The sequence below is a fragment of the Centroberyx gerrardi genome, chromosome 7, assembly GCF_048128805.1.
Source record: "Centroberyx gerrardi isolate f3 chromosome 7, fCenGer3.hap1.cur.20231027, whole genome shotgun sequence".
Taxonomy (NCBI): Eukaryota; Metazoa; Chordata; class Actinopteri; order Beryciformes; family Berycidae; genus Centroberyx; species Centroberyx gerrardi.
Genome location: NC_136003.1, coordinates 6,718,660 through 6,784,238, shown reverse-complemented (window position 1 = coordinate 6,784,238; position 65,579 = coordinate 6,718,660). Strand labels below are relative to the sequence as shown.

General features: G+C 41.8%; 2 protein-coding genes and 1 long non-coding RNA gene across 3 annotated transcripts; 1 reads left to right on the top strand and 2 right to left on the bottom strand.

The window, feature by feature from the left end:
• Positions 1 to 18,418: 18,418 nt before the first annotated feature.
• On the bottom strand, positions 18,419 to 23,830 carry LOC139914991 (dual specificity protein phosphatase 3-like). Its single transcript, XM_071903466.1, has 3 exons — positions 23,709 to 23,830; positions 19,822 to 20,054; positions 18,419 to 18,627 (listed from the first exon to the last, which is right to left on the bottom strand). Exons 1-3 carry the CDS (start codon positions 23,828 to 23,830, stop codon positions 18,419 to 18,421), a joined length of 564 nt encoding a protein of 187 aa, XP_071759567.1.
• An 8,741-nt stretch (positions 23,831 to 32,571) lies between these two features.
• On the bottom strand, positions 32,572 to 36,498 carry prl (prolactin). The gene is made up of 5 exons (XM_071903451.1): positions 36,456 to 36,498; positions 35,469 to 35,581; positions 34,587 to 34,694; positions 33,326 to 33,508; positions 32,572 to 32,763 (listed from the first exon to the last, which is right to left on the bottom strand). The coding sequence occupies exons 1-5, from the start codon at positions 36,496 to 36,498 to the stop codon at positions 32,572 to 32,574; spliced, it is 639 nt and encodes a 212-aa protein (XP_071759552.1).
• A 6,915-nt stretch (positions 36,499 to 43,413) lies between these two features.
• LOC139914986 (uncharacterized) lies at positions 43,414 to 53,830 on the top strand. The gene is made up of 3 exons (XR_011784800.2): positions 43,414 to 43,638; positions 52,303 to 52,413; positions 53,465 to 53,830. It is a non-coding gene; the product is annotated as an uncharacterized LOC139914986 (long non-coding RNA).
• Positions 53,831 to 65,579: the final 11,749 nt, after the last annotated feature.

Genomic DNA, 65,579 nt, shown 5'->3' with positions numbered 1-65,579 from the left:
CTTCGACACATACCTCCTGTCGTCATTACCTCACACACATACACACACCCACACAAGCGACTGTCTTTTTTCCGATGTGTTACCTCAGTTGTTTTGTTGCGTCCCGCTCCCCCGCAAATAACCGTCGGGCTGCACCCACACTTCCCGGCTGTGTGCGTTCGTGTGCACCTGCATCGGTGCCCCGCCCTGTCCGGTCGCGCTACCCCCCGCCCCCCCCCCCCCCCCGCCGGCTCGCGATAGGTCGAGTGCGGGCGGGCGGGCGGGCGGGCGGGCGGGAGGGGGTCACTTACCTCCACGGGCCTCCCTGGTCGCCCCTGCGCTCGTTTCAGTTCCCGCCTCAAACAGACAGATTCTACCTCACCTCTCATCTCAGTGCAGCTGCCCCTCCGTCTACAACACACACACACACACACACACATACAGAAATACACGGTGTGCAAACGAGTTGCCAATGTGGACCCGTTGAGTGTGACCAGACAGTGTACAGCAAGTCTGTTAAATGGGCCATGGATCAACCATCGACAACAACCGACACGGCAGGCTTTTTATTTTTCCACTTTTTTTTTTGTTGTTGTTTTGACAAATCATTTTTGTCACACACCACGTGGGACCAAGAGTCACTTTGGATTCCCTTTTTATTCAGGAACCTGAAATGACAAAAGGGGGGGAGGGGGGGAGGGGGTGAATTTGTGACAATATGGCGTGGCGGTGAACTTAAAAAGGAAACTGTCAGGGGGACAAAGGCAGTTGGAAACTGGGACTCCAGTTGGAAGCCATTTTGGCCCGATGGGTCAGGCCAAAGGACTGTCGTCGCGGTGACTGCAAAGTACGTCAACGAAAAATTACAGGAAGCGAGTCAGCGGTATTCACCTGTGGATGGATACGGTATTATCCTGGTCGGCGGAGGGATGCGGTGGCGGGTTGTGACGTGACTCAGGCCAAGCCAATAGAAAAAGCGCCACACGTAAACGGACTATATTTCCCGCACCTGCGCTGCCGTTACCGGATCTCCCTTCCCGAAATGGATGGCAAGCCATTCGAAAGACTTTTCTGACCGAATACGAATCGAACTCTGCTGAAATAATAAGCTCCACCAACCATATCCCAAGTTGTCATCCACTATACTAGCAGGTTTTTTTTGTTCCGTTGCACTAAAACCACAATGTCTGTATCCCTTAGTATCCCCCGAACCCCGTCCTTTACCCCCTTTGCCCCGCCCCCTACATCTCTCCTGTACCTGCCTGTTCTCTTAAGTATCTCAGTCTCACACACACACACACACACAGACACAAACACATAGTCCGCTATCTCATCTCTCGATTATCCGTTGAAACCAACAAGGACTGTGACACGGCCTAAAAAGCCACCACCACTCTCAGTGTTCTACCATGCAGGGTATTTCAATACAACCGGAAGCGCTGACTATACAGGGATACACACACACACTACGGCACACACACACACACGCGCACAGCAATAGGTGAACCCGTCCAGCATAAGGTATATCTTACACTGATCAAGCAGTACAGTAGTGCTTCACACCCGCAGTGTTCGTACCGTACTCTACTCACTATCACTGTGAATGAAAGCCATGCTGCGACCGGGTCATGGCTCAGACAGGGACACACTGGCTTAGTAATTCTGACATGTTAATGTGCCTCACAGAGGTTGATAATATACATATAGAATCATATATGAGAATATAGATATATATATATATAAATGTTACAGTTATTATATGTGGCATTAGAGCCGTCAGTGGCTACATTTACACTGCAAGCTCAAATCTGATTTTCTTCTCATCTATATGAGCGGTGATGTAGCAGAGGGTGGACCTATCGAAACTCAGTTTACCCACCTGTTTATTTGTGAAATGATGTTTAACCATTGTTTTCAACTGAATTGAGTCCTGTGGTATTCATTTTTTAACAAATGGATACTATAGTGATGGTTTGCCTTATGGTGATCAACTGAACTTCATAGTTTACCCGCCTTTTTCCTTACCTCTGCATCACTTTACATCCCTTTTTTATTACTTTCAAGAGCTGAAAAAAAATGCTTTCCATTTTTAGACGGCGAAGGAAAGATCAGGTCTGAGCCACATAGTTGAAGAGAATCAGATTTGAGCCGGCAGCGCAGCCTCTCTCTCTCTCTCGCTCTCTCTTTCTCTTTCTCTCTCACAGCCAAATGATCACCGGAGAGCTCCTTTCTCCGCTCCTCTCTCAGACAGAAACGACCACACCAGCACCACAGAGCACACTGCCTTCAGCCATGATCAGTCGCACCAGCATAGCAGAGAGACAGATCAATCTCAGTGGCCATCCTCACCAAAAAGCCATTTTATCCGGACATAATTGCTCGCTACTCTTAATACTCGGTTCGGACGGCAGGCGAATCCCGTTTGTTTTTTCAGATCTGATGGAAAAAAAAACTTGAAATCTGTTACATTTTCAGAGATGCAGTTTGAATCGCATTTCAGACTTTGGAATATCTGATTCGTATCGGATACATGAAAAAAAAATCAGATTTGAGCTGCCTGTTTGAACATAGCCTACGGATGGTGGTACACAAGGCAATTTTGCGGGCAAAGTGGTCACACTCACACGTTTCTCCATTTGACAAAAGCAACAACGTCGAAGCAATTCCTCGGACGCCGTTGCCCATCAGAGTTGCCCCCAAAAGTTGCCCTCTGCACCGCTGCCCCCGTATCACTCGTCGCACTTCCTGGCAAAAGCTGCAAAATTACAAAAAAAAAAAATCTCTTTATCTTTGAAACACAATGACCACAGAAATGTTTTTTTCCTCTCTCTCTCTTAGAATAAGTTAAAGTTGAACGTTAGGTTTACAATAACTGTAAATGTGAAACTACAACAAAGCAACTCTGAAGCAGTAAAAAACACTAACTCCTCATGCAACTTGTTCTTCACAAATAACCAAACCTCCCCGACAACCAATACTACTGCTACTACTTCTTACCCAGGGAAACGCATCTGTAAATCAACATCCTCTCTCTCTCTCTCTCTCTCTTCCTCATATCTCTCTCTCTTCCCGTCCCTCCATCTCCATTCCGTCCCTTTTTCCCCCCGCCGCCCAACTGGATTGTACGTACGACAATCTCTCGGTTTGGTGTTCACTCTTCTCTCTCTTCTCCCCTTTTTCTCCGTCCTAACTCACCAATTTCCCCACCCTTTATCAAACCATTTCCCCCCCTTTAGCGTGCACCTCCCCCCCCTCCCTCCCCTACACACACACACACACACACACACACACACACACACACACACACACGAACACACGAACACACGGACACCCTACCCCAACTCATTCTAGCACTTGTGGTGGAGAAAAGGAGACAATCCCTGCAGGAATATGTCCACATGTGGAATGTAAAATACTGAAAAATTGTACGATTAAAGACACGATGTGTGAAGTCCCGCACTCTTGTTTTTGATGTTGTTGACGTTGCTTTTCGTTGTGCAACCAAGTGTTTGTTGTTTCTGCTTAATCTAGGGTGGATGTGTGCCGGGGGGGGGGGGGTGCGGGGGGGTTAAAACCCCGATTGTGTGACAGAGAGTGCTATTGAGAAAGTTTTTTGTTTTCTTTTTTTTTATATCGTATGTTCGCAAAAAGACTCTTGAAGTGAGGACTGAAAACCCTGAGCGATGTAAAGCGAGAGATAATATTGAAAACCTGGAACTCTAAGTTCATTGTTTTTTGGATAGAAAAAAAAAGAGCTGTTTTTTTTTGTTTCTTTTTCTATTCTTATTCTTGTTTGTTGTTTTTAATTTGCATCTGATTTTCTTGGTAAGTGAATGTCTAGCTGTGTTGATGCTTTACTGTGAGAAAGCAGCTGTATATGCACTTTCAAACCATCGTTGGTGCAGTGGTAGGTAGTCGTCAAACTTCACCGCAGGGTTGCCGTTCAGTTCACCTTCAATTCAACCAATTCAAAAATACACACTGAAAGTCTGTTCAGTTTTTAATAAAGATCGGTATTCCATTTCAGGGATTTCTAAACAAATTCGGCATTTTAAACTTTTTAGATGCCTTATTCCAGTGTATTAAACCTTGTATGGAGATGTATTGCAAATACATAATAATACAATGAAAGTACTTATAGCATTACACCGACTTAAATTAAACAAAAAAGAATGCACTCTTTGGAACTACTTTCAACTGCGGAAGGTCTTTCTTCCCGCAAGATTTTGAGCGCAGCTTGTTTTGTTTACATGGGAAGTGAGCAAAGTTAGCCAGAAAAGTTTTTTGCGCTTAAGTTAATGTTAAGTGGGAAGTGAGCAAAGTTAGCCAGAAAAGTTTTTTGCGCTTAAGTTAATGTTAAGTGGGAAGTGAGCAAAGTTAGCCAGAAAAGTTTTTTGCGCTTAAGTTAATGTTAAGTGTTAATGACAAAATGAACTAACCATCCAGCCTTAGAGCTGCCACAAGTTCTCATTTCCTCACTTTTAGGATAATGCTAGTCGCCTACTATTACTTAACATACTGTATGCTAAAGCGTTAGCATTCTTACCGGACAGATCTAAGGCCGATCTACCGGACGCACAGAGAGTGTTTTGGTACCAATCCTCTCGTCACATATTGGGTAAGGCGACCAATAGGCTAAACTCCCAGAAAGTTGGTGTAGTCCTTAACCATAAAGAGTTTCATTAAAGGTGCAACAACACAATTTAAGTACAGTTTCATTTTACACCTAATACTTACTATTGCGTTGTTACAGCCTTGTAAGTACATTATTTTTCTTTACTTTCATTACTTAGCCCATGTATACGGTGTCATTTTGTACTTCCAATACTTTCAATAGGTTAATACCCAGGTGAACCCACTGGCATAACGCCATTGTAAAGCAAGGTGTTACCAAACCTACAGTCCACTTCCTGATGCGGTTGAATTGAAGGTGAATGAACCCAGACCCTGCTCTCCACAGTTGCTTGGGCTGTATCAATTGCTAAGCTGGGCGTTGGTTCTAACTGCTGATCTGGGTAGAATACCTTTTACCCACCTCCTAATGTTCATTTTTAGATGGCTCAAAGATAATCTGACCCTAGGCCAGCACTTAGGAGCAGCATCATCCTTTGTTGTATAAATCTGCCGTATGTTCATCTTGATGTTTAGACAGGAATATTGCTTTTTTTTCTAATGGAAAAAGCCTCACCATACGAAAAAGAAAACTAAAAACACCTGGAAAAAAAATCACAAAATAGAAACCAAAAAAAGAGAGATTTAAACAACTGTTCATACCTCATCTTATTGCTTTGTGCCAGAGTAAAGAGGAGGGAGTGATCAGTCTCAGTAAGCATGGGCAATCACTCTATAGCGGCGGTTAGCAAAGTCTGGGTCAGGACCCACCGGCGGGTCGAGGGAAGAGTAAGATGCGGCCCCGAATTTTCCAAGAAAAACTGGCGGTTTAAAAAGTTGAAGGGTTTTTGACGGGACAATTCCACTTATGTCTGGAGTCCCTGAAACATAAGCTAGGCTCAGAAAAATACTTAACAGGTGGAAGTAGTAAGTTTGTAGGTAAATTTGCTAAATTCTCCGCAATAGCTTCAAAATCCATTCGGGTCGTACAATAAATTCTTCTGAAAATGTTGGGGCCCCGGAGAAAAGAAATGTTTGAAAACCACTGCACTCACGTTGTACTGTTTATAACGAAATAGCAGCATGAAATATGACACCATGCTTAAAGAGTATTTATCATTGGCTGGCAGACATTTTAGTCCTTCCGTACTTGCGTTCTGCTACGGAAAAGCAGGAGAGGACAAAATCTTCATCGGGGCAAGAACTGGGAAGTTTGCTCAAATTTGACATTGACACTTACCCAGAGCAACTAAAATGATGGAAATAAGCTTAAATTACTGGCTCACCCACATTACAAGCAACTATAGTAAGGAGTGCAAGGATCAGAGCCACAGAACTCAGACAAAATAGTCCCTTATGATAGAGAAATCGAGGATGGTGTGTTGTTCCTGCACACATTCTTCCCCATAATCCAAAGCTAGCAAGAACAAGCTATATGGATGGATAAAAAAAGATAAGAAGAGGAATGTCATTCTCTTCAATCCACCTTCAAATTGCCAAAAACATGCAATTACACACGCACTACTAAGTGTGCAAGTGTGAAAACGTCCCCTCCTGCTTTCCCCCCCTGTCCTCCCCCTTCACAGTGACACCATGCAGTACCACACAACCCGCTCCTCCTATTTAGCGTATTAAAGACAGACATCACGCGCCGCCCGGTGCAAGCGGCGTTTCCCGTCGGGCCACGCGGCCGCACGTATGTTCTTCTGGCACAGCACAGTGTTGAATGTAAAGCTGAATGAGATGTGGATTAAAGCACCTACGACGAGAGCTTGATCGTTTTCCTCGGTAATGCTGGTCATGAGTTTGTAAACGGGCATGGTTGGTGTTTCTCTTGTTTTCTGTGACAAATAATTCATGGCACAATCAGAGAATGGCATCTCAGCTCAAAAGCTGTTTGTGTATGTGGCTATGTGATATTCATTTTCAACAGTATAAAAATAATTTGATATCAATTTGCCTGCTCTGTCTTTCTATCCCACATGATACTATGACATTTTAGCCGTTTTGTTGACTTGCAAGGAATGTTTGGGGCATTGATCCTGCTATCTTTAGGATATGGGATGGTCTGTATGCGATTTGTTCATTTTAAATGGCTGTCCATCCTCCTTTGGGTTGATTTAACAGTCAAATCAGTATTCATTAACATGACAAACTCCCCCAAAGCCAAAAAGTGTTTAAAAATGTCATCAAGGTGTAAAATCTGAAGCTTCTCCATAGACAATTAATATACTGATTTAGTGGACACAAGGTTTATGCTTTACACCCAAAATGTATTCTGTAGCATCAATCATCAAGCATCAAAGTATCATCAATTCAGTTTCAGTCACCTCTACCAACTTTTCTTATTCATTCACTATGAAGTAGCTCCATATTTTACTTTATGAAGATTGACATCACAGGTTCGAAACCTTAGCGCACTGACTTGATCAGGAGAAACAATCTGAATGGAGTTGAATTAAGTTGGGGGGGAAAGAGGGTGCTAGATCCTGGAAGGGAAAGTATTTTAAAATATATATACATATACATTACACTATCATTCTAAAATCCTGTGAGTAAAACTCTGCAACCCTGTTCACTCAAAATCATGGCTCTAATCAGCACAGCTATAAATACTCAAAACTTAAAAATCTAAATCTTCCTGGGTTTTCTTGGGTTTTTTTTCAGGCAAGGACCAAAGTAGTTCCACAAGAAGAGCTACGGCATAATTAGTGACTGTTTGATGTCCTAATATAGTAACTCTACACATTCAGCATGCCCATGTTAATCTGTTCAAGTAGGGACTAGCAAGGCATTAGCATTCATTAGCCATCTGCCTGGAAATAGCATTTATCTAACCTGAAATGGTAAAGATGATGTACACACTTCAGAGCTGGAGGACTGCTGATCTATGATACGCATTTCCTCTCAGATCCTATCAGACGGTGACGCATATGTACATTTCCAGAGACATTAGTTTGATAGAGATTCATATTCAGAGCAACAGACTGCGTCACGGTCAAGGGCTTGTCAGCACTCTTGTGTAATTCCATTGAGTCTAGTTTATTTTCACTGCATGAACGCGCCTCGCTAGAAGGTCCAACATTACAATAGCTGTAGTAGATCTGCTGTATCTAAGTCTGCGTTCACTCCTTTTTTCTCGAGTTCTTAGTATATCGAGAATTGCAAAGAAGCAAAAATGTTTCATCCTAAATGTTATGAACCAGGGCATAAAATAAAATCATACGTTACTAGGTTCCATTCCAAAGGGTTCACGCCTAATCCCTATTCCCTGCACAGGTACCTCTTCAGTTACCTGTGTAGGGAATTGGGAATGCCACTTTGCCGAACTTTGGAATTCCTTAAGTGCTCTATTGTCGCAAAGAAAGTGATTGTTGCCAGATCAAGATGATTATATGGTCAAATTTGCCTTAACGTGAATTATCTAACATTATCAAATCTGCACCGTTTTTGCAGAACAGGACTATGGATGAGGGTTTCATATCTTTATAGACTTCCGTACCAGGTGCAAAGAAATAGGGGAAGTGTCTATTCGTAACCTCTTATAGACATAAGTTCACTGAAATAAAACTAGAACGACAGCACACAGAAATGAATGGCTGCTAAGTGAAAGCTCAGCGGACTGCTTGGACGAGTGCACAAGCATAAAATTGGCTTTAGATATACAATTAGAGCAGGAATAATGAAGCGGGAAACCTCATGAACCACACACCACCTTTTCCTACTGCCTCAATAAAGGCAAAATACTAAAGGGACTGAACTGCAACTGAACCACCTCGCATATAAAAGAGAATAACAGTCTGTTACGTAAAAGGGAACACATCAGTGCCTGAGCAGCAGGGTCACTGTGGCACTGATGCGTCTGGGTGCAAGAGATTATGTAATGACTTGCAACTGGGTTCCTAGAAGCAGATTAAGGGAAATGGTGAAGACTTCAAGAAGACCATCTGAGCTTTACTCAAGTCATGTCAGTTCCTTGAAAAGCACGTAGACCATTGTCTTGCTAACATGGTGTAGTGAACCCGGGTAGTCCAGTTGATGATCCGGGTTCACTACACTAAGTTCACTACACCAAGACCCATGTCAGCAAGCATCTGTCAAGTGTCCATAAGCAAGACACTGACCCCGAACTCTGACTACGTACATGAACAGCAAAATTCCGATAGTAACCCGATTAAGACAATAGTCCGAATAAGAAATTGCCATGTGAACAGCTGATTACCCGAATAATTGTCATAGTTGGAGTAAGGAGAATCACAAGACGTGTGGAGTATTCTGATTTTAGTCTCATTATTGAAGGGCATTTTAGACTGTAGACATCTTAATCCAACTAGGACTCTCTATCGGAGGATTCGCTGCTTTTCACGACACAAGCGGCGATCCAACTGCTTGACGACGCTCGCTCCGCCTTCCAGCTGTTGTGAACTTGTTTCCACAGAAAAAGATGACTGACAGCAGAAAAAAGAAGTCCCAACATATTTTGGGGTGAGGCTGAAACTGTCAGCATGCTCAGGATTTTGAGGGAAATGGATATCATGAAGGTTTCAATAAAGCCTTAAACTGTCCGTGTCTCCAGTGATTCTCCTTTGTCCTGTTAATCGAACTTTGCATGAAAACAGGAACATGAATGGAATGGTTCTATAAGCAACACATGTAATCGGAATATCATCTTATTTAGAATAAGGCCAATACTCGGATTATTGCTGTCCATCTAAACATAGTCAATAATATTATGGTATGGTAAAGAAGCTTAAAAGCAAGTTCAACCGCAAAGACTGACCTTGTTTCCATTCACCTATTCTCATTAACCTACTTCTCTTTATAGAAGCTGCCATTTTCTTCATATTTTCTTCATATACCTGCTTTCGCTGTCTCTATTTCAAAAAGTGCAATACCAATCAAATTTATTATCCTTATTACGTTGGTCAGCCTCTTTTTCAGGGATTTCTACCTCCATATAGAGGAATATGCCAGGCAGGGTTGAAAGGACGTGTTTTAATCGCTTTTGGGTCCAACTGTTGGAGATTACATCGGATGTTTGTGTTGGACAGCAGTGCTCCCGACACACTGAAGCTACATCAGGCTCTACAGTGAAGTAAGTCATGAAATTTTGAACACAATCAATCGTCTAAGGCCCAGGTTGAAAATAACTGGAATTATCCTTTAAGTGCATCTCCCCCTCCTCCTGCCCTTTGCCCTTTTCCTGTCTTGGTCTCAAGTCTACCAGGAAAAGAAGATTATTATTGCCCACAAAAAGGTCATGGAAAGGTTGGGTAATCACCATCATGGGACACATCTTCCACACAATGTTACAGCTAGCCACCCAGTCAAGCAGTTCAGTCAACAGTATGAGTCTTCGACAGCCCTGGATCAAGTAGTTCATCTGTCTCATAGTTTGTTTTAGCCTACTTAAGCATCAGAGGGGATTTGCCACCTTTGATGATACACTGAGTGGAAGAAATAAGGTAGATTGGAGTTTGAAGCTACATTCAAGAGATGTTGGTAAGTCGTAAATTCCGACTTCCTGCTAGGAAAAATACAACAGAACGGCCCTTCAAGTTGGACTTCCAAGATTTCTCGTGGTTTCTGAGATGCAGTTATCTGACATTATGTGAACATGGCGGCATACACTGTAAATGCTACACAGCATTACTTTTAACATGTTTGTAATCCTCAAAATACACTATTTTCAGCATTGACCTTAAATCCCCTCAATTAACCTGTGTGGTAAATGGTTAAACATCTAAATTTGAAATCCAAAGTTGCATTTACAGTTGCTAATATTAGCCTATATGCTAACTAGATAGCTAACATTACCAAATATCATTGATATCACATTAGCTGTTATAGGGAATGTGTATAGGGAACAGCATTTTACAAATTTTACTCGCTAACTAGCTTACCTAGATAGCTAGCTAGTATAGCTAGCTAGTATTTTTCAGTTGTCTTTTTCACTGGGCTTCAGTCTAATGTTACTTAGCCAGAAAAACTGTGGTTCTTTGGCTCCGCCCGCTGAGGTTTAACTCAACCAATGAGATTATTTCTGCCTCCAGAGCAGCTCTGCCTCAAAGAAATGTTTGTACAACTAAAACTTCCATCAGTGGAAGAAAGTTTACAGGAAAGTACAGAAATGTCAATAAAGAATACTTTCCTCTGGTTCGGCGTCTTGCAGCCTTACATGGTGTTATCCTCCCATGTGAAGTTCATGCCAAAGCTGCTGTACATCTAAATCATTTCATTCAAACCTAGCCTCCTCCATCTGAAATAGTGACCCATCCACATACTTTCGATACAGAGCCAACTGGCTAGCGTTGCTTTCTTATTAACGGTCTTTTGAAAGTAGAGACTCCACATGTCTCTAAATGTCATCAGACACAGAGCTGACATCATGACAGGCTGGAAACTACATAGCTAAATATTTAGATTCCACTCATCAGTGAGCTACAAAACGCGGTCTGGATGGAAATCTATGAGCAGGGGATGAGTGTGGGACCAGATGGCTTGTTTTTCTCCTGGAAGCACGAACACAGTCCCACAGCTAACCAGAGAACTTTGAAAACATTTGGGTGCATCTTTATGTATTTAAATCTGGAAAACATAATGGCGTTCTCAGATAAATGTGGTTTTACTGGAGTCATTTTCTTGACATGTACTGACATGTAATGGCACAGATATTATGTCAAGAATATCACACAAACCAGCATCAAAAAAGAGTTTGTTGACAAGATCAGGGAGGAAGTTAATAGGTCCATAGAGTGCAACATAATTTCTCATTGGTGTAAAATGCAAAGTCTTTATGCACACAAGAGGCTACATTATTACATGTGCAAATTAAGCAATCTAGGGATAAGACCTTGGCCTTCCTCACCACTTCTTAAAGGTTCCAGTCAGCTGTGTTTGGCTCCGTAATCTTACTGTCTGTTTCCATTAAAGTAAAACTCCCCAGTCTGGTTTAATTGCACCACTTGCAAAACCAGGTTACAATACAAAATGTCAAAACAGATTTACTGAAACTGATAAAACAAGGTCACAATATTGCATCATTTTTTTTTGACAAATTCATCTGTATTTGTTTTGAATCTTAGTCTGCTATTGAAAGCAGTTCCCAGATATTTCAAATTTGCCACAGACGCCATTTCTTGCTCTTGCTTTTTTGACTTAAACAGCAAAAACAAATTCTCCTATGAAGAGTCTTTGTACTTTCTGTCTGTATGGAATGAAAAATATGGAGTACCATCATGAATACATGATCTTTGATTAACTTGGTTATCAATATGATGCCCTTTTGCTAGATTTGGGACCAAACTCTTGAGTGATTGCAGACTGTGGGACTGTTGAAGGCAGTTCACTTTACGGTGTTGGGGAGGAGATGATGTAACGACGGCAGCTTTGCTCTCCACCAATCGAAACCTTTCCGCAGCTTTTATGCCCCTCCCCCTCCTGTGTTCACCCCCATCCAAAAGAAAAAATACAGAGAGCACAGCTGGTACAAGGCAGACATGCTAGAAACGGAGTGCACAGGGATAACAGAGTGTGTGTGTGTGTGTGTGTGTGTGTGTGCGTTTGTCTCATACACAGACACAGATTGACAGACTGAGACATCCATTACAGATTTTTCCACTCAACTGGGGGAAAAGCGCTTCCAGCGAGGCTCTAAAAATAGCCGAGTATATTTTGCTGATGCTGATATTCACTGACATCAGTTGTAATTTTTACCATTTTGAAAATTTGAAGAAATGCACACACACACACTCTCACATGCATGCATGAATCTGAATCATAACTACACAAATGTATTCATATTTGAAGTACATATTTTTGGATTATATATATATATATATATATATATATATATATTTTTTTTTTAAAGAGTATCCAACATCTGGAAAAAGTAAATATGAAAGTGAACCCCATGTTGGGGAAGAGAATGGAAGATAATGTATAGAATAATCTATTTTTGAGCTGCTAAGTGATGAATTTCAAGCAATATTTGTTTTTCTAAAAATGCATATGTCACATTTTGGAATGCAATTGGATTGTAAATATGTAATATATTATGCCACTTACTTTATACATAGCATTTTGGAATGAAACCCTTCATATAGTAGGGGAAACCGGGGCATGTTGTCACACTTTTTACTCATTGGTGTATTTCTCAGCAGTGCCTTGCTACTGAGATACAATATATATTTCTAGCTAGATTAAGGTCTTCTCTAAAAAAAAAAAGGCATTTTTTACATTTTGAATAATTTACTGGAAGAAAAAAGTTATTACTGATGAAATACCACTTGACAACTTGTAACAACTTACCCCACGTCACAGCACAAGGGTGCTGTGTTTGTGCACACAATATTAATTTAAAAAAAATCTATATTTTGTTTCAGAAATAAAGCCACTGAGACAACTTACCCACGTGACAACATGCCCCGCTCTCCCCTATATGTAATGTATAATGGCAATCACTGCATATACAGCATTTTGGAATAAAACCCTTTATATATTTGTAGTATATCATGCTACTTACTGTGTATATATAGCATTATGAAATAAAAAAAACGTAATATATGTAATATACTGTATTATGCCATTTACTTTGCTAAAACAGAAAGTGTTGATGTATGAGGATCATTTACATGTCAGTAAACACAAGTCTGGACAGCAGCTCAGTACAGCACAGATTTATAAATACTGAGAATCCACCCAGTGCATTCATACTTCATTAGCCCGTACAAATCAACATCCCCTCCTGACTCCACACACACACACACTTGAACACACACTTGGCTGCCCCACCCCCATGGATTCATTCATGCAGACTAGCGTTACGTAAGAGCGTTACCCTCCACTCCTAACAGAGACGTGTCCTCGACTCAACTCCCCGTGTCAGACCAGGACAGAGGGAGAGAGAGAGAGAGAGAGAGAGAGAGAGAGAGAGAAACAGAGAGAAAGAAAGGGAAGGAAGATGAGAGGAGAGATAAAGAGCATAGAACCAGATGGGAGGGCAAGAGAAATGGAGAAGAAGAAGAGGAAAAAATAACAGGGGGAGGAGAGGCCCCACCGTGGAGCTCCAAAACCTGTGGAATGTACACACACACACACACACACACACACACACGTTTAATAAGAGAGAAGGTCCTTGTTAAAAGGCCTTTGGCAGGATGATAGGGATTTAGAGTGAAGCAAAAGGAAGCAACAGAGGGGCTGGGAGAGTGTTATTAGAGTGTGTGTGTGTGTGTGTGTGTGTGTGTGTGTGTGTGTGTGTGTGTGTGTGTGTGTGTGTGTGTGTGTTGTTTGATCATCTAGTGTACATTTTATAGCCTCAAAATACATGGGAAGTCCTGTTTAGCTGTCAGTGTGAAAAACATGTCTTCAATCAAATGAATCACTACATAAACAAAGCCATTAATGGGGTGACAGTGTTTCATAAGGGGTGCCATGCTGCAACGATGGATTGGGCCTTTAGGTTTTGGGGTGTGAGGTCATTTCCTCACTGTTTTGTTTAATTAAATATATCAGACTATATTGGCCTTCTATTAAAAATCAGATATCAGCCGGTCAATGTGGCCCACCTCAGATATGATGGATGAGATGGATGAGATTAATATGATGAATATGATGGATGTGATTGATGTTGGTCCCTGACCACACTAGTCCTTGTCTACCCTCTAGTGGCTAAAATAAGTTATTTCACCATTACAAAAGGCAGCATTAAGGATCCATTAAGGAGTTGAACTCCTGTTGTAAACATAAAGTTTAATTCACAGGTCTCTACATATAATTTGTTCATATTCAAATGGAATTCACTCAGCCTGACAAATTAGATTACCTTACGTTAGACGACTACTACTACTACTAACTCTAACCCTATTACTACCACTACAACTGCTACTACTATTACCTCTTCCTCCACTACTATTCATTTTGAATGAGGATTCCCATTTTTCTTCTTCCCCTCATCATAGTAGAATTCTTGTGTCATTCTGATATAAAACCCTGAAAATCAGTTCTTGCTCATCTCTCTGTTAATCCATATGAAAACCTATTGTAGATTATTTTATTTTTCAGTTTGGTTCATTTCAGTAATGTACTGCAATTTGCATGTATTAAAAATAATACATCATAATAATACCTTGCATTTGAGACTTGTTGAACCTGCTGATCTCAGCTCTGCTAAAACTAGTCCTACTGTCCCCTCTACAGGACAAACTGATCACTACCTAACAGTTCACTTGGTCTTTACAGCACATCTGCCATCTATATATACAGTATGTTAAACCATCTGTATTAGCTATGTATGTTGTTCATTTGAAGGACAGTAACCCTCAGTCCATCCACATTGTTATTTGTCATCCCTGCCATGTTTGCAATATTCTGCTAAAATCACAACAATCAGCACCTCGCTGGGTAGATAAGCTTATATGACATGTGCTTAATGTGTATGCTACGTTTAAGAATTGATTTGTCAAAACCAACACTTTTGGCTATCGAAGACAGTTGCAAATGTTTTTTAACACAATCTACTATCCAGCTGTCCTGGGGTATATTGATAATATTTATAGCCCAGGGAGCAGATGTGAAATCCACTGACATTCCCTTAAGTTTCTGTAAGTCAGAAGTGGTTCGATATCCAAATAACTTCAGCTGTGGTATCCTCATCTCCGCAAACAAACTGAATTAACAGGTTAAAGCAAGTGAGAAGGTCAAATGAACACATGAATTGTTATAATTGACATTCTCTTAGTTTCTGTAACGCAGTATGTGCTGAAGGAAATCAGTCTCTATGTATCTATTTACTTTACATTTTAGGCCTTTAGATGATGCAGTTTACAACTGTAGAATAAGCTTAAACTCCGACAATGGCAACATTACAAGCAATCAATACTATCTATGTTACATGAAGCTCTTAAAGAAAAACGCAGCCAAGTCATTTTCACAGTTTATTACTGAATGTATGAAAAGAGAGGTAACAACAATCACCAGTGTCATTAGATAAAGTGCACTTTGTATGAGAAGTGTCATAATCAGCAGCTGTGAGACCCAATGGAAGCTTACTAAACATTAACTATTGCTTCACAATATACACAGACTCAATAATGCACATAATGATTCACAAGTCACAGACTCAATAATGCACATTGTGACATATAATACACATACTCAATAATGCACATTATGACTCAATAAAGATATATACATGTGCCAACAACTGAATATAAACACCACTTTGGCTCAAATGTATATTACAAAGCATGCTGCTGTACAATATAAAACAGCATATATTTGACAAAAACACAATGTAACCACGCAAATGTGCAAAAGGTGTCCACTAAACACCAAAGTTATCAATAATCCATAAAAGTTATGTTTGACAAGCATATCTCACATTCTGGCAGTGTTTCAATTACAATCAGTGACTTTAGTGGGTTGGTTCCAGCCATTTGGTGTGTGACAACTTTCCACCAAAACCATCAACACTGTTTCAGAAGCATCTGATTGGCATAAGCTCCCAGGTCATTTACCCTCAGCAACCTGACTGGGCATGTGTATGGAATGAGAAGAGGTCTATGCAACATAAAGCCTATCCTACACTAAACGACCACAGTTGTGATTTTGGAGTTGCACAACAATTTTGAAGTTGTCAAGAGTCACTTTATATGAGAATATCAGTGACATAATCTCCCAAAACCAATGTTACGTTTCCTTTGCGCTTCCGATAATATGAAACCAGTTTGGTTTTATCTTAAGGAAATCTTCATGATCTTGTAGTGTGATATAGTGTCAAGACATCCTGAATAGCACCGTAACAGAAAGACTGTTAGATTTTAGATTGAGAAAGACTTCTGAGATAGGTTGTTAAATGTGAGTGCAATTCAAGTCGTAAATTGTGTAGTTTTCTAAAATACAGTAGGCTTAAGACGAAGAATCTGATGAGAAAAATCATCCTCGGGTATCCCAAAAACTCAGAATTGAATATTAAAAACCACAGTGTCCACCAGAAACCCCCTTGGGGAGCGATTTGGACTGAGACGTTTGGCAGTGTTTGCAGGACCGAGGCCAAGGACAGAAAGAGGGCATGATGCCAGCAGGAAGGGAGAGAGATGGGAAGGATAGAGGGACAGAAGGCTGAAAGAGACGAGGTGGTGACAGTATCACGCCTTACACCTTAACTACAGAGAATGCGCAACATTTGCCTATCCAAATTTGTTGCCTTTTTGCAGCACGGCATTTTAAGCTGCTACACCAGGTCCGTTCTTATTCCGCTGCGGTCTGCTGGTTGTGTTGCGCCTAACTACATTTTACCTATGTGTAAGTGAACATGATCATCTAGTTTTGCTTATTCTTCCATAAACAACTCAAGTTGTACTGTGAGGAACACTGATGTACCATATAGTGTACTTATGTCACCAAAGTACGCCTACTGTAGCCAAACAAGGCTTCTCAGCGGCTCCATAGATAACCTCATCTCCAACTTTTGTTTAAGTGACACTGGTTTATGTATATGTCCTCTATTTTGTTTACTGACATGGTGATAAAAGACTATACTAAGCAAAAACTTGGAATTTATGTACATTTATATGGATAAAATACACAACAGACCGCTGTGTAGTCTAAGGCCCGTTACATACTCTACGTAAGCAACGCATGCAACAATGCAAAGGGCAACACAAGGCCTGTTTCTCGAGTTCTTGCTTAGTGAAAGTCCAAAGAGTCCAAAATTTGTAGCACAACGCTAACGCCTGCTTTTCAGGTAGGGACACTAAGTGAAAATGACTGCTAAATGAGCCACTAGCAATGAAGAAGTAATTTCCTGTGTAAACAAATGAAAATAGCGGTGGCTCAGTCAGAGGAGACACTGGCTGATCTGGCAGTACCATCCTCTTTTCAACTTTTTCTTTTGGCGGCGATGGAGAATGTATAAAAGTACACATTCCTCTACATTAGCCATTTTAAACACTCTGCTCATATGTCAATGCTTCAGATAATACAACACTTCCATGCTCCAGACTAGTGGATAAATGCAGTATTACCTCGGACAGGGTTGGAGGAAGCTGCTGGATGTGCGTGTACTATGTAAGCAAACAGCTTGCTTAGGTCAAGAACTTGCGTTAGCGTATGCGTCGAGTATGTAACGAGCCTAAAACAGAACCTGTGCGTATCTCCAAAGTTGCAGCTCCAACCCGGCTTTATTTACGATCTGTCTATGTGCTGTGTGTGCAGCCAATGGAGCAGCTGCAGTGAAGTAAATGGATGTGAAACGGATCTGATCCGACTCTTCAAACACAAACGGACGGAACAGAACGCGTCTGGTGTAGGTGAGCGGTTAGAAACAAGTTTCATCATTTTCACCAATTTCTACAATAAGTTAATTCACATGAAATTGAGTGATCAGGACACGCGGCACACAGGTGTCTCAACTAGATACAGTATGTGTTTTTCTGAGTACAGCAATTCAAAATATGTGTCAAAAGATCTAGAAACACCACATTTATGTTAACCTCCATTGATCATTTCTGATTGCCAGGATCTCACTGCTACACAATGGAGACAGTAGCAGTGAGATTATTTCATCCTATACATACACTCAGCAGCTTTAGCCTTGGTCTAAGAATGCAAAGAGTGCAGTTCAGCAGTGTCCTCTTTCATTTTTCCTCCATCCATTTTCCTCTCTCATTACTTCCAGAACCTTCCCTCACAGATCTGCGGCTTGTTAAAGCTGAAGAACAAGTGAAAGCAATTAAGCAGACTTTTCTCTCCTACGTCCGCCCCCCTTCTTTTTCACCAATTAAGAGGAGTTTTCTCTCCCCTTGTATCTACTTCCTCTGCTGTCTCATTTGTTCCAGAACTTTCCCTCAGCGGCCAGCGTCTGGTTGAGCCGGCAGAGCTGTCGCAGGAAGCCATCGTTGGGTCCGATCTCTCTCTTCTGGCGCACCATGGCCAGGGCAGAGTGGACATCCATGTTTTGGCGAAGCATTAGGTAGGCGATGACCAGGGTGGGCGAGCGGCTGTAGCCTTCCCTGCAGTGGACGTACACCTTACCTGGAGAAGATATGAAAAACAAGTAAACACGCCATCCCCCATGAATGATGCAGGCACCCCTTGGGCCAATCAGTAACAAGATGCATCATCCCTCCTAGTTTCATCAAAATTGGACCAGTGGTGAGCAGTTATGGCCTTTCAAACTTTGAAATTTGAACCTTTAGTTATAGCGCCCCCACCAAGCCAATCAGTGTAGTTTTTAAACTCTAGAAAGTGTCAAAATGCATCATCCCTCCAAGTTTCAACAAAATAGGACCAGAGGTGTTTGAGATATTGCATTTTGACCTTTAAAGCATATCTAAACCCCAAACCCAAATCTGTGGTGAAGCCTGACACCTAATGGTGAAAAGTAGGGTACTGAACTGGTCATCTGCTATTGGCTGGTCTTTGGTGCCAGGTGATGTCACCACCTGTTGTACTCTATAGAAGGTGACATCACCCGGCACCAAAGATCAGCCAATTGCAGATGACCAGTTCTGTACCCAACTTTTTTTTGTTATTTGGCCAATCAGTGTATTTAAAAAAAAAAATGCCAGACCAACTGACCAACTATTGAACATTACTCAAGTTATTAGCTGTCGTGAGCCTGTTTCTTACAAAATGGTAACAATTTAGAGGATGTCATTATTGAAGGTTTTTAAATATTGAGCAATGAGAGCACAGCAATCGCACATTTTTTTAAATCAAATTGGTTGTATAGTACATCTACAGATTCATTACATAAAATCTGATAGTTATAGCACTTGCTAAGGCCAGAGAGTGGATATACTTTCAGTGACATTACAATTTACACAGAGAAATAAACAGGGTTTCAGTGTAAGACATACGCATCTTCAGCCCTGTCCTGTGCAAAAACAGTGTGTCTGAAACTGACAAGAACGGCAAATGCAAGAGAAGCAAAAATCAAAACCTCACCAATATTTTTTCCCCTAATTTGAAACACATTCAACTAGACGTCCTATTTGGCCCAGGGGCCTCATTTAGAAAAAAGGTCTTTGATCTTAGACACATGCCCATGCTAGAAATCCATATCAACATTATTATTTATAAGCCTTGAAAATCTCCGATCTTTTCTGTGTCCCAGCCTGACGTGAGCACGTCCGAAAGAGTTGTGACGCATGTATATAAAGACGCACTGAAAAAAGCCTACAACATTTTGCGCGCCTCTTTATTATAGCCCCTTTACTCTTGTACCTTTTCCGTTTTTGTGTGCCAGCGCCTTCTCAATGAAGTCGGCCCCTTCCTCAAAGTAGACGCTGAGGTCGAAGTGGTCGGTGTCGCTGGCGGGCATGCCGTGGTAGACGATACCTGTGCCGGCGTAGGACTCAGCGTTGGTGTTGACGTGCATGAAGGAGTTTCCCTCGGCGGCGTTCAGGATGTGGGTGATGCCCAGACGCTTCAGACGCATCACATTCATCGCCACAAACCTGCATGGGTTTGGTAAGCAACAGAGACACAGACTGTGAAGCTTATTTCAGACACGCTACCTTCCGCGCCACAGATCTAAGGGGTTTTGGCTAAGGGAAAGGAAAACAAAGGGTGAGGTGATGACAGCTGAATAGGTACATTTCTGTGCTGTTTTTGACAATTTTATCACTGACGCATCTGGTTTTGTGTTTAGAAAATGTTTGCTTTTTAGCTAGCTAACCATCTGCTAACACATCTGATTTGCACACTAGCTAATGTATCCAGTAGAAGCGAGCATTAGTAGCGACTAGTAGTTGCATGTTAATTTTACTAGCTTTGCTAAATTAGCCTGCTGGCTAGTTGCTTGCTAACAAAGCCAAAAAACAATTGTTTGTTTAGGTTAACTGAGCTAACTCTTCTCATACTGCATTGGAGTACAGACAGTTTTAATAACTGTTTTCTGTGTAACAGTAACCTAAATTTGGAAACAAATATATCTTACCAGACTACTCACTTTTACATATGACATTTCTTATTATTTACGCACATATTTACATCATTTACACGTTTATATTTACGGACATGCTCAAATCGACCGCCATGATGGCGCCACACGTGGTTGCTCGGAGATTTGTGACGCAACAGCAAAGTCTCAGAAGATGTTTGGCCTCCTACATGGTTCGATGCCTCAAATATTATTATTATTATTTTTATTTTATTAGTTCATTAGTTGACACTTCGGTGTCAATTATTGATTAAATTCTTATCAATTACATAGCACATTTGCTTTAGTCTTCCTGAAATAGATGTTCTCTTGCTCCTGATTTTGGGAGAGAGCTTCGTAGCTTCATGCTACGAAATATTGATTGTCCGATAGTTCAAAAGGATAACATACAGATATTTTTTAACTGAGTGCTGTTCCCCTTTAAGCTTCATGACACATTTCCAATTATGAACACTGAATAATTTGGTGGCCCTTGGAACTTGTGGTGCTGTTGCACCAAAGAGGACAAGAGCTGCTGCTCTTAACTATGAACCTCTGGGATTCCTGTACCACTTCGCACCTCACACCCTTAGATGTGAAAAGCTAAAAGTGAAAGACCGGTGTAAATACTGGATGCATCATCACACCCCCAGAAAAAAAGGGCTTTGGAACTGCCAGGCTTTCAAACAACACCGTGGGACCGAGAGAGAGACATCTAATGACAACACCCGCTCAGAACAGAACGTACGTGTGTGTGTGTGTGTGTGTGAGTGAGAAAGCCAGAGAGAGAAAGGGTGAAGAGAAAGTGCGTGGGTGCATGCTCTCTTCACTTCTGTTTACAGAACTGTGTGTATGCATTAGTGTGTGCATGCCTATATTGGTGAGTACATTCTCCCCTCGTGCTCCATCTCTCCAAGATAAAACACAGAACTGTTCCTACCCTGTCCATTATTCATGGCACCTTTAGGGAGGTGGAGAGAACAGAAGAGGCACTAGAGAGGCTCTCACTATTGAACTACATTAGGGATACAGTACACTGCCATGACTCACTGTGCTAATAGTTTCTGTTACATAAAGCATTTAAAGTCACAATCCACAATTTATCTGACCATCTACATTTTGGGCACTCATTTATTTATATGCCTAGAAATTTAGTGTGGGTCTTTCATGATAGCTTTTATTCCTGTTTGTAATTTAAATTGAAGGTGCATGTATTTAGTTACACCCATTTAGTTCAGGTGTTTGCTTAATTTTAATGATTTTAAGATTACTAAGATTTGACCCATTTGATAATCTACAATTTGAGTGGATTCAAAAATGATTTAAAGAAAATGGGTTTTTCTGCAAGCAGTTTTGTGGAAGTGCAAGTATTGTGCCTTCCACTGTGAAACAAAAGCACAGCTACTGAACAGCTATCAGTTATAACATGGGAGTTACTAAAGAACTGTAACCTTTCCTTGCCTATGTCAGGGATGTTTGTGCATATTTAAGTCTATCAACTCTCTTAAAGCATATTTATCTTGTGCTATCATTCCAAAAGTCAGGGTGACAAGTAACATTCTGTGAGATTCTCGTTTCTTTTATTATGTCTCCATTTTTGGTGCTAAACGCTCATTGCTGAGGTGTCAATCAAACAGCGTGTCCAGTACTGTGACGCCTTTTTTCCTTGGATTTTCTGTTGAGTTTCTGTAGGTGCTCTTTTCTTTGTCTGTTCAGCCATGTTTGTGTGTGTGGTTTAACATGCAGTGAGTTTTTAAGCACTTTTATTTTAAAACCTGTCTGCAAGTTAACTTCCCCATACAGAAGAATGAAGAGTCGAACTGAAAATGGCCGCAGGTTGCACCAGTGACATAGAGTGAAAGCAATATCTGAGAAGAAATGCAAAATGTTTTCCCTTTTATTGAAATGGACAGAGGAATCAATCCACTTCCTGACTTAATATGAGAGTGAATGAATCCCAGCCTCGTCTTTGTTGTGGCACCAGAACTCATCACAGGCCCTCTCAGCTCCTATCCTCCATGGGCACATTATAGGCCTATATCTGTGTGTGTGTGTGTTGATGTTGGTGTGTGTGTTTCCTACCAAATTCACTCACCTAATGTCACCAGGGACCCGAGAGGAGACGGTAATATGCATGGCAGAGATTTAAATTTGGAGGACGCATGTCCTCTCCAGTTATTTTAATTCAACAGAACATCAGGGGAATAACAGGTTCGGCACCAGTCTATTTTCAACTCCTCTCACTCCGTGCCTTCCTCTCCTCTGTCTCTGCTCCATTTTGCCTTTTGTAAAATTCATTCACCTCTTCAAACAACTCTGTCTGATCCCAGTATACCCCATGTCTTCAGTTTCTCCACATCCCATCATGGATTCTTTAGGTTTGTGCAGAGGCTGTTTATTGAATGCAACCTAAGCTTAAACTTCACATAGTCGCAATGTCCATCATGGAAAATTACACTGACTTACAGTGTGTCTGTGGTTCTCAATGGTGAGTTTACAGTGACCTTTTTGTGGTATTACGTAATCTCCTATGGCATCTCTAGAATATTCCTAGAATATTCCTATAGGAACTTTTGCGTGTGAGTTTATACTGACCTTATTGTAGGTTATGCTGTTTTGTTTTGTTTTTTATCTCCTAGCCTATCACTATAATATTCTCATAATATCCTTATAAGGATTCATTATCTGTGATATTTCTATCCTTCTACAATTTAGAACGGGATTACAATTGTTATTTTTCGTATGGAATAGAATGGAACAATTAGTGTTGGATCCATCAGAAATCATTATTTTAATTAAACTGTAAGACATGAATAGGCATGTCGAAGACTAATTTTAAATTCAGACATGAGGACTGATTGATTGTTTATGCTGCGTGACCTGAATTGGATCTAGGGCGTCATGTTCACAGACAACCTGTACAAAAACAGCCATACGTGCGAAAATAGGGGAATTGCATGTGTGAATGAACCAGACTTGAGTTTTAATCCAGTGAAATTAAATGAATAACAGGCATGAAGGACAAGATCCAACATTTGTCGATACTAGACGCAGAGACATGTCAAGCCCAGCTCATGGCGTCAGACATAGCCTAGATAGGCTATAGATCACTAGGGCAATGGAAAACAAAAATGCTTATCACTGAGCTGCAAAATAATAATAAACAGTCATCATAAAAGCAATGACTCACGCATTGCCGACGTAGATCCTGGGGAAAACCTCGTGGAAGTGTTTTGTGGGCCAGCTGTAGAAGCCGCTCTCGTCCGTCAACAGATCGTTGAGCTGCTGGAGAGTCACCTCGAAGTCGGACATGTCGACTCGGTTCGAAGCCGCTACCTTGACCTGTTGGTTGTGTTTTTTCTTCATGCCGAAAAAGCGAACAGAGCGGGGGGGAAGCTGGCGAATGTGGCAAACCGGTGTCGGTTTACGAGTCCGGGACGGGAAGGTTTGGCGGACTTAATATAGAGCAGGAGCTGGAGGTCTGGTCCGCTCTCTCGTGCGCCTCCACGGCGACTGAACGGAGGAGCGGCTCGGTGTTTTGGAAGCCAAACCCAGCCCACACCCTCTCCTGCTATAGCTGTAACACTGTTATACCGTTAACCGATAACCAGTGTGGGAAATACACAGGCGGGTAAACCACGACCTCCAGTCAGAAGGAAAACAACCACATATTACTAACAAAAATCAATAAGGCTGCCTACTGTAAGAAAAGCATCCTAGTCTAGTCTTCATATCATGTTTGAATCCTTCCTAACTGGCTACCTGTTGTTGTCTTTTAACCGTTTCTACCACTCTTCTGCCTTTTGATGCTGTTATTCAATAGTATTAATTAGTAATAGCGCTGTTATTAAAAGTAGTAATGATTATAGCCTACATGAAATTAGATAAATTCGTTTATCTAAAGTTTGCTTGTATCAGTCTATTTGAAATAAGAGCAACCATCTTCTAACATTTGATATTTACTTCAAAATGACTTGCATTAAAAAAAGCTATGTGTAGCTATGTAGTATCAATAAATCATCGCCAGATTAATTTTGAGACATTAGTATAATTACCATTTAAAGGAGACCATATTGCAGACCTCGACTGCGTTTTACATTCTGTGCCACTGGGTTGAGATTTGGCAAGAAGCAGCCAGCTGCAGCCTGCAGAACGGGGCGGGGCTACAGATCGGGGCGGGGCTACAGGTCGACCGCTAAACCAATGAAATCGTCTGCTAAAACAATGAAGTCCACTGAGAAGATGTGCCATTTTCGGTCAGTTTCAAGTCTGGCTTGGTGAGTAGGTCCAACGTTATGAACGAAATTGTACACTTGTTCAAGTGTAGCCTAATGGTGAAAAACGTTACTGAAATACACCATCTATATATTACGCATGATGTATGTAGGCTATACCAAAATGGTCGCTAAAGATATTTGATCTTTCGTCAAGTTGCTAAAGTTATAACTGTTAGCTAGCTGGCTCAAATAACTAGCCTTAATGTTAGCAGCTAGCGAGCCAGTTGTACGGAGAAAAGCGTTTTGGCGCGCGTCTCATTGACTTTCAATGGTGTACTGAGTACCCGCATACTTCAGATATTGCCGAAACCGATCTCTCTTGTCAGTAAAACCTTATGAAATACTATTTTCCCTCGAAATATTTTTGATATATGATAGGTACTTTACGTACAAGTGTTATAGTAGTCTAGCCAGCATAACGGTTTGTATTAGAAACCTTCCCATTTAAGGCAATGACAACTGGTTGGTTAGCCAAATGCAGGTAATTATCTGGCTGGTAGATTTGCTTCACCCACCAGATACAGTGGCGGATTAAATAAAATAAACTAACAGTTTCGCCAATTTCTCATATTCACCTTACTGTTTAGCTGAGCAGGTTACATTATTAATTGTGTAGGCCAGTGGTTCTCAACGTGGGGTCCGGGGACCACCAGGGGTCCTTGAGGGGGTTCCAAGGGGTCTCTAGCAAATTGATGAATTGTTAAACTTCACCATTATTTGATTTATAAGAAGTTAACACAATTAGAGAATGTAGAAAAATGACTATTTTGATCATAGTTTCACCGTTATCTCTCTGCCTACAATATAGATCGTTTTCTGGACAAAATCATATCTAACAATAAAATATTCTCATATTTGGGTCCGAGAGCTTTCTTTCATTCAAATGTTTCTACTCATTCAAACTGAAGTTAGATTAAGCTCTGAAATGTTAATAAATTTCAAAAACCTGTTTCATTTAGAGTCTGCTTTGTACGTGGCCCTGGATGCCCCTTTTGATTACACAATAGTAAGTAGCTTTTTGATTTCTGAATGAACAATGCCATACTAAGTCCTAAGAAGACATTGTCAAGTTTGCCAAATTTCATATTGCTATTTAACAGTTTGACATGCCCTCCTTGCGGAAATGGTGGTGCCTGCTGGTAATGGAAAACTTTGATCTCCGCAGGTATTTATGTTTATCTATTTGCTTACATACAATGTTGCCTTAAGGTTGGAACACATTAACATTATAAGAATTTTCCATTATCAAGCTATGCCAAGGTTATTGCTCGCTGGACAGAGGAAGCAAAAGCTGTCCTTCAGGGTCACCATGTTCCTGTCTTCAGACTGACAAAACGCAAGTTTACGGCAGTCAGTGAGGTCAGTGATAATGTTACTCAGGACTGGTAACAATGTAGCTGCAACTGATGTTATAGGTTGATGTTGTATACAGTTTTTCATAACAAAAGCACTTCTAGGATGTGCTTTCTGTAAGCAAGACTGTGTGTCTCAGAAAATAGGACTGTTGCTGTAAATATTTCTGCTCTTTGTCATTAAGAATTTGTGTACTTCTGACTCTTCTGTTTGGTTCTGATATTTTGGATTTCATTCTGATTCCAACTATGGTCTTTCCTCTGAACCTGATGCAGGAGCCAGGTATCATGAAGGACCTGCGCGCCAACCGGTAGCTTTTCCGCGGGCATGTGGCAGAACCAAGTGTGCTCCAGCTGAGTGAGGAGGATCAGAAGACAGCCATTAAAGAGGCTCTGGAGGGGGATGATCCAGAGGCAAGGGAGCCATTTGTTTTTGGAGACCCTCTAGGACCCCACATGGATACTGGACACGGACACACACACTGAGGTGCGGACACTTGGATGCTGTACCCCTCACTACACACACACACTGAGGTGCGGACGCTGGGATCCAGTACCCCTCACTACACACACACACACTGAGGTGCGGACGCTGGGATCTGGTACCCCTCACTACACACACACACACTGAGGTGCGGACGCTGGGATCCAGTACCCCTCACTACACACACACACACACACACACACACACACACACACACACACTGAGGCGCGGACACTTGGATGCAGTACCCCTCACCACACACACCTCATATTGAAACCTTTTACTTGTAAGTGTAGCCTATATGGTTCTTTTCACAAACCTATACAAAGTCTACAAGTTATTTGTACAGACCTGCCATATAATTGTCTTTGTTTTATTTTTATTTGTTGCAAACCTACAAAGTGAAATGCTTAGTGTTGCAATATCTCTCTCTATACACACTCGCTCATGATAAAAGTGTCAGCCAAATGTAAATTTAGTGTATTTCTTTATTATCAATGTTTGTCTATGTTGACTTTCCAAATCAACAGTGAAGATTTCTCCTGAGAGTTGTTTCCTTTATAGTAGGCCTATAACTATGTTTTATTGGAATGTTTTTGGTGCACTTTGAATTACATAAAGATGTAATAGAAGAACTGATTAAAAACGTTTTATTTTATTAGGAGTGGGGGGCTTGTCTTTATCATTTGAAAAAATTCAAAAAGGTAATAAATATATTTCACCATAAAAACTTTTCATTTTAATTGCTGGTGCTATCTTACGTGTGTATGTATGTATGTGTGTATTATATGTACTGTATGATTACAGGCGATCTGTAGTAATCTCGGGCTCACTATTCAAATCATCACAATGCAGAACCGACAAGCATAGTTAACATCAATGCTATCATTACTGGCTCGCTAGCTGCTAATGTTAGCTACAGATCGCTAGCTGCTAACGTTAGCTATAGATCGCTAGCTGCTAACCGTTAGCTACAGATCGCTAGCTGCTAACGTTAGCTACAGATCGAACCTGTAATCCCGCCCATTGATGATTTCATTGGTTTAGTGGTCGACTTCATTGTTTTAGCGGACGATTTCATTGGTTTAGCGGTCGACCTGTAGCCCCGCCCCGTCGACCTGTAGCCCCGCCCCGTTCTGCAGACTGCAGCTGCTGTTTCGATGGCTAAACCAATGAAATCATCAGTGGGCGGGATTACAGGTTCAATGAAATCATCAATGGGCGGGACTACAGGTTCGATCTGTAGCCCCGCCCCGTTCTGCAGGCTGCAGCTGGGTATACTTGGATTTGGCAGGAAATCTGATGGATGCTTTGCTGCACAAAACAGAGAGGTGCAGAGAGGTTACAGCTGAAGACAGCTCTCTCTTTAGTTACCTAGTTTTTGACGGCGCAAGCACTGCTGTGACGTCACAGTGCGTGCGTTTTGAATGTTGTCGAGTGTAGTAGCGTCAAGTCGCTGTTTGCTTTTTGTGATTTACGCTTTTTTTTTTTTTTTTTTTTGTGGAAATTTTTCCCTACCGCCATGAAACATCATGAGTACCCGGGCAAGATACATTTGGATTACTCTTATCATCATGTGGACTGTCAGTGACTGTGTTGTTTGGAGCACTGATCTACACCAAGGAGGAGTGAGACAAGGACTCACCTATTTCCGGGACAAACTTCTACTCCTATGGAACTCCATCCACTGCCAACTGGATCCAACCATCCCTATCCCGCCTGACATAAGAGCCAGACCAAAGAGAAAAAGAGGTAGGCGTGGAGGGGTGCGTTGCAGATTCAGACGGCGCCCCTTCAAACGTCCTCTACCCTCGATCATTCTCTCAAATGTCCGTTCATTGAAAAATAAACTGGACCTGCTGCACGCTAAATGCCTTGTTGAAGCATCGTTCAGGGAGGCGTGTGTCATTGCCCTGACCGAGACCTGGCTTGATGAGTCGGTCCCAGACACGGAGGTGAGCCTGGATGGCTTCAGGGTCATACGGGCAGATAGAACCAAAGGCTCGGGGAAAGTGAGGGGCGGTGGGGTGTGCATGTACATCAACTCCCGGTGGTGCACCAACATCAAAGTACATGGGAAGGTCTGTAATCCGGACCTTGAGCTGCTCACCCTGTCCGTCCGAGCCTTTTACCTTCCGAGGGAGTTCTCGACTGTTGTGCTTAGCTGTGCTTACATTCCACCGAGCGCTAACGTCAAGGCAGCAGCCAAGCAAGTAGCACAGAACACACACGCTATGCTCAACAAATACCCTGACGCACCGATGTTCCTACTGGGTGATTTTAACAGCTGTCGGCTTGACCACGTTCTGCCAGCCTTTAACCAATACATAGATGTACCAACCAGACTTAACAAAACAATAGACTTGTGCTATGGTAACATCTCTGGAGCCTACACAGCTAGAGCTCTTCCACCCTTGGGACTAGCGGACCACAACGTGATCTTCCTGCTCCCGGTCTATAAACAACAACTAAAATGGCATAAGCCCACGACTCACAGCGTCTACCAGTGGTCGGAAGAAGCTACTGCACGTCTCCAAGGCTGCTTCGCATGCACGGACTGGGAGGTTTTGGACGGGGAGCTTGATGAGCAGTTCTCTGTCATCACGGACTACATTAAATTCTGCATGAACATTTCAATTCCAGTAAAAACTATCAAAACATATCCAAATTCAAAACCATGGATCACCCCACAAATAAAACACCTTCTTAATAAAAAGAAACAAGCCTTCAGGCAGCAGGACCTCGCAGCACTTAAAACTATCAGCCGAGACATAAAAAATGAAATTTTCAAAGCCAAACTAAACTACAAAAATAAACTGGAACAGGAATTTGCAAAAATGAACACTAAACAAGCCTTTCAGCGAGTTAGGGCACTGACTGGACAAGCTGCTAAGCAGACCACTTGCACATCACACCCCATCTCCTTTGCCAACAACCTCAACAACTTTTACGCCCGGTTTGACACCTCTGACTTTTCAGCAGAGTGTGAAAGCCTCCTGGACTCTCTGCCCTCCCATGAGTTGGAGTACGAGTCCCTCCTAACCAGGCGAGATGTCTACCTCCAGCTTCTGAGGTGCAAACCTAACAAGGCCCCCGGGCCGGATGGAATCACAGGGCGGGTTCTGAAAATCTGCGCCCTGGAACTATCACCCATCCTCCACTCCCTCTTCCTCAGATCTCTCTGCACTTCCACAATTCCAGTCATATGGAAGACCTCAACTGTCATCCCAGTTCCTAAAAAACCCCACCCATCTGAATTAAATCACTATAGGCCTGTAGCCCTCACCTCCATCATAATGAAGTGTCTTGAGAAACTGGTCCTCAACATCATTCTCCCACACGTCGCACCATCCCTGGACCCCCTCCAGTTTGCATATAAGCAAAAGAGAGGCACAGATGATGCAGTGGCCTGTCTCCTGCACTATCTACTACAACATCTGGACACCCCTGGAAACCATGTCAAACTACTCTTCATTGATTTTAGCTCTGCCTTTAACACAATCCAGTGTCATCAGGTCATCGGAAAGCTACGGCACCTTCAAGTTCCATCTCCACTAATTCACTGGATCCTCTCCAACAGACCACAGGCAGTGAGGGTTGACAACTCATTGTTACACACTATCAGTCTTAACACTGGTGCACCCCAGGGCTGTGTGCTGAGCCCATTTCTCTACACTCTCTACACAAATGACTGCCAAAGCGCATCTCCCACTACCATCTACTTCAAATATGCAGATGACACAGCCATCCTCGCACTGCTCAATGACAAGGACTCTCTCTCTGCCTACCAGCACTCCATATCCCACTTCAGCACATGGTGCGACAATAACTTTCTACACCTCAACATCTCAAAAACCAAAGAACTGCTCATAAGCCCTCCTGCAACACCGGATCATACCCCCAGTCACACCATAATTAAGGGAGAGAAGGTAGAGGTGGTTGAGGCCTTCAAATACCTTGGAATCACATTGGACAATAACCTCAGCTTCAGTCAGCACACCACAGACATTCACAGACGCTGCCAACAGAGACTTTCAGCCATCCGCAAATTAAAACATCTGTCCGTCCAACCCCATCTCCTCCTCCTCCTGTATCACAGTATCATTGAGCCAGTTCTTCTGTATGGTGCCATCTGCTTTTTCAACATGCTGACAGTTGCTAATAAGAACAGTCTCCTAAAAATCACCCATTCAGCCACCAAACTAATCGGTCTTCCCACTCCCAACTTATCCGACCGCACCACCAAAACTCTGGCCCGTAAAGCACACATAATCGCACAGGACCCAGAACACCCACTTCACCAGCACTTTACCCTCCTTCCCTCTGGTCGTAGATACAGAGTACCCATGTGCAGGAGGGCCCGCTTCAGCAAGAGCTTTGTCCCTTCTGCCATACAAGCTAAATAGGAACACCCCCCCGTCCCGGTGAATATTAACTTTTTGTAACTTGTTTGTACAATGTCAGTATGTTTTTGTCTCTGTACCACTGTACAATGTCAATGTGTTTTTGGGTTTCTGTTTATTGATCGTGTGTGTTTTTTTTTGTTTTGTTTTTTTTCTGTTTTTTTGTATCATGTCTTTGAACTGTTTTTGTACGTGCATCAACTGTGAAAAGAATTTCCTCTCTGAGGACAATAAACTAACTAACTAACTAACTAAGAGGGCGCTGTTCTTCCAACACGAACGGAGCTAAAGCTTAAATGCAGATGGAAAACTCACTCATTTGTTTCTGGTAGTTACACCAAGGTATCACAATTAATTTGACAATGGTATATCAATGTTTGAAAATGCTACACACAGCATCTTCAAACATTAAATTATTGAGTTTACTTTTGTAATATGGGTCAGCAGTATACATTCATAAAGGTCTACAAACGACTGACACATAATGACAGTGATAGAAATTTACTATGCAAGAGAGAATTTTTATTGATATTTTTGGAAACATTTCAAACAGTAGGCATCGCATTCAATTTGCTTTCTAGTAAGTGTAATTGAGGCTAAAGTGCAAATGCTGCAGTTTGTCGTCAGTCAAGCATTAGTTAGGCAGAGAACATCTGTTACAGCCCTGTGTCCCGGTTTGACTCAGAGAGAGGCTGGTTTCACAGATACGGATTAGAAAATTTGTCACATTACACCAAGGCTACTGTAATGCCACTAGTCAAATGGTGGTTATTTTTGGGTCATAATAATTCCTAGATTGAGGTTACCACCAACCATGGGTTTATGTTAACAGCCCAGCTGAACTCTCCAAGTCAAACTTTGGACTCCCTGCCATTGCAAAGCTCCTTCATCATCTTGGCTCTGAGAGGATACTGCTCTTTACTAGGAGAAAAAAAAGGAGGAGTCATTTTCATCACAGCAGAGACCACAAGATGGAATTACCACCTATAATGCGGAATGGTTATAGAAGCAAGTTTATGACCAGAGGATGGCCAGTTCATAACCCCAGACCGGCTGGGAAAATTTGGGCAATAGTCAAGAATGACAATTGAAGTTCAACAAGTCAACAAGGTGGATGGTTGAGAAGTAAAGCCTTGTTTCCTACACTTTTCAATTCAAATCTTTCATTAGTAAAGGCCAAAGTCATCTCTTTCTTTCTCTGAATACAAATGATTTCCTGTGTCTGCCATGACTCCTCATTGTCTTCATCCTCTAGGTTCAGTCAAAGCTCATACTGCCTACTATTTAGCGAGCATTTTTCAGCATACTAGCTAGGATAGCAGTAGTACACTACTAGAACATTTTGTAGTTCAATGCCAGTAAAATAGGAAAAGGAATTAATGTGGAATTGTAAGTGGATTGTAAGTGCTGCTAGTTTTTTGTGTATTCCTAGTACATGCTATTCCATACTTGGTAGGCAATATGAGCTTTCAGAAAACCTCTGAACTTTTCCTTCCAGAGTCAAGTTGCTGGCCTTGTGCGGGTCTGTTTCGGCTCTTTAGCACATCTCGGGTCGCATCTTGATGGCCCGGCAGCGCAGGACTTTCAGGAAGCTGTCGATCTTGTGGGAGTCACGGCGGAGGCAGGACAGCAGGAAGTGGAAGTTGACCAGTCTGGAAATCTTGTCCTGGCCGAGGTTGTTTCCCCCTCTGAAGGGCAGTAAGGAGATGTACTGAGAGGAAGGACCCATCTGGGAGAGAAGGGAGGCAAGGACAGTAGGAAGGAAGGTTGGGAGAGTTGGAAATTTAAGGGTGAGGGGGAGGAGAGGCAGAATAAGATTATTCATCTACATTTTACATTAACATTTTGGGTACTTTTTCTTACTTGAATCGAAGGTTCTCATGGTCATTTATACCTTCAGTGACTTTCATGACCTTTGTGCCTTGGGAATTTGTCAAAACCCCATTGTATAAATTTAAAAACTACATGGGCTGCTGAATGTGGACTTGAGAATCCTAATTTAGCCGCTAGTCCCCTCCACCAGGCTTATAATTTTCCAGGCTGGTTGCTACATTCAGGTTGTGATAATCCTTTTGGCGAACTGCGAGGACAAGCTTTTCCTCCATGTATGTTTTGCAGTCACACATGTTAATCATCAATTTTGATCGGTCCGCTGTGGATGACGTACCGCGCTCCCAACACGCTTTCAACTATGGCGCACTCATGAAAACGTGAGGCGCATTGCTTTGGCAGAGGAGAGAGCACCTATCCCATGAGTGCGACCCCGTCCTCCCCACCCTACAACCACACACCTTGCCGGACAGTATATCCAGGCCGTCTCCCAGGCTCTTGGAGTGTTCCTGCAGCTCCTGGATCTTGCTGTATATGTTGTTGTGGGATGGGTGGGGCAAGCTGTTAGCAGAGGTGGACAGGAGTACCAGAGGGTCCACCCAGGCCTGGAGCAGGGAGCGGGACAACGATAGCAGGTCTGACTCCTGGAGGAGGAGGAGGAGGAGGAGAGGGAGAGATCATACAAAGAGTAGGAAGGACGAGAGGAGATGAGATGAGAAGAGAAGAGGGGAGAGTAGATTTGCCATCATCTACTCACTCCCATATAAGTTGAAACTCTTTTGAAGTTTGTACAACCACCAAACACACAGTAAGTTAGCTACCGCTGTTTCAATACCAGTGACTCAACGATTACTTTGCCAAGTGCTGAGATTTATGGCTTTCAAGCTCATTTTGGAACAAAAACTCCCCACCCATTGGCCTTTCAAGAATCTCCCAATCTCCTCTTCACCAGATGTTTCTGTTGGATCTTGGCTTATTAGTTAGCTTACTTGTTTCAGTTGTTAACTTTAGCTCTTGTTGTAATTCCTAATGGTCGCCAATAAAGTTCCAAAAAGAGCATAAAATGACTCAAATTAATTGTTGCCAAAAAATTGTACTATAATAATAATGATGTGAATGAATCATGAATAATTATGTAATTCCAACTGGTTAGCGAGTTGTAAACAGGGTTAGGACATTTCCTTGTTTCAGTTGCCATGCTACACAAGAAGTTACCATTTCTTCTACCTAGAACAATACTACATAATGAGGTAAATATAGACCTTGAGGATTCACAGTGCAATCGTTTGGTTACAAAACACTTGGATTATGCTGCATGAGTAGTTTACAGACAAATGATGGTCATTTTATCCCCTCTTTGGAACTCTAATACTGTTCACTTCAATAGTTTGCGAGAAAGCTGATGTAGGTAATTCACTGTGTGTTTGGTGGTCCTACGAAGTTCAATGGAGTTTCGACTAACATGGTGATGAGTGGATAATGACAAGAATTTTCAATTTGGGGTAAACTTTTTAAAGAAAATAAACAAAAAGCAGGGAGCATGGCAGTGATCAAAAGTCTGACTCCTGGAGGATGGGAGGAACGATGTGAGATGAGAGAGAAGAGGATAAAAACGAAGATGAAAGTGGCAAGGAGAGGATATGAGAGGTAAGGAGAGGACAGGAACAGAAACAAAACCAAAGTAAAGAATCAGGGAGCAGGAAAATAAAACAGTTAACTTACCGACACTCGGAGTGCCTGCTCTTTGTCATTGGGTGTCTGTAGAGAGGAGGTGTGGCACATGGAGGGGCGGGGCATAATCGCCCGGCCAATAGGAGGGAAATGAGAGTCCTGTGAGAGAGAGAGATGATTATTATTTTGTACATTCACAGCGGACAAGCATTATGACAAATAATAAAATAAATAAATAAATAAAAAAATTCACTGAGCTTTATTGGCAAACATACACACAAACATAGAACAAAATATTAAATTCAACAATAACTAATAATAAAAATGATAATACCAATAGCCACAGTGTTTTACCACAGGTGGTAATTCCATCTCTGGTCTCTGCTGTGATTCATATTAACATTGCAACGTATATCACAGTATAGTGATACATTTTTCTCAATTTAAGTAATTTCTCTAGCCATCTGGCAGGCCGATACAAATTTAGCAGCAAGGGCAGCAGATTTATCCTCCTCTCTAAGTGCATCAGGGGAATTTTTTTTCCTGGGAGAGTGCAGAGAAATCTGGTATCGCAACCTGGAATCTATTAAAGTAAATTGCTTCTATTTTGTTCTGTTTTGGACATTCAAACTAGAAAAGCATCTCTGTCTCGCCCCTGATTTTCCATCGCCTTTGATTTTCTGGCACCCAGGAATTCCCCTCTCCATCTCAAAATTATGATTACGATTTTACAGCTTGAGGAAATGTTCGATGAACAAATCTAATCCTGCCTTTAAGAGTTGAACCGAATCTTACGTCCTAGAAAATTCACAATTATTGTTTTCCGTCATCTTATATTTTAGTGTTTCATTCTGGTTTTAACACGAGGCAAACTATGTAATGAATGCATTCAGACACACACACACACACACACACACACACACAGATACTGACCAGCTCATGAGTGAGTGTGGTGCTGAGAGAGTGCAGTTTGTCAGAGCGCTGGGAGGCTCGGTCAAGCAGGTCATTCATAGAGACGGCACTGCAGGATGCTACCATGTACAGAACTATGGAGAGAGGGGGGGGGGTCAAAGAAGAGAGCGTCAGAAAAAGATACAGAGCGAAAAGAGTTCAACAGAGAGAGGGAAACAGAGAAAGGGAGAGAGCGAAAGAGACAGAAGTAGACTCATTTGTCTTTTAAACCCATAGTTTAAAAGTAATCATCTGTGACATTTTCATATAAACAAATGTCTGTTTTGCTACTCTCTTTCACCAATTGATATAACACACTAGTGATTCAAGCTATATCCAGTTCATGAAAGCTTTTACATTTGCTGTTCTAAACACCCGGTGTCTGACAGCAGCAACAGCGGTTTGTTTGGAATAAATCAGTGGTTCTCAATCCTGGTCCTCAGGAGCCAGGAGTCCTGCTGGTTTTCTTTTCTACCTGGTAGTTTACATTCAGTCTCATTCGGTGAATGTAATTAACTACAGGCAGAATAGAAAGAGACAGAGGTAAGCTAATTTATATAAAACCCATAGTTTCAAAGTAATAAAATGAGTTAATTACATTCACCCATGGTGTCCCAGGTTTCCCCAGGTTCAGCCCGATTACACCAGGTGAATGTAATTATGTTGCGGTTAAAATAGAGAACCACTGGAATAAATAGAAGAAGAGCTGGGTAGTTAGCATGAGCCACCATGGCTGAACCGACAAAGAAAAGAGCGCCACCTGCAGAAACTCAAACTGCATCAACAGAAAATGAAGAAGAAGTCACAGTACTGGCTGAATTGAAAATATTCCTGAGGAAACAATAAAACATCATGTAGTGGTTTGTGGTTGTCCGCCTTGTGTTTTGTCTTAATCACCAGCTGAAGTGAACACACGCACACACGCACACACACACACACACACACACACACAACCCGAGCTCATCTCACCTGTCAGGTAGAGTTTGGTTCCCTTTGATCCTCTGTGAGCCATCTCTCGTCTTTTCTCACCTCTTGTCTTTGTCTTCCTTTCTTCTTCTCCTCCTCCTTCGCTTGTCTCTGCCTTTCTCTCTCTCCATCTTGCCTCCATTTTATAGTTCCTTCGCTTTACTCGTTTGGTTATGCAGCGGCAGGGGAGGGTGTGCTAATTGTTTGGAACTAGTTTGTTCCAGTTCATAATGAGAAACATGGTCAGGGGGATTTGAATGCCCATCAGGATGCAGTCACGGGTTGATTTAGGTGTGTGGGTGTGTGTGTGTGTGTGTGTGCATGTGTTTGTTTGTGAGTATGTGTGTGTGTGTGTGTGTGTCTGGCGTTCAAGTCAAAGTCAAAAGGCACGGATGTGGAAAAATCCTCTCCTCCTCACCTTATTGAAGTGGATGAATAAAAACACTCATGATTACAAAAGGCCTGATGTTATATGTTATATTACACAAAGCCTGATGTTCTGACACGTGTCTGAATTCATCACAAGTCACAAGTCATTATTTGTTGAGTGTTTGTTGAGTGTTTGTTGAGTGTTGAGTATTGATGTCCATTGAAGTGAGGAACTCATCTTTTCATGGTTATGTGCAAGTTCTCAGTTCAGGAACAGGACAAAGAGTTCCGTTCCAAAGTGTGATGACAAAAAGCGACACCTGCTCCCACAAAAACATAGTCTGAATATAAAACTCATGTGTGTGCATGTGTTTGTATGAGTGTGTGTGTATGAATTTGTGTTTGTCTGTACATCCCAGAATGGGTGAGGGAGGGGATATTTTACCTGGTGTGTGGTGGGTGTCGATTTCTGAGATGAAGTATGTTGTTTTCAATACAAGAGCTATTATTGTATATATACTTCAGAGGAAATTGAAATTTTTGTGCACAAACACAGCACACTTGTCTATGTGATGACATGCCCTAACATGGGATAAGTTGTCACAAGGTGTCAAGTGGTATTTCATCAGTAATAACTTTTGCTTCCGGTAAATTATTCAAAATGTAAAAATGCAATTTTTTTGAGAAGACCTTAATGTAGCTAGAAAAATATATATTGTATCTCAGTAGTAAGGTACACCACTGAGTAAAAATTGTGACAACATGCCCCGGTCTCCCCTATATTTCCTCTATATTGCCTGAATGACAAAGTTGACATTGTTTTCTGGGAGTTATTTATTTATTTATTAAGTTCATTTAGACTGGGACAATGCACAACAAAACATAAGTGTCAAAAATAATGCGAGATGATGCGTTGTACCAGATTTAGCTAATAGCTAATAGTTTCCATCTGTAGTCCCTGGGCAGGTAGACATAGAAGACATAGTACAAAAGAAACAAGACATAGTATATAGTATTTAATCTTTTTCCTCCCAAAGAAGAATTACTAAAGGACCTTGGAATAGTGCCTTAAAATGTGCCAAAAATCCTTGAAACCCTTTTCATTGCAAATATCAAATTTCAGTTTAGCAGCTTTGTCTGATGAATTGACTCGGCATTATACTTGAGGATATGCAAACTTTTGACAGCTGTGTAAAAGAAAGATACCATGGACAGCCAACAGAGGGCGCTGCTGTCATCAATGTTAGTAGAGACCTAACCTACCTATATACAGAATGTACAGTGTGTAGGGATATAGATGTGTGTTGAGAAAACTATACACCTTCCAGATATCTTCACTTCACTTTAGGTAATAGAGACAGAGAGAGAGAGAGAGAGAGAGAGGGAGAGAGAACTCCTACTATTCAGCTGGAGGGCCTACCAGTCTTCAGAAAAGTAATTACTCATGTGTGTGTCATTGCTCACAGGATGTGCCCTGCATGCACATGATTTCTTTATGCATGCATGTGTGTGTGTGTGTGTTTGTGCCAGCCTGCCATGCCCGCGCTCCCTCTTAAAATAATTGCTGTGTGTGCATGGATGACCACACGCTTGCATGCACGTCTGTATCCGCAGCATGGCCGCCGTCTTCCTCCCTGTCCGCAGTGCCATGCCCCTCCCCTCTGCATGTTCCTGTTTATGGGCCAATTATTATGTCCACTGGTCCTGCAGCATGGAACAGCATGCTATAGATAGAGACAAATGTCCCAGCACTTCTCTCTCTCTCGATTGGTTGCTTGAAATGTTGTAAATCTAGGAACTGAAGCTGTTTCTGTTGTTGCACTCAGTGTAAATCACTCTGGATAAGAGCATCGGCTAAATGACTAAAATGTTAAACGCAAATGTAAAATGATGCAGCCGTAGCAGGTGGGCTATCCCACTGTTTTTGGACAAATAGATAGATAGATAGATAGATAGATAGATAGATAGATAGATAGATAGATAAGAAATGTATTAATCCCAGAGGGAAATTCAAATTGTTACAGCAGCAAGACACATAGACAAAACAAAGCACCAATCAGGTACATAATCAGGAGAATTAAAAAATTTTTTAAAATGAATAAATACCAATGCAAGAATAAACTATATCTGTACAACATATATGTGCAAATCATATCTGCAAAAGGTACATTTTTCAAAAAAATGTAGTTTCGAAATCTGTTTTAACCTGTTTGAACTGTTTTAAACAGGTTTCTAGGGCGTAATGGACATGAAAGTCACTCTGGAATTAATCAATTCAAATTAGAAAAAGTCAAAATTTGCCAAAATTTCTGTTACGTGTTTACATATTGCAGCCTCCTGGTATGACGCCATTCCTTCATTTTTTTTTTTTAAACTACAATTAACAGTCAGTGTGGTTTTCTATATGCTGAGTATATTTCTGACCCCTAAGTCAATGACAACTTTTGAAAACCTGTCACCGGTTTTCAAAAGCCTCTTGGTCTAGTGTCATTAAGTGTTTTCATATTTGTCCCAAAGCATCGAAACATGAACATCAGCTGTCGCCAGTTGAGAAAGTGTCTAAAACACTGGATAAACAGTTCACTGTGGAATAAAACCCAAGGACTGTCTCCTTCATGGACCAGGTCCTTGCTCAGAAGCCATGAGGTCACCCTATACTTTACCCATGAGCCTTTGCTGCAGACGCCCCTCCCATTACTTCCTCATTTTCTACTGCCTGCCTCAAACTAGGCGCACACCCCCCATGTGTGACCTACAGACTGACTTTGAAAGCTACTCAACTCCTGTTACCTGCAAGGTACCACTTGCAAATCTGGCAACCCGCTGATTCCCCATGCACACATATGCACACACACACACACACACACACACACCTCCTCTTTTCAAATGTTCCATTCCCCTTAGCAAAGTTCCACTTGTTGCCAGAACAGCATTTTTGCTGTGTCCGCTTTGTTTTACAAGCAAAAATGAGGGAGTGTGTGTGTGTGTGTGTATGTGTGTGTGTGTGTGTGTGTGTGTGCTAGCTGAGTAGGATCAGCTGAGCCTGAGGGTGTTCTTCTCTGCTTATCTCTAACCTTACGCAAACAAGTGATGAACCTGCAAATAAGGGAAAGAGAGAGGGGTAGAGTGTGTGTGTATGTGTGTGTGTGTGTGTGTGTGTGTGTGTGTGTGTGTGTGTGTTGGTGGGGGGGCAACTGAAGTAAAGAGGGGAGAGAACAGCAAGAGGCCCCAAGGAGCCATATATCACTGGTTTACAGGGTGGGACTGTCGACCTTGCCACAGTGCTGGACGCACACGTGAAGATGCATGCATGTACACATACACACACACACACACACACACACACACACACACACACACACACACACACACACAGGCATAAATGTCATACATGTGTGAAGCCCCTCCCTCCCTCCCTCCCTTCCTCTCTTTGGCTCATGCTGAAACCGTCGTGGGCCTGCCTGTGTGCCTGCCTGTGTGCCTGGAATCTCAACAGGAGCTTCTTCTCTCTCTCTTTCTCTCTCTCTCTCTCTCTCTCTCTATGTCTTTGTCTTTTTCTGGCTTGCTTCCTCTGTCTTTGTCTCTCTTTCGTTCGCACACTCTACTCCTCTCTCTCTCTCTGTTTGTTACCCGTTCTTTTCTCTCCAGTCTAACCGACCTCGCATTTACTTTTTCCTTCCTTAACTCTCTTCCTGAGCAAAAATCCCCAAATAGTTTGCACAGTTCTCGCCACTATATGAGCTCTCTCTCTCTCTCTTGTAAACCCCTTTCTTTCTTTCTTTCTTTCTTTGTCTCCATTCTGACTGAAGTTAACTTGACATGCTGTGTCTGTTTGAGAAAAAGCAAATTCTTCTGCCCTTCCCCCCTTGTCTTTCAGCTCTCAGCTTGAGGCAGTATACGTTTACCGTGCACACACACACACACACACACACACACACACACACACACATGCACACACAGCACATTCATAAACCAGAGCTACACGCCCCCCTCTCAATAAGATCACAGTCACTACAGTTGTAGGACTCCAAGCCCCCCTTGGCATTTTCTGCAATTCCTACACACTACACACGTACTTTCTAACTGTCTGACTCAGGAGCGGGACATCCCATCTGCAGATAGGTAGGAATGAATACATTGTTTCATGGATTCAACCTCATATAGAGGCTGTTTTCTGCATGGAAGCCACTTGTACTGCCTAAAGTACATGGTGTTCCCTCTTGACTGAGCACATGTGGACATGCAGGGAGGTGTGGAACAGGCTTCTCATTGCCAATAGTCATTTTTACTGCATTATAATGATGAGGTAGTTGATCCAAAGTGCAACAGCTTGTGATTTAGTGATACATTTATGTTTTTTGCCTTAAAAGCTGCTATTTTCATATAACGTACATGATTTGGATGCTACTTACTAGCATATATACTCTGAATTGAAGATTTATGTCAGCTTTAAGCGGAGGGTGAATTCTATTCTGCTAATAAAAAGGTTTGTAAACCGACTTTAGGTGGGTTCACCCTCCACTACACCCCTTGCAACAGCTAATACTGCATTTTATAGGCCTATTCCAAGAGAATCAGTATGCCGATAGGTTATGTAAAATACCTATATTCTCTATTTCATGTTGACTCAAAATGGGCTTACGTGTCCCTTAAACCCAGCTTCTCCTCCTGTCCTCACACCAGAGGATTTCACTTTATGCATGAGAGGGGATTATGTCTGCCAGATGATGTGAGGAGAAGAGGGTTTTCTGTCAAGGGACTTAATTGGTTGACATTTGATGCTAATGTAATTTAGACCGTCCAGTTTTGTTTTTTTTGACCGACTATGAATGTGCAGCTAGTACTATTTTAAGAAAAGACAGTGCCGGTGGGGGTGGGGTGGGGTCGGTGTCAGACAACAGGTATTGAACAGAAATCATTAGAAAACATTAGTCTTGTCTCAGCCTCCATTGTTCCCGTTTGCCTTGGTGACGAATTTATAACTTTGGACGCTTAAAAACTCAACCAGGTCCATAGGCTCGTCTTGTGTAGCCCAACCAGAATCGAATGACTGCATTGAAGACTACATTTCCCACAATTCCTGGGCTCCTAGGCTCGTAAAAAAATGATTAACGCAGGTGTGCAGGGGAGACTAGGCTCGCGCTTGAACTACGAATAAAGCTCGAGCTCATTGTGCTGGTTGACTCTGACCACCACGTATCAGGTGAGATATGCGTGCAAAAATCTCTATTCATTTCAGAAACTACTTTACTTTTTACTTTGTAGTGGATTATTTTAGATGGGGGAAGTTGACCGTCTTCACTTACAGCGGAGTTTTTGTGATATGGCGCTGAATTCAGTGAACGCAAACTTTGCTAGTAGCCTAATTAACGTCACCTGTGCAATGTGGAATGTTTTTAAACTAGTTTAGCCGTTACTGGACGTTACGTTAAGTGTTCAGAGTTTGCATGGTTTTTGCTTTTGCTTTGCATTTTCTTGTGTATGTAAGCAATCCCAGTAGCCTATATGCAAGGCGCCATCCTCTCAGTAATGAACCGTAGTGCTGCAGTCAGACTGTGGAGTGTGTATTGCATAACTTGATGGCAGGGAGTGATGTAACGTTACATAAGTGTCAGTAACAGTTATAGGGCGGATGGTTAGGTCAAAAGGTAACAGTATCTTAGATAATGATTGGTTTGTAATTTGGATTGTAAAGATTATAATCCCGGTGAATAATTTCAGTTTAATTGTATTGCGGCTGTTTGAAGCTGTGGGGGGGTGCAAACACTCCAAGGGCATATTTTGGGTTTATCTGGAGTTCCTGCTGTGACCTTGGAAAAACTTTTAAGATTTGGTCAGGCAAGGGCGCACAGCTGAATTTGTCCTTAACTATACCCTTCGCTAACTACATTAAATTTACCCTATTCACTCACAATGAAACACAATCTCTTAAACAGACATATTTTCTTTCTGTTTTGTCCTTAAATATTTTGGCTGTTGCACCATTCCCTGACCTTTTAAACACACCTTTCTCTGACAAGGCCCTGCTCTAGCAGAAAGATGTAGGCCTCTTGCTAAAAGATTCCACTAGGGGGCACAATTTCATAGATCAAGTTGGATTGACCCTCATCTCTTAAAGGTCCCCCCCCCCCCATCCGTTATTGCCTCTGTCACATTGCACATGGGCTGTGAAACGTGCGCATCTGAACAGAAGCCAGTGTTTTCTCCCCATTATTAGTATTTTTGTAAGCAGAAATGTAGGCAGGCATTATCAGATACAGTTGGTTTCAATGATTTTAGTTGACCATGCAATTATCAGCTTGTGGGTTCCATGCAGTAGTGAATGAATTGTACAGTTGGGTAGGAAACCCGCTTGGCATTTCATGGTACTGGAACTGTCAATCCAGATGACTGACCTCCCTGTTGACACTTGGAACCCCATTGGCCCGGTTTTGGCTGCCCCCCCCACCCCCTCTGGACTTTAGTCAGGGTCACTGACCGCCCCCCCCGCCCCCCCCCCCTTAGCCGCCCCGCTCCTCCTCCTTCCGTTATGTACACATGTGTTCTGCCCTCTCACATTTTCCCTCCTCCCGTCCCCTCATGTGTGCCCTCCCACTAACTCTCTCTTTCTCTCTCTCATTTCCACTGTCTCTCTCTCTCTCTCTGTCTCTCTTGGGTGACACACGGATCCATAGGCGTTCGGAGGACGGGACAGGACACACACTCTCAACACACAAAGCAGCACCACAGACATGTCGGACTCTGAGACCGCCGCTGCCCCCGCCGAGGCCCCCGTCCCTGCTGCTTGCGCCAGCATCAAGGCCGACCTGGACAAATGGTAGGTGAAGGTGTGGTTTGTGTTTGGAAGATGTGTGTTTAAGAGGATAAAGCGCAAGTCTTAAGGTTATGTGGTCGCCATACTGGGGCCTCACATTTCCTATATTTTATTGTTATTTTTTTGTAATAGTTGGTTATACTGTGTATATGCACCAGGAAAAAGAGATTAATATACTGTATCTACCTACATATACCTTCCACTACACCACTGGTGTTCGCCATTAACCACACGCCATTGCCGTGGTCCTTCACCGTGGCACCGACCCCTATGGGCATCGTGGAAAGGCTTTTTCAGTGCATCTCTGCATGTTTTCTCTTGTCTAGATTTCGCAAGTTCTCCTGCGGCTCCAAGGATTGCATTCAAACAATCACACTTGTTTCACACAACAGTTGCTGAGTTGCCAGACCGACCTAGAGCAGACCTGAGCAAAAATCAATTCGAAAGACACTTTTGTATTTTAATTATTTGAGAACGTTGGACTGCTTGTTGGGTACGTTCGCTTGAGCTTACCTAACAAGCAGTTCAGCAGCTGCAGACTGAGAGCGTTGCATGCAAGATGAGAACACACATATTCTGCAAATTCTTGAACGGATTCAATCGTGATTCTGCACAGGCCTGACTGGGAGGGGTTGAGGATTGAATTGGGGGAGCAGCATCCTAAAATGCGCCATGCTAAAATGGAGTCGCTCCAGAGGACATTGTGGCTAGCGCTGCATGCCGCCATGCAAGAATGAATTGAATCTGAAGTCTCGGCGTGTTGAAATTTAACTGAGTTCGACATCCTAGCTGGATACAGGGGGTTAAGGTTATGAAAACTTGGGGTACCCTACTGAGGAGCGAGTGATTTGGGGGGTTAATGGTGTGTGGGAGGGGAGTGATGTTCGATGCTCATCCATACGCCTGGATGGAGGCTGGGAATTTGCTTGCGTCCCTACCTCCCCCTCTCCCCTCCCCAGAATACCCTGCGCTGACTCGTTGCGCTTCATGCCTGTCCCCTCTCGGGTCTCTTCTTGCCTCTTGCTGTGTCAACAGTCATGAGTATGAGCGACAGGAACGCAACTCGCCGATTGCTGGTATGGCAAGTGCACCTTTTCCTTCCCACCCCCCAAAAAATTCCCCCCATTGGCTAGTGAGTGTGTGTGTTTTTTTTTTTTTTTATTATTATTTTTTATCCTGCATAAACTAGAAGATGCAGAACAACATGGATGACTCTTGTGTGCATGCAGCTCAATGACACTGCAATGTCAAAACAGTTTGAGATTCTGCTGCGGCCTGAAGTTTACTCAAATGGACTTATATTGTTAATTTCCTCGCACTTTTCTAGAAAACACCTGAGGGATGTTTGCGTTTTTCAGAATAATTTTGCCTTTGTGTTAGTGTAATTTTGTGCAGACTAAACTAAAAAATGAACATTTCAGATAGTCTAAAGGCAGCCCACTCTCTCCCAGTCAGACTGCTGGGTCCTGATAAGGCGGCATGGGTGTGTGAAGACAGGAGATAAGACAGCAGGTCGAGGGGTTTCTGGGCAAGGCTTGGTTGGCTAACTGCTTGTAAAAGTTTTACAAGGGCCAAATTTATCTTGTTTATTTTTGCAACTTGAGGCCATGCTTAGTGTTGGTCACTGTGCAGTACAATCCATTCTTAAGGGACTCCAGAGACCCTCTCTCATAGACCATGTTAGTTTAACTAGAAGTAAAAATAAAGAGGCTACTCATTGAATTAATTTTGGTTTGTTGGCATTCCTTGTAGATGGTGTTTGGCTTTATGAATAGACATCCATCAGTTTCCTACAGACTAATTTCTTTTGTGATCAGCACCCCTTGCATGCATTGCCACTGTACTTTCTGTGTTCAGTCCAAAGGCACGCAGCTGTGGTGACGAGTGATCCTGTGTTTTTATTGCTGCATGTTAAGTTTGAGTACACTGGGAACTTTAGCCAATGTTGGTACTGTGAAGTACAGTACAGTCAAGGGCCTATGTGGGAATATGATCTTTGGTGTATGATGAAAGATATGCTACAGCCCATGCAATGCATCATGGTTTTAGGTGATTATATGAGCCGTTACATTCAGTTGGTGTCAGCAGAACCTGAACCCATGACCTTGAAGTGTTAAAAGCTGGGAAGTGGCATGACGAGCTGGGCCATACATGTCAAGGCTGCAGTGTTAAACTAAGGGTCACTGTGGCACATCACAGCATATAAGCAGATGTTTCGCCTCGTAGTCCTCTCTCCTTGTCCCATAGCCTTTGGCTTGGGGTGATAATGTCAGGAAAAAATGTTAAGTCCGTAACTTATATATATATATATATATATATATATATATATATATATATATATATATATATATATATATATATATATATATATATATATATATATATATATATATATATATATATATATATATATATATATATCTTATAGTAATTTCTTAAACACAAAAAAAACGTAAAGGGCTATTTAAGTCAAGCTGCCCATGCAGCCACTTTGATAGCTAAATTGCTAAGCTAGGTTGCTAGCCAGACATTAACTTTTTCATTGAGGTTACCTTCAAAACTTACATTTGGTTGTACAGGTTAGGGTTGTTTAAAAACTATTGGGTAACTTTTTAAGTCAAGCCAAACCAGTCAGCCTGCTGGCTCTGCACCCTAACCTAATCTGCCAACTAGTGATACTCCTTGGCTGTTGGACAGCCAGCTAGGGTTGCTTCACTACATAAGTGCAAACCACTCTGAGGCTTGTAAAGCTGCCATTCAAGTTCTCCTCAAAATGTACAACATGCTACACCTGCAGCCTTTATCAGCTCTTCACCAGCCAGTTAACCTTGCTTGCCACCACGTATGCTAGCTAACCATACTCCAAAGATTCCCTCGTTACATGTAATCCGGCCCGTCTGGACCTTCCATTTTATTCCAACCTACCCAAGCTTGAAGCAAGTGTAGATCGAACATGGCTGACACAGTGTAATGAACACCACAACCAGTGCGTATTTATAGAAGCCAGCTTCTAAAAGTCATGGATAGAGGTGTGTGAGTGAGACTATATGTACAGGATACCATGATATGTTCCTGTCATAGATCATGTTACTGCTCAACTTGACACCTGTTCCCTTTAACCAGGCCAGCCAAATAAGCAGCAGCCTCACATTCACACCCAGCCAGGGACGTATGGAGGCGGCCATGTTGGCTTTAGGCCCTCATGTTGGTTGCAGCGATAGGTGTCTCTGAATACTTATCCTTTGTCAGATTTATAGGTTTTCTGATGTTTCAGAACGGGCTTTTTTATGATGTATATTGGGAGAACTCTTGTACAGATAATCAGTGGTTGTAGGTAGTGAAGTGATGACCTTGTCAAGGTCATACTGAGAAAGTTAAACTGAGGTTTCCCCCCACTAATGTTTTAGTTTGGCTTTGGATATAGGGATAAAATGTATGCAAATTTGAGCATACAGAAGCTTATATCATTCATTTTGTAACTTACCTGGGATGTACCGAAATGGTGATTGTTAGGTTATATAACTGTGGAGCGAGCAGAGGCTTAAGGCTGTTTCTTGCACTCCCTACCACCCAGAATAATGCCATTACTCTTGTTTTGCTCAAATTGTCTAAACGATGTAGAGTTTTTGTTTTTTTTCCTTTCATGCCAGCAAATGCAAGAAAAATCTCAAACGTGACTTTTTCTTCAACAGATATTAACCCAACCACAGTAGCATTTGCTGTCATGTGTCTCAATTATGCTTTTTTTTTTTTTCTTGCAAGGTCACGATATTAATCAATGCACAGCACAAATCAAGGATGGGTACTGAGCAACATTTGACTGTCATGGTTCTTCCTGTTTGTCATGGTATTGACTACAGATTATACATGCAGATTACAGATTTGTTCCAGTGTATGACTTGGTGAGCTAATGGCACTTGCTAATATTTAATAAGTATAATACGGATTGCACTTGCACTGTTTCGGGTCCTGCCTTCTTGAGCAGCCACTGAAGAAGTTGGGAGCCGAAACGTTTGGCTGCCATTACATCATGTTCGTTTGAAGAATAAAAACGCATAAAAGACATTGATTATTCCTGAGTGCGATCTGTATTGACACTTATTTGATCTGTGCCTGGTGGGATCTATCACTGGCTATAAACTGAAAGAAGTTGAGGAAAATGTGGGTGAGCGCATTGGTCCTAAAAATGAACCCTTGCTAATATTTACCATGTATGTTGCAAAACTCCTAATCTATAGCTAACTTGTTGGTTGGTGGTTGGCCTGTGTACTTTGAGACTCCAGCTTCCTTTAGAAGGGTCAAGGAGAGCATGAGCACATGCCCCCTTTTGCCCTCCACAATCGCGCACACACACATACTCTGTCACTGATTCTCTACACTTGTGTGTGCAGACATGCATGTGCATGCTTGGTGGAAACCATTCTGGTTTTCATTTGGAATGTGGTGACTCTGCAAAAGTCAGTAATCTGAGCACCATAGTTATGCCCCACCTCCCAACACACACCACCCCCTTGCTGTACCATCTAACACAAATCATCTGTGATTCAAGCCAGCAGTCAATGGGGTTCTTGTTTCATGCTCGTTTCTTTGATCTCCTGCTCCTCTCTGCTACATAAAGAATGCTTGCATTGGACCTGGTATAATCTTCCTGTGGTGCAGGAAAGTGAAAGTTGAATATGCGCTGTCCACCATGCAAATAGTGTAAATAAGGCCGGGATCTCACCTAAGCTATAATGCATGGACTATGCAAGGATTCCGTGGCTCAAACTCATTTTAAAACAGATGTCGTTATCAGTATAACAGAAATGTTCTTTGCCGCTTTACTTCACTAATGAGATGTTTTTCATTGTGAAAACTTGATTTTAGTTTAGCCATGCATAATCAAGGCTCATGACACATAGACCAAATACATGCAACATCTGCATTCTAACAAATGCATCTACAATTTAATGATGGAGCTGTAACAAATTCTCTCATTTGAACCTCTGTCAGAAACGCATTCAACAGATTAAGTTAAACTATACCAAGAGCCCATATCACCTGGTAGCCCCACCCCCCCACCTTACACTGAGTTGAGTCCCTTGGTCTAATCGCTTTATGTTTTGACCAATGTACACTCTCTGCATTAGCTTGTACTGCTGCACCTACTGAGTGATCCATTATGCATGTTTGTTTAAATAATTCAGCCTTCATTTCCTGATTGTGTCCGAGACAGGAGGACGACGTCACCCTCCACCCAGCCTGAACGGTGATCAGTCAGACCGGATATGCTGGCATGGCTCCATCTGCATGCAACTAGTATAGTGATGGATAGTCTGAAGTTGGTGTAGTTTACACACCAGGTGATTGTGCTGGCAGTGATGCACCTATTATTACTTGAATAATTCACAGATCAACTGAGTTGATTATTTGGAGATTTAGCAGATGTCGTATAACTATTGATTGGATTTATTTATCTTTGCAAGCATTATGAGATGAGCAAGCCAACCTGAAGCCACATAAAAAAAAAGGAGTAAAGTCCTGTTGCCATGACAACACAGCAGTGACACCCGTGACCTGTAACGTGACCTCACCCAGAGTCGTGTTTTCTCTCAGTAGATTGTGTGATCGCGGTGGTGATGTCATTGCCTCCTCTGCCTGTACATGTGACTGCTCTGCTCTGATGTTTGCAGTAATCCCCTGTGTGTACACTTAATATGCATGTATAACTACCATATGAAGATTATGTAGACATCTTTTGAAGGCATAGACTTGTGTGAAACAATCTAATAAGTCAGTTGGTTACTGAAGTTGAATCATATCACATAAAAATGAATAAGATCTAATTAGATGAAACAGACCCATACTACTACTCTATAAAATACAAACCTCAAAATAGCCCACCCTCATTCATTCACAATGTACCCCCCCTCCACACACTCACTTCCTATTCATTGCTATGCATTATTGTCAGTCTAATTGGTTTGTATAGGGCTGAGGACAGAGCTTCTGTTGTTCTGTGTTACATAATCAAGTCCTAATTGGTTCAGATGACCTCTAAAACACAGTTCCCTTTGGGTGCCTCTAGTGTGGCACCCAGTCCAGTGGTATGGGAGCTGAAGAAGCTATCCCTTCATCCACCTCTACCTCTTCAGATTATAATCCAACCTCCCTCCACCATTACATTTCAATGTCATTTGATTAATAAAATGGCTGCCGTTTTTATACTTCCGTGGTTCCACCCCCACTGTTTTTGTCCCAGAAGGTACTGTCCAATCGCATTTAGTCAGTAGCTCTGTGGATCGTTCTATTGAGAAGTGGGGGTTGGTGTGTGTGGGTTGGAAGAGGAGTGGGTTGTAGTAGGATTATCTGACAATGCAGCCTCAGGGTAAGAGTTTTGTATGTGCTGTACTGATGCTGGGTCATCGGTGCGGTGTGACACACACACACACTCTCTCACTCCCACCCTCCACCAGAAATGCGTGCTCTCTGTGACACAAGCAAATACTCAATGGCTCTCATTCCACACATACACTCCCTCTACCACACACTGACTAAGTAACGCGCAGACACACACACTCATCCCTCCATCCCCCTCTGGAAGAGTAAAGCGCTGTTAATCTGTAGCAGCCAGCTGTGTGTTACATCATAGATGGGGAACCCAGCCACAATACAAAGAGATAAAGCTATAGAGACGATCTTGTGTAGCTCAACTATTACATTCAAAATGTGTGGTAGTGATTACTGTATGCCGATTGGGATAATACTAATACCAGAGATGCGGTGGAGGGTAAACTCAGTCATTTTACTCACCTTTTTTTAATTTTTTAATTTTTTTATTTGCAGAATCGAGTTTACCCACCTTAGTCTGCTATAAATCTTAATGACATAAATTCATAGTACACGTCATAGTAAGTAGCATCAAACTAATGTAAGTTATATAAGGGTGGGCCTTTTTAAGGGGGTAAAACATAAATTAATGTGTTAGATTTTTGTTTATATTGGTAATAGTTTTCCTTATGATGGAGGAAATTAGGAAGTTATTTCTCTTAATAATTATTAGTAAGGTGGGATCACCCTGGTCTTAGATGGGTGAATGAGGGATTGTGGAAAGAGGGAGGGATGGGTTTACATTTATGTCAACTTCAAACCCCTCCCCCTTTGGGTCTCATTCTTTTACCTACATGTCTTGTCATCTTTTTGCGCTATCACGCAATCTCTCTCCCCTACCCCCTCTCCCTGGTGTCCTACCAAGCAGATGGGTTCATCCCATCACTTTCTGTATATCTGTTCTCTGCATTTCTCTTGCTCTGCTAGGTCTCTCTCATTCACTACTCTCCCTCCCTTTCGACCCATCACCCTAATGCACTATGGCAGTGTCTGCTGCTGTTTGGTGCTGGGTGCCTGAAATCTCTCACCCCTCCCTAAGTGATAGTAGGAGACTAGCATTATCCAAAGTAAAGACTGACGTATTGGTAATAAAAAGTTGTTGGAGGTTTTTATTGGCCTGTAGATTCATAAATTAAAATGAAAATATCATGTAGCAGTTTATTTTTGGAACTATTTCAACCACATTCATCTGCTGCAGGGATTTAAAAAAAAATTTTTTTTTAAGCTGTACAGTCTCCCGTTGTGCACCACTTTCACTTATGGAAACAGGGAAAGCAGTCCCTGCTTGTTCAAAGTTATTTTCATAGCATGATTTTACCAATCTCCTACACAAAACTGTTGTTCTTGGCCACATATATTTTTTTTAAGATTACTAATCATTTAGCTTTAGAGCTGCTTCTCATTCTCTCTTTTTAGATAATGCTAGGGCCTACTATCATTCAACATAGTGTATGCTAAAGAGTTGACCAGTGGGCCAATTGTTTTTAATTTAACTAAAAACTAGTGGTTATCTGGCTTAAAATGTGCCAGAAAGCCTTGTGATTCAAGTACATTGAAACCTTTCTTTGCCCAGTCCTGGATTGAACACTTAGCACCCTTAGAGTATTATTCACCTCTTAATATAATCTCCTATGTAAAACACTTGAGGATAATCCTGCAAGTGATCCTCCATATCTCCTGTTCTGAGTAGTCTACACTTGTCTATTTATCCTTCATCCTGCAGAGTGATGGGGAGGATGAGACTGCAATGATTCTGCAGTCAGGCTGGTTTTCTTTTTCTCTCATGCACATCTGACTTTATCACTAATGCATGTCTTATTTGAACACTGTGCAGAATGGTGAGGGAGGGAATAAGGGCAGACATCTAAATTGGTACCCTATTTCTAATCAATGCATTAAAATTGACAGAAGTTTTGCTCCTGGCACCAGTTTTGTCAACCAAGTTTAGTGGACTGGGATTCAGTCCAAGACTTGGTGGACTCTAGAATGCTGTTGCAATTTGTTTTAGCCGTTTGACCGACTGCTTCAGTTCACTGTCAGGAGCCTGACAGGAGGACTGTGGCTCTACTACAATCCTTCTTCTTTGACTTATCTATTCCTGTCCACATGCCATCTGTACGTGTATGCCCTCTGGAGGTGACATGGAAATACGATTTAAGCTTGCAGAACATTTGGTGAAATCATTCAAATTTTGTAAGACTAAACGCTGAATTCAGTGTATCGCAACAGTACTGAAGTAGTATTGAAATATCGTGATAATGCTATCTCTAATGTTTCATTCATCTTTCTTTATCCCAGTGTGGCAGAGAAGGGAGGCGAGGGCTGCAAGGATCTGATGGAGGCCTTTGCTGCTTGTGTGAAGAGTGCAGCTGAGGCGACGTCGTGAGGAGCCGAGCTCCAACCTCAAATGTAAGGACATAACATCATTTACAGATTCATTTATATGCAACAAGGAGTGTTGGAGCTAAAATGTTAAACCTTGGTTTTACGAACATTCTACCTAAGCAGTGGCCATTCATTTAAGGGGAATGCTGTTCTGTGGCTCGCCTCCAAATCACCTCCTCCTACAGAAGAAGGGCAACTCAACTATACAAACTGGTTTGACAAATTGTCAACACCAAGTGAAATCTAATAGCAATTCATAATTAAATGATGGAACTTTGCCAAAGTCCCAACACTTAAATTAATTAATCATTCCAGCTCTAACCTCAAATGTAAGGTTATTAACAGCAATGTCTTGTCAATGTTATATCATTGTTTGATTCATTTATATTCAACAACGGGGAACTAAAAATGTTAAAAATGAGCATTAGGAATTAATTGAAGGGTGGATGCCATATTCTCTACCTTCTCTTCCCATTGCCTCCTTTATAGAAGTAACGCATCTCCACTATAGGAACAAACAACTTTGATAAATTGTCAAGTTAAATCTGATTGCGATTCATAATTAAACGTAAAGATGGAACTTTTCCTAAATCCCCAAACTAATAAACTATTTAATTCCTTCTCACCATCCTCTAGCAATAATCTGATTCCTCATGACTCAAGTAGATGGAGATGGACTTTCCCCATGTTCTTAGAGTAGCCCTCATTGAAAAAGGAATGAATATTGCAACTTTGCCACATTAGCAGAACGGCCTCTCTGTGCTGACGTGTGTGCCAGCTAGAAAGAATGGCAGCGCTGGCCTGCAGGGCTTTACAGTGGAGTAAACAGTAAGCACCATGCCAGGATGCTGCTGTCCGCTCTGTGCCAAGAACCTTATTAGTGAAAAGCAAAACGTTAAAACCACTAGTACAGCGTGTTTTACCAGCTGACTTACTTTCTTTCCCCTTTTCTAACTGTTCAGTTTCTTCCTTCTCTCTCCTTCCCTTTCTCTGTACTTTCACATTTTTCAACCATTTATCTGACTTCTCTTACCCATTTCACCATTCTTGTTCTTTCCCCCTCCCTCTCTTCCAGGTCCACTGCACTGAGTCCTCCAAGTTCCCAGCATTCCCTTCTGCACAACAGCACTGGACTGAACGACGATGATGATGATGTTGATGGCGTGATGAACATTGTGTCTACTTGGGCTGAGTTCGGGATCTGGCGGCAGAAACCACAATTAACCCCACCCCCCCCAACCCCTCCCTCCTTCCAGCGTCCCCCCTGTTTTAGGCCCAACTGGTGTCTTCCAACCTTTACGCCCGTTCCCCTCCCTGTAAAGCTGAAATGCATCGATCTGTAGACAATTCTGGAAAGCCAATGGGTTGTAATGTAAATTGTCGACTTGATGAATACATATAAATGGAAATAAAAGTATAAAATAATTGGTATAAAAACATAGTCATGATTTGGCTTCTTTGTTTCTCTTTTGGATGGGAAGTTGTCAGTTTCTTAGGATTTGGATAGTCAAGTGAAAAGGGTGTTGGCTCACCTCAGCCACAGCACATGCCAAGTATTATATCATTTTAGCTATTATGACTTTACGAGCTGAAGTTTATTACCAGTAAAACTGAGTGTAAACCTTTTTTGGAATACATATGTGTCTACAAACAAGGGATTAATTCCAAAATGCCATACATTCATTTTGAAAAACAGAGGATGCTTTCATCCTCAAATGTATAATTTTGTAACCAAATGTATTAATTTCAAAAGTATTTCATAAGGGGTTCTACTTTTGTCAACATTCATTCTCTGAGAATCTACTTTTTTATTTTTTTTTTCAAATGGTTGACATCTCATCTTAGAATGAAACATTTCAAAAGTTGATGTTGCATTACACTATGTATTTCTGTTTAATAGTATTTAGTAGGTGGTGTTCAGTATGAGCTATCAAACATACCCACCGTCTATACTTAACCTCTTGGGTTATGAACACATGTAGAGACCAAGAAGGGTTAATATGTCTTGATGAGCAGAAACATGGTGGATCAGACAGTAGATGGGTGCAGGCTCATACAGTGGAAGGAAATTCCAAAATGTGCTTACACAGAAACAGCCGAAAATGAATCGGAGAGGTTTAAATGTCTTGCTGCCAAAAGTAACCGTGACATGTTGTGTCACGCAGGGTGGGGTTAAGAGGGAAGCCTCTGGACACACACACACAGTGTCCTTGCATGCAGACATCTCCACTGTCAGCTGTCTGTTGGCCATCCTAATCCGGCCCAGGGGGTGAATTCGGACACTTTTTGGCATGGCACCAACATACTAGATTAGCCTGTCATCTACTGTGACCTAGGGGGCCTGGCCTGCAGAGGGGCTGCAACAGAGACAAGTGTTCCACTGCTCCTGATTGAGAACTAGATTCCCTCCATTTGTCCAAATTAATTTCTGGTGTTCAGTATGGTCACTGGCAGAAATGTGAGTGAGCGCTCCATCCAGAGAAAATTGGACTCACCAACGATGGCCGAGCCTCTTCACCACCTCCACCCCACCAGCCAATAAGGGGAAATAATTTAGGTCACATGAAACTTAAAACTTTCAAAAATGCGTGCAGTTATCTGTCACTGCCACTTGGGGCCGCCAGAGTTTGAAGTTGTCTAGTGCAGCTTTAACCATTCTCTAACCAAGCAACTAAAACCATGTTCTTATTTACAGCATGTGTGTGTGCATGCTTGAAACGAGACATGCATGTATGCAAGTATACATTTTGAGAAAGTGGATTTGCACAGTGGACATGTCACTGTGCAAGCTACAATTTACTGGCAACTAATTGGACTGAGTGAGACACTTTGTTTATTTGAAAAAAAAAGGATGAACCACTGAATCCCTTTAAGTCTCCATTGATTCAGTCTTCAGACTTGGAACTGTAACTAAATCTTGTTGCCATGCAGTATGGCCTTGTTGATTTGAATGGCACAGCTCTTTCTACATACAGGAGACCGCTCTGGTTCAACTGAAACACATAATGACCCGCAGAGAATGTGAGACAGTCGATGGAACATCTGTGTACTTGCATGCTGCCTCATAAAATGGGCAAAGTGTGCACACGTGATGGAAACCGTGTGTGTGTGTACAGTACGTGACCTGTGTGACCAGCCATGTATGTTTCCAGGAATGTTTCCCTGGTTTCAACATGTAAAAGAACAAACACAGAAGTCAAAGGACATTCCTTTTGCTTGAACCATAAATCTAACCCGATCCTCATCTAACCGGATTCATTCATCATTCTATCAAGAAGAACACACACACTTTGTGCGATACAGTACATTGAAATACACGTAGGCACGAAAATGCTGTGACATTTCCACACACGCCGCTCAGCACTCGACACCAGACATGCCAGCTCTAACCTCACAGGACCCCACAGGACTTCAGAGGGGCGTCTAGCTAGATGCCCGAGGGAAATTCCGCTGAGGACGGAGGAGATATTTCTGTTTGTCTCCACAGAGATGAGCCTAAAGGACAAGGGGTGAGGGGGAGTGGTGTGTGTCCGCCTGTGTGTGTGTGAATGTCAGAGTGGGTATGCACCACGTGAGTGTGTGTGTGTGTGTGTGTGTGTGGGGGGGGGTTATGTAGTTGCTGCACCAATAAAGTGCGTATTAACGAGGGTCAACTGGATGGGGTGGGAAGTATGTACGATATATATAAATACTTGTTTATGGCTGAAATACAATTCTCAAACCTTGCAGTGTATCGCTTTAGTGGAGTTGTCCCTTACAAATAATACAGCCAATCAGAATTGAGCTTTCACCCTGACCATTGTCTGCATTTTCATCAAGCATTTGACAGATGGCAACCCAATCAAGCATAACATTTTAACGATATGATATCATGACATGGTAAAAATTAATATTAAAACATCTTTGGAAACTTTTGCTTGCTTCAACTTTGCTCGAGTCCCAAGTCAGTCTCAAGTCTTGAGGCACAAGTCTCAAGTCAAGTCCCAAATCTAAATGTAGATTATCAAGTCAAGTCCAAGTCATTAATGTCAAGTCTCAAGTCTAAATGTCAAGTCAGAACATATCAATTTAATATCTTAAAGAAAATGAAATATCTAGGACTTTTCAATGCAATATGGTTTTAATAGGATAAAAACTTTCTGATTTCTATAATCAGTTTCAACTTCAATAAATTCTGTCCGGTCTGTGTGTAACCAAGTCTCGCTCAAGTCTCGCGAGAGTTGAGTTGTTGCAGGAAGTTACACACAGACCGGATCAAGCGAAAGGTAAAGAAAAACGTTTCATTTCTCTGTAGGGTCCTGTCCATAATGTTGTCAGACACTTATAATAACAATCTGAGCCTGTCAGTGGTAAAAACAAGCACTTTTAGTGGACGTACATTGACGGTGCGATTTGCCCCGTCAGATTACATTGCAGCTCGTTTCACGGCTGCCGGCTGAAGCGATCTCGCTCAATACTGGACCAATTTCAAAAGGTTGAAAAATACCAAAGTTACCCTTTAAGTTCAGCTCAGTATGATTTACTGGCCTGAATGTTGTAGGAACAGTGTTGTCCACACATCTAACTGCCACTGGAATTCATCAGAAAGAATTCTCTCTCGTCTTCCTTTCATTCCTTGGATAAGATCAGAGATAGGCAAGAAACTCCCGAGGCTCTTTGCAGATCCTACTTATCTGATGTTATTATTCCCCATAGGGGAATTCGTTTTTTGTGCTCTCCCCCTCTAAGGGGTCAGAGGTCAGGGTCAGCTATAGAACAGTGCCTGGAGCTGGTAGGGGTTAAAGCATTACTCCAAGCATTTTCAGTCTGGACCCTGTTTTCTCCTCTTTTTCCATCATACTGATCGATTCTGACCAAAATCCTTGTGTCACTATAGACCAAAAATTAACCCCATAGTGAAACAATTCACAGCATTTTGGTCAAAATTGATCGGTATGATGGAAAATGTTGGGAAAATAAGGGTAAGGGAGGTAACTTTACAAAATAATACATTTTCATTGCATATTGGCAAATAAAGTTGTAACTTTATTGTTGTTATTGTTTGAAGTTGTAACTTCTTTCCCACTGCTGGAAACTGTCTCTCTCTCTGTCCCCAACCAGTCCATCTTCCTCCCCTCCATTTCACAGACATTTCATTAACTTTCAAGGGCATTTTTGTCCCGAGCCGCCGTTAATTTCTGACCCTGGTCGGCGTTCTGCTTTAAGTGACTTGCTCAAGGACGCAGGGGCCTCGAACCCGGGTTGTCCAGTTAAAGGATGGTCTCTCTAAACACTCTGCCACCTTTCCAACCTTGATCAAAAGCTCCAGTCAAGCCAAGGCCTTCTGATTAGGCCTGGACATCTGAACCAGACTGTCCTGCTTCATCCTGGATAGAGTGAGATTTATGGAGGCACAGTTGTTGGGGGAAACTGTAGGTGCCATGCACACACTTACTTACACACACACACACACACACACACCCTACCCACCACCTCCTACCCCTCCATTATGTCAGTGATTGTGAATGTTTCAACCTCTGTGTTGAAAAATCAGCTTCTTTATCATCAGACACGTGTTTCCATAATGGCTGCTACAGTACAGTAAATTGCAGTCCTTTACAGAGCTAAGGCTGTTATGTACACAGCCTTGTACCCATGATTTTTTTCTCATATTTCAAAATGCAAATCCAGTTTAGTTATCCATTACTCTTGCACTGTAAACTCTCTGATCGATTGAATGAGTGGAACCATGTGGATCCAGCTGTTTTGAAATCGGTGTGCTACAAATGAACAGCCAAAACATTTCTGGAACCTTGATGATGTCGGGACCTTGTGACTAGCCAGCTCTATAGCAGAAGATTCTTGCTTGTAGTCCATTCTGGGATTTGTAGTTCATTATCTACGTATCAATATATATGCCTCTTTTCCATTGTCCTATATGTGCTATTTTGACATAACCGAAGAAAAAGTTAAAACAAAAAAAACATTTTTTTGGAGAAAACTATTTCACTGTTTCATATTTGTTCTTCATAGTAAAATATCAGCCTTCATCATAGTGAATAATAATAATAATAATAATAATAATAATAATTTAATGTTTTCTTTCTTTTTTTTCTTTTTTTTTTTACAGAAAACAAGTGGCATATTTAAAGCAAAATGGTCTATCAGTGAAAAAACATCCACATTTAGAATAAATATTGATTATATTGTTAGTAATAGAGGTATAGAAAATGTTAATGTCCAACATATATTTACTAATTCCATTACAGGATGGCATGGCTACAGGTTACCCATTAACTGCATGAATAAAGGTGTGTTTGAAATGTGCAAAGACACTGTAACAGTAGTGTGCAAATAAATGTATTCAAATAATATGATTCAGCTGTTCAATTGTGTAAAGTGGATAGGAAGGTGACAGGAGTTCAGAAGTGGACTGCAGGTGAGAAGGAGTTCAAGCAGGGCTTTGGCTCATCTGCTTGTCTGGCAGGTCTGTTGGAGTGATGTTGAAGTGACATTTTAATTGATAGTTTTGGTTTCAAAATGATTTTGCACTAGATAGAATACGATTTTAGGTTAACTGAATTGATTGATCTTGTTCTTCCTCTGGAATATGTGGGATAGCCAAGAAAAGAAGCCACACTTCTTCTCCTTTGGTTTTGTCGACAGGCTGTCTTTGGCACTGGAACTGGAACTGGCACTGGAAGGCCTTGTAGGTTTGACCAGTTGGATGGGTGGAAGTGTCTTTTCCAGGGTCAGACAGGACAGATCCTTGGTGTCCTTGGTCTCATGGAACAAACTGCTAGACACCTTGATGTGAACAACAGCCTCACACACGGAGAAGAGTGGATGGACATGAAGCTTCAGCCTCCTGAATGGGTGGAGGGAGGTCAGCCCGGTTGTCCTTGGCCTCATGGACTGCGCTTGATACACTGATATCCTGCTGGTTCAGGATGGCTGCTGCCTTGTTGTTAACTTGCATCCTTTTGCATGTGTCCATGTATTATTTGCCTTTTCAATGAATGCTTGGAGTGCTATATTATACACTAACAATAAAACAGCTTATCCTTGATGTTATTATTATACTATTAATGTTTGAAGCATTGACCAGTGAGTATTTGATGAGTTAATATCCATGATGTTATTATTATGTGATATTAGGTGAATGTTGCTGCCTATCTTATGGTGCTACAGTATAGTTTATACTATATATACAGTACAGTATAGCCTGATGTTTTCATTTGTATGGTATATCACTCTGTTAAACTCTGAATTTGGCCTCTATATGAATGCTCACCATGGATTATGGCACAAGGGATAGTAACATCATATGTGTATTGATGTATTGTGTATTGCGTACTATTAATGTTTGAAGTATAGTTCTAAAAATGTAAAAGGCTTATTTGTCAAGTATTTTTTTTAGACCAGTGAGTGTTTGATGAGTTAATATGTATATTGTATATATAATGAGAAAATGCATGTGTTGTTAACATTTAGTACAATCTGTAGAAATCATTCCAACTGAGTACAGATGCCGCACACATAGAAACTGGAAACAACTGAAATTCAATGTCATCTTATCCTGCAGCTATTTGGCCAGCTAGTTTCTCCTCACCTGTGCAGAATCACCTGCTGTTCCCTGTTCTTTCTAATGACAGTAGCTCTACATTCGAGTGAAAAGCAATGGTGACATTATAAATTGTGAAGTGCATCCCTAAAATTGTAATAAATATCATGATTGTCAAACAGCTAGTTGTATAAAGCCTATGTATGAAGCAGAATATAACTTCAGTAGCTACCTGGCCAGCTAGTTTCTCTTCACCTGAGCAGAACAGCTGCTGCTCTCTGCTCATCCTAGGGTTAGGGTTAACAGTAGCCTACAGGAGAAAGTGTAAAGCAACAGTAAAAGGTACAGTTGGTAGAAATTGATAGAAGTAGCCCTAAATTGTAATACTATGGTTGTCAAATAGCTGACTCAGTGGTGACTTTAAAATGACTTAAATGTCTTTTGTATGTCTATGTATGACCTATTTGTGTAGTTTTCTGTTTTTCTTTTATTCTTTTAATTGTGAAACACTTGTGAAGTACTTTGCCTAAGAAAAATGCTATAGAAATAAAGTTTATTATTATTAGTTTATAGTATTTTGTATCTCCTATGGTATTCACATATAGGCTTTAGTGTGTCCATAGTTCATTATTACGCGCGCCGCTCTGTGACGCATCAATTCAGCATTTCTAGAACAGCGACAGCAACAGCGCGGCCAAATCCCACATGCTGCGTTTGGTGTTGAGCGGTGACCACAGGTAGCCTATAACAACAGGTAAGCCAACATGACTCCTCGTGTTTTCAGTAAGTTACCAGCCTGACAAAGTGGATATCGATTTAGGCCCGGATCTACTAAAGGTTTGCGCCAGTGCAAATCGCATTGCGGGTGCTAAAACCTTGTTTTCTGATCTACTAAGCCAGCGCACAGGGCATTTGCGCCTGAAATCACACAGCGCCGTCTGTGTGCGGTTTGGTCTAATTGCATATGCATTTGTGGGTGTTCCAAGGCTGAGGCGCAAAATAAAGGGAGGGATGTATGGAAATTGGCAGTGGAGGTGATTTATCAAAAGGCGGTGGCCGTTAACACCTGTCGATTGCGCACGGAATTTAAGACCTAGGAAAAGCATGTCTTATCATTTTGCGCATAGGATAGCTCTGCCCAAACTGTCTCTGGAACCGGCTCTAAGATCAAAGTGACACAGTCATGTACACAGCATAACATGCAGTCATTAGATCGCAGGGTTTAAACAAGTATGCTGACTTAAAAATTTACAATTTAAGCCTCACTGGCAGAGTAGCTAAATGTACAAAAAAGAAAAGTCGCAGGCTCTTCTCTGGATTTGCTGACACTTATTATGAGCCAATATCTCCGCGACATTGCCTTGATGAAAACAATGCAGCTAAAACATGTGTGCGTAATAACTGTCACTACAGTGGAGAGGTGTGTGCGCGGCTTCTCCAGCTATATGTAACCATACCTTCACCAGGTCTCCATCCCTCCCACACTGGCACCTGCGTCTCAGCCAGGCTCTCCTGCACTTGTTCGTCCAAGGGAATTAAGGCTCCTCTTTGGCTTTATTTGTGGTAAACATTTTGGTTTACCTCCACTAAGTCGCGCTTGTAGTGCCCAACTGCATTCACTTTAGTTATGTTGTTCCAGAGTGACTTTTTACGCGCAGGTACATCTCTTCTCTGCAGCTCTTTGGGGTTTTCTCTGCCACCAACACTTCCAGCTCCGCTGGAGAGACATTTTCCCCATTATATTGCCGCTAATGGGCTATTGTGCGCATTGCTTGGCCCTTATAATAGCGCAGTCGCAATTCTAATTAATTATCTGCGCCTCGGCTCATTTGCGTGCTCTACTTTAGTAAATACCTTGCGCTGGCGATACCAATTTCACCCGCAATTGCTTTTGCGCTGCGCCTGGAATTGCGACACGTTAGTAGATCCGGGCCTTATTGGAGATTCCCCTGCATGGCCAACACTTCAACAGGAATATCAGTCATACATAACGGGCCTCTGCCTCCTCTTTTCTCCCATGTAACAATCCAATTTAAAGTTGCTGCTGGTCTAGACTAGGACTTTTCATCACAGACAAGGATATGGAGGAGACTGTATATTTGATGGTTAATAGCTCTGCTATTAAACATTGATAGATATGTCAGGATTTCAGGCAGCTTTTTAGTCCAGTGTTTGCTTAATGAGAGTGCTTATTGTTAAAGAAGCAGAAACATTCGATCTGATATGTTGCCTAGGCTGTGAGCATACAGGCAGTAATTAAACAACTAAGTAGCCTACATATTGGCTGTAACCCATAGTAAAATCACCATCATATTCCTATTGGGCCTCATAGTGTGTCTGTGGTAGTGAGGGGATATTGACCTTCTTGTTCTTTGGACTTTGTATTGTCCCCACTATGAAATCGGAGGAGGAACTAGTGTAGAGCACTCTGGTCTCCACATTTGCCGTCATTGCCATGATTAAGCCTGTGCAATACAGACTGGACACTAAATCACTGATGTAAGCTGCAACATGGACCTACAATATCTCTACCCAACAACTATAATTCATCAACAGAGCAACAGACATGCATTAGGGTTTTCAGTCCTCTTGAAGTGTCTTTTCTATCTAATGCTAAAGGGGACGTTAGATTGCATGTTCAATCTTTGAATGGTTGTTCATTGTGGTGTTAAGTCCTTTTTTGGCAAAGCTCATCAACTTGTCTTGACAATCTCTTTCATCATAGTGTGGGAGCTCAACAGCCACAACAGAGGGACGTCTCTCTTTCTCTCTGGATGTCTGTCTCTCTCTCTCCTCTGGCACGTGTCTCTCTTTCTCTCTAGATTCTCTCTCTCTCCTCTGGTGTGTGTCTCTCTTTCTCTCTAGATGTCTCTCTCTCTCCTCTGGTGTGTGTCTCTCTTTCTCTCTGGATGTCTCTCTCTCTCTCTCCTCTGGCGCGTGTGTCTCTTTCTCTCTAGATGTCTCTCTCTCTCCTCTGGTGTGTGTCTCTCTTTCTCTCTGGATGTCTGTCTCTCTCTCCTCTGGTGTGTGTCTCTCTTTCTCTCTGGATGTCTGTCTCAATTCAATTCAATTCAATTCAATTCAATTCAAATGAGCTTTATTGGCATTAAATTGTGCAGTATCTGTTGCCAAAGCAAAACTGATAATCAAAAAAAGTAGCAAAAATAACAATAAAAAATAATTGAACAATAGAAAATTGCAACTATTCAATCAACACACAAAGCAGAATAGAAAGTACTGTATTAGTAGTTAGGTCAGCTGTCTCTCGTCTCAGATTTTCACAGGATTTTGTATAAACAGCAATGAGAATGGCACACTCACTTTTTTCTGCATGTCTGTCTCTTTCTCCTCTTTCTTTCTCTCCTGCTGTCTTCATCTCTCTTTCCTCTGTTGTGTCTGTCATTCTCTCTAGATGTCTGTCTCTCTCTGTCCTCTGTGTCTATCTTTCGCTCCTGCTCTCTTCATCTCTCTCTCCTCCGTTGTGTGTCTCTCTCTCCTGCTGTCTTCATCTCTCTTTCCTCTGTTGTGTGTCTCTCTTTCTCTCTAGATGTCTGTCTCTCTCTCTCTCCTCTGTGTCTCTCTCCTGTTGTCTTCATCCCTCTCTCCTCTGTGTGTCTATCTTTCTCTCCTGCTGTCTTCACCTCCCTCTCCTCCGTGTGTGTCTATCTGTCAAGTTATCTGAGGTTCAGTGTCAACTTCTGCCCAAACTTGAAAAATGACCTTGTTTGACGCACAGAACAACTCTTACTCTTCTGTGTCTTTTATTGACAGTTTCACTTCGATTCAGTTAGCTTGCTAGTTATTTAGTGAGGTAGCCAGCTATTTAGTCAGGTTGATAACCTTGAAAAACAGAAAACAACATGTACACAATGTCAGTATTAATAAAATGTAAAGGACATTTGTTCTTTTTTACCATTTCCATTAAAAAGAAAATACACAATTACAATTCTATTTTAGTCAAAAGAAGATAGCAGACTTTCCTTATCCTCATTTCAATACTTCCTACAACTTTTTAATGTTGTTATTTAAACAATGTTGTTTTCCGTCATAACAGGAACTAAATACAGTTATAAAATGGACATAAAACAGGCATAAACTGAAATAGTATCTCAAAGTTATGAAACAGTCATTTTCTACTGTTACATCCTTTAACCATTAACATAACTGACTTCCTGATTAAATGAAATTAAAAATTAACTTAAATTCAACCTATAACCCCCAGAAATAGCACAATTAACAACACATTAATCCTACCAGTAGCGTCTTTGCAGTCAAACAGTAAGTTGACGCTCTTTTTTTCCTTCTCCACGTTTTCCTCACTGAGAGTCCACACGTGTGTTTTAGGCTACTCAACAGCGATCGCGTGCTCTCATTTTCTGTGGTGTCATCTTTTTTTTTCCCCCTCGTCTCGCAGCAACGCTCTTCATCCAATTAAGTACCAATTAAGCTACTCCGCATCATCTAACTGCCTTTTTTTTTCTTTTTCCTTCCACTTTGGTAGGTCCTGCACTCTCGCACTAATCCCCAACGTTTCTATTTTTTTTCTTTCATACTTTGCCCTCTCTTCTTTTAATCAGCTCGTGCATGTCAACATCATATCCAACTGAGTTTTTACTCAACACTATCTTTCTCTCTAGATGTCTGTCTCTCTCTCTCCTCTGTGTGTGTCTATCTTTTTCTTCTGTTGTCTTTGTCTCTCTCTCCTCCATTGTGTGTCTCTCTCTAGATGTCTGTCTCTCTCTCTCCTCTGGTGTGTGTCTCTGTTTCTCTCTAGATGTCTGTCTAAGACTAGGTCTATCTTTATGCAACTGGCCCCAGGTATTGATTAACTTCCCGTTGACTTCTACAAGTCATTCTGGTCGCTGATTGGTGAAGATCTTATGGAGGTTCTCAGAGACAGTTTGGAGAAAGGACAACTGCCACTGAGCTGCAGGAGGGCAGTCATCACTCTGTTGCCTAAGAAAGGAGATCGGCAGGAGTTAAAGAACTGGAGACTGGTTTCTCTGCTTTGTGTGGACTACAAGATCCTCTCTAGCCTCTAGACTGAGAGAAGTGTTGAGTCAAGTAATCCATGTTGATCAGACTTACTGTGTGCCCGGCAGGTTGATTAGTGATAATATCACTAATTCGAGATGTTTTGGACGTCTCTAGTTCTTTGGAAATAACACTGGTCTTATTTCCATAGATCAGGAAAAGGCTTTTGACCAGGTTGAACACCAGTATTTATGGCAGACCGTAGCTGCTTTCGGGTTCAGCCCAGGTTCCATACCCAAGATCCAGGTTTTGTACAGTGATATTGTGAGTGTACTTAAAATCAATGGTGGATTGACTGCTCCTTTCAGAGTTCACAGGGGGTTCGGCAAGGCTGTTCTCTATCGGGCATGTTGTGCTCTCTTGCTATAGCACCTCTACTTCATAAGCTGAGAAAAGAACTTTCTGGTGTTGGTTTTCCTGGTTGTGAGTCACTTTTAAATTATCTGCATCTGCTGATGATGTCATCATCCTGGTTAACAAGCAACGAGATATTGATATTTTAGTTGAAAATGTAAATCTGTTTGGTTTGATTTCCTCTGCAAAAGTAAACTGGGGGAAAAGTGAGGCTCATGGTTGGGGAGGGACTGAAAGAAAAGCTCAGTTCACCTGGAGG

Coding starts and splice junctions, on each gene's coding strand:
- LOC139914991 (XM_071903466.1), bottom strand. CDS start 23,830: ATGTCCGACTTCGAGGTGACTCTCCAGCAGCTCAACGATCTGTTGACG. Junction 20,055..23,708: donor AGGATCTACGTCGGCAATGC/GTGAGTCATTGC, acceptor AAACCCATGCAG/GTTTGTGGCGATGAATGTGA. Junction 18,628..19,821: donor GGCACACAAAAACGGAAAAG/GTACAAGAGTAA, acceptor TATCTTCTCCAG/GTAAGGTGTACGTCCACTGC.
- prl (XM_071903451.1), bottom strand. CDS start 36,498: ATGGCTCACAGAGGATCAAAGGGAACCAAACTCTACCTGACAG. Junction 35,582..36,455: donor AACCAAACTCTACCTGACAG/GTGAGATGAGCT, acceptor CTCTCTCCATAG/TTCTGTACATGGTAGCATCC. Junction 33,509..34,586: donor AGCAGGCACTCCGAGTGTCG/GTAAGTTAACTG, acceptor CTCCTCCTCCAG/GAGTCAGACCTGCTATCGTT.